The sequence below is a fragment of the Gossypium hirsutum genome, chromosome A10 (genome assembly GCF_007990345.1).
Source record: "Gossypium hirsutum isolate 1008001.06 chromosome A10, Gossypium_hirsutum_v2.1, whole genome shotgun sequence".
Classification (NCBI taxonomy): Eukaryota; Viridiplantae; Streptophyta; class Magnoliopsida; order Malvales; family Malvaceae; genus Gossypium; species Gossypium hirsutum.
This window is the reverse complement of record NC_053433.1, coordinates 4,918,049-4,989,469: the sequence shown is the minus strand read 5'-3', so window position 1 is coordinate 4,989,469 and position 71,421 is coordinate 4,918,049. Positions and strand designations below refer to the sequence as shown.

The 71,421-nt window shown below is 32.3% G+C and overlaps 7 protein-coding genes across 10 annotated transcripts; 3 read left to right on the top strand and 4 right to left on the bottom strand.

Moving 5' to 3' along the window:
* Positions 1-860: 860 nt before the first annotated feature.
* LOC107897473 (4-coumarate:CoA ligase 1) lies at positions 861-4,605 on the bottom strand. Its single transcript, XM_041079662.1, has 4 exons — positions 3,414-4,605; positions 1,658-1,856; positions 1,359-1,572; positions 861-1,274 (listed from the first exon to the last, which is right to left on the bottom strand). The coding sequence occupies exons 1-4, from the start codon at positions 4,410-4,412 to the stop codon at positions 1,055-1,057; spliced, it is 1,632 nt and encodes a 543-aa protein (XP_040935596.1). The 5' UTR covers positions 4,413-4,605; the 3' UTR covers positions 861-1,054.
* Positions 4,606-18,396: 13,791 nt separating this feature from the next.
* LOC107895742 (putative glucose-6-phosphate 1-epimerase) lies at positions 18,397-22,681 on the bottom strand. The gene is made up of 8 exons (XM_041079661.1): positions 22,459-22,681; positions 21,200-21,274; positions 20,601-20,657; positions 20,360-20,520; positions 20,067-20,207; positions 19,351-19,453; positions 19,154-19,253; positions 18,397-18,955 (listed from the first exon to the last, which is right to left on the bottom strand). The coding sequence occupies exons 1-8, from the start codon at positions 22,555-22,557 to the stop codon at positions 18,723-18,725; spliced, it is 969 nt and encodes a 322-aa protein (XP_040935595.1). The 5' UTR covers positions 22,558-22,681; the 3' UTR covers positions 18,397-18,722.
* Positions 22,682-29,952: 7,271 nt separating this feature from the next.
* On the bottom strand, positions 29,953-30,973 carry LOC107895743 (vegetative cell wall protein gp1-like). Its single transcript, XM_041079385.1, has 3 exons — positions 30,771-30,973; positions 30,578-30,687; positions 29,953-30,485 (listed from the first exon to the last, which is right to left on the bottom strand). Exons 1-3 carry the CDS (start codon positions 30,971-30,973, stop codon positions 29,953-29,955), a joined length of 846 nt encoding a protein of 281 aa, XP_040935319.1.
* A 776-nt stretch (positions 30,974-31,749) lies between these two features.
* Positions 31,750-44,032, bottom strand: LOC107915230 (STE20/SPS1-related proline-alanine-rich protein kinase). The gene is made up of 22 exons (XM_041079660.1): positions 43,550-44,032; positions 43,085-43,260; positions 42,536-42,790; positions 42,067-42,191; positions 41,770-41,814; positions 41,600-41,681; positions 41,453-41,521; positions 41,197-41,367; positions 41,030-41,095; positions 34,943-35,011; positions 34,735-34,854; positions 34,511-34,581; positions 34,104-34,334; positions 33,709-33,818; positions 33,474-33,565; positions 33,359-33,400; positions 32,896-33,018; positions 32,763-32,811; positions 32,613-32,674; positions 32,363-32,424; positions 32,210-32,261; positions 31,750-32,130 (listed from the first exon to the last, which is right to left on the bottom strand). Exons 2-22 carry the CDS (start codon positions 43,241-43,243, stop codon positions 32,125-32,127), a joined length of 2,061 nt encoding a protein of 686 aa, XP_040935594.1. The 5' UTR covers positions 43,244-43,260; positions 43,550-44,032; the 3' UTR covers positions 31,750-32,124.
* Positions 44,033-46,423: 2,391 nt separating this feature from the next.
* Positions 46,424-50,516, top strand: LOC107895745 (ubiquitin receptor RAD23b). 3 transcript variants are annotated; one of them, XM_041079657.1, is made up of 12 exons: positions 46,466-46,801; positions 46,936-47,097; positions 47,668-47,706; positions 47,802-47,890; positions 48,632-48,809; positions 48,894-49,028; positions 49,139-49,204; positions 49,295-49,342; positions 49,736-49,845; positions 49,924-50,002; positions 50,107-50,225; positions 50,453-50,516. In XM_041079657.1, the coding sequence occupies exons 1-11, from the start codon at positions 46,736-46,738 to the stop codon at positions 50,221-50,223; spliced, it is 1,089 nt and encodes a 362-aa protein (XP_040935591.1). In that variant the 5' UTR covers positions 46,466-46,735; the 3' UTR covers positions 50,224-50,225; positions 50,453-50,516. The 3 variants fall into 3 exon arrangements, with proteins under 3 accessions (XP_040935592.1, XP_040935593.1, XP_040935591.1); XM_041079658.1 differs by lacking the exon at positions 50,453-50,516 and having other exon boundaries at positions 46,424-46,801; positions 50,107-50,404; XM_041079659.1 differs by lacking the exon at positions 50,453-50,516 and having other exon boundaries at positions 46,465-46,801; positions 50,086-50,404.
* Positions 50,517-54,761: 4,245 nt separating this feature from the next.
* Positions 54,762-56,176, top strand: LOC121208585 (uncharacterized). Of its 2 annotated transcripts, none has more exons than XM_041079655.1 (2): positions 54,762-55,009; positions 55,783-56,176. In XM_041079655.1, exon 2 carries the CDS (start codon positions 55,822-55,824, stop codon positions 56,104-56,106), a length of 285 nt encoding a protein of 94 aa, XP_040935589.1. In that variant the 5' UTR covers positions 54,762-55,009; positions 55,783-55,821; the 3' UTR covers positions 56,107-56,176. The 2 variants fall into 2 exon arrangements, with proteins under 2 accessions (XP_040935589.1, XP_040935590.1); XM_041079656.1 differs by lacking the exon at positions 54,762-55,009 and adding an exon at positions 55,019-55,345.
* Positions 56,177-56,881: 705 nt separating this feature from the next.
* Positions 56,882-57,446, top strand: LOC107913817 (histone H4). The gene has a single exon (XM_016842464.2). The coding sequence runs from the start codon at positions 56,951-56,953 to the stop codon at positions 57,260-57,262; it is 312 nt and encodes a 103-aa protein (XP_016697953.1). The 5' UTR covers positions 56,882-56,950; the 3' UTR covers positions 57,263-57,446.
* The last annotated feature ends 13,975 nt before the right edge of the window (positions 57,447-71,421 follow it).

The window sequence follows — 71,421 nt, the reverse complement described above, 5'->3', positions numbered from 1 at the left end:
TGTAATATTGTAGTTCATATCTTTGAGCGATCACTTAAGAAGTATATTAAGAATTCTATCCCTCTAATTTGCAAAAGCTAACAAGTTAGTCTGTTTTGTTGATAAACACTTTTGATTTCTCAAAGTATTTACCGGAACGAACCCAGTAACTAATTCTCCTTCTCAAGGTATTTACTGGAGTAAACTTAGTAACTAATTTTTTGGAAGTTAGCCACGAGTTTTAAAGCTGTTCCATACCCAAGGCTATGATCGAACCTTTGACCACTGGTTAAGGTAAGAGAGACTATTACCATCTCACTTAACTTCCTTGGTTAGGCTGCAGTTTAATAGTAAGATTCAAAGTATAGTGACTAATTTTTTAGTTTTCTTAAAGCGAAGCGATGGAATACAAAATTAGACCTATAAATATAAGAACTGGATCTGGTACTTACAAAGGAAGAGCTTGCTCGATTTGCCAGCTTTTTCAGCACATGGAATTGAATGCTAATTGTCTATCCTCAAAACAAGCATGGCAACCAAACATGAGCAAGATAACTCAATGCTAGATTTCGGATTGAAAACTTCTCTTTTTTCTCCGATTGGGGGACCTCATGCCATAAACCACAGTAGATCGTGCTGTTTCTAAGGCATAGTTAATGCATCAGAATAAGCCTGTCTCTTACGTTTTAATATACGGTGCTAACCTCTGTCTCTATCTATCCTTTGATATGGCCTGTCGGAGAAAGCCACCAAACAACATAACGTGTAATTTGTAATTTGTAAATTATAGTCTTTGTGGTCTCAATTTTCAGTCAAAACTTACATTAATGGCTAAATTTTTCTGAAAATGAAAAGCAAAGGATATTAATCATTACATCCTCTTTCAGCAAATTGAATCTTTTCATCTCATAACTTTACAATCTTCCCAAACTCACTTTGTGTATATATATATATCCAGATTTTAAGGAGCATATATAAACAGTTCCTATTTTTAACCCATACACTCTTTGTATATTATTTCAAACAGTTTTTTCATGGAAAAGTTGGGGAAGATTTCAGAAAACAAATATAATAATCAATAGTTTCCAGTAGCCAGTTTAGCTCTCAATTCTTTTCTCAAGATCTTCCCTGATGGTGCCTTTGGAATGGTTTCAATGAAGAACACACGGCTTATTCTCTTATAGAACACCACCTGTTTCGAAATATATTGCTTGATTTCATCTTCATTGATCTGAGATTTATCTGATCTCACCACAAATGCAACAGGTACTTCCCCAGCTGCTTCATCCTTCATTCTGAAATCAAAGTAAGCTTTGATGTTAAAACAATTTTTTTTCCTGTTCATAGAGACATATACTTTCGTGGTTATTAAAACTTACGCGACGACAGCAGCATCGATGATTTCAGGGTGAGCAATGAGCATTGCTTCGAGCTCGGCAGGGGCAACTTGAAACCCTTTGTATTTTATCAATTCCTTCAATCGATCGACGATGAAGAGTTCATCATCGTCGTCAATGTAACCAATGTCTCCGGTATGTAACCAGCCATCTTTGTCAATGGTCCTAGCAGTGGCCTCAGGGTCATTAAGGTATCCTGGGGGGAAAAAACCAAACATTCAATTAATGCTGTTCATGTTTTATTCTCAATTTCAAAGAAACATGAGAAATTACAAATGTACCTTTCATGATCTGATCTCCTCGAATGCAAATCTCGCCGGCCTGGTTCCGCGGCAAGGACAAACCGGTTTCGGGGTCGACGATTTTCATCTCCGCGTTCCTTACAACAGTCCCACAAGTTCCGGATTTCATTTCAAAGGGTTCCTTGGCAAATCCCAAACACATTGCTAGAACTGGTCCAGCTTCTGTCATTCCATAACCCTATAAAAACAAAATAACAATTAATTTTAGAATGTGCTACATCATGTCGACCTTATCAAAGTTGGTGTAATTTCAAGGTTGTTGAAAAAAAATTCTCATTCCATTTCAATGTGGGCCTAAAAGAAGAAGCCTAAGGTATCAAAGCAAACGGCAATATCACATAGGAGGTTGGTCAGCCACCTCCACCAAAATTATAATGGAAAAAAAGGTAAAAGATTCGGGTTAATGGTCGTACCTATGGACATGAACCAAATATTATTTGATTAAAATGTGTTGGGAAAGAGGATTAGGTGAGTGATGATTGGGGCTATATCCACTATCATTTTTAGTGGAAGTACAACATCATAGCTTTGACCCCTGCAGTAATGAGCCTTACTACTAACTAGTAGAAGTCGTCTTCCAATTCTTTTACATATATATACATTAAGCGATAATTGCTACAAAGATTTCTAAATTATGACTTTCACTTTCCTAAATTTTAAATAATTTTAATTTTAATCCTGAAACATCGATGTTATGTTAATTAATTTTTCTGTTATTAAATATAATTTCATATTTAGTTATTTTATTCTCTTTATTTTTATTTAATCTCTAAATTTTAAATCATTTTAATTTTAATTTTGAAATATCGATGTTATGCTAATTAATTTTTTCTGTTACTAAATATATTTTCATATTTAGTTATTTTGTCCTCTTTCATTTTTATTTATTTATAATAACTAATTTTTCACTCACAAAATAGTACTATACACTAGATTATGACATGTACCCACTATGAGGATGAAGTTAATTATCTAATAAATTTATAGAAAGTGATAGTAAATTCTAAATATGCCTTTGATTGAGATGGTAAAATTGAAAGAATAGATTTTATGTCGTTTTTATTGAATCCTATAATATATATATATATCTTTTAAATTTTATATAAAAAGATAAAAATACTCTTAAAATAATATTTAACTACTTGTAAAAATAAGTAATTTTTAGTAAATTTATACTGAGTTAAAACTCAATTGAAAGTAATACTAATTCAATCTTTAAGTATAGAAATAGAGATATACATTTTCTTTAGTAGGAACACTATCTTATAGGCTTGTATCATGCACCGTATATTTAAAAAATACGATATAATATAAATATGAATGAGAGGTTGAAAAATCCTTTAATATTATTTCTATTTTGGTAGGTTGCCCCTGCAGTAAAATGTGTATTTAATTTGATTTCTAATCAAAATTTCCAATATCTTTTCAATAATAAAATCGACACCAACCGATTTGAATAATATATTCAATATATACATTATCAAATAGGGACACGCTATCTAAAATGAAATTAAATAAATATATTTTTTTAAAAAATTATAAGATATATCCAAAATGAAATTACTGATAATATATAAGGTTTTATGTTGTTAATGAAATAAATGATGACACATTAACCTATAATTCAAAATAAATTAAATTTAAAAAAATACTGCCCAAAAGATAAAATATTAGTTGGACCGACTATAACTAACACAAATAAATAAGACAAGTAAAAATATTAAAACGTCCATACCTGTCCAAATTTGGCACCAGGAAACTTGACTTTTACAGCATCCTCAAGCTCTTGACCCAACGGAGCGGCACCGGACTTCAACATCCTCACCGATGACAAATCGTAATTTTCAGTTTCCGATGACTTAGCGATGGCCAAAACTATCGGTGGCACAATCGGAGCAATGGTTACTTTGTATTTCTGTATTAGCTCCAACAGTAGGCCGATGTCGAACTTCTGCATGATCAAAATCGCAGCCCCAACACGTAGCCCACAGAGCATGATCGAGTTCAGGGCATAAATATGGAACATTGGCAAAGTACATAAGATCACATCTTCGCTATGGAAATACAAATTTGGGTTTTCTCCGTCAACCTGTTGCGCCACGCTCGTGACCAAACCTTTGTGCGTTAACATCACCCCTTTAGGGAGCCCCGTGGTTCCCGACGAGTAAGGAAGCGCTACGACGTCTTCGGGGACGATATCGACTTCAGGAAGATCGTTCTCGTCGGCTTGGGTTAACTCGGAGAAGTGTAAACAGCCCTCCGGGACTGAGTCAATGCATACGATCTTGACATCGTTGTCTTCTGCGAATTCCTTTACTTTGTCAACGTAGCTGGCTAGCGTGATGATAAGCCTAGCGTTCGAGGCTTTCGCCTGCTTCGATATCTCCGCCGGAGTGAAGAAAGGATTAGCCGCAGTCGCAATGGCGCCACGGAACGAAGCGCCAAGGAAAGAGAGGACGAACTCCGGAGTGTTGGGTAACAAAAGCATGATCACTTGGCGTTGTTGGATGCCGAGCTTGTTAAGCCCCGAAGCCACTCGGCGAGCAGTGAGTTCAACTTCTTCGTAAGTGTAGACTTTGCCCGAGGTTCCATTGATCAAACAGGGCTTGGAGGCAACGTTGGACAGATTCTGGAAACAATATGAATGTAAAGGAAGGTGCTTAGGGATATAGATATCGGGAAGCTTTGATCGGTAAGTGATTTCTTGTTGTTGCACTTCAGCTTGGGGTGCCATTTGGGAACTTGGTGGGGAGTTGAGCTACAAAGATAAATCTATATACTTAGAAAAAAAAATTAAGCTTTGTACGTTTATTGGAGCCTGAAAGGAAATGGCAGCTAATAATGATATTGATATAGTAATTAGATTAAAGTTGGTGGGGAGGTTGGTGAAAGGGTAGGATAGGAATTTCATTGGTTATTGGAGGGAAAGATTAGGAAAGAGGATGGGAATTCCATATTAAAACCTTAAAATAGTTCGTGGAATACTATTTTTGCTCAAATAACATTGGATTACTTTCGTATTGTAAAATAGATGAAGATATTAATGGTTATATGAAAATAAAAATAAAAACCCTTAAAATTATTTTTATCTATAAAGTCTTTTTAATAATAACAACTTTAATATTCGAATTCAATCTAATTCAGAAGCGAATTTGAAGAGCAATCCCAAAAATGAAAAGAAAATCAATTCAATCATTTCATAAATGGAGAAATTATAAATTAATGTATATTAAAATTACACTTTAACCCCAAAAATAAATAATTTGCAATTCAGCCCTCTTATAAATACACAAACTATAAATTAATATATAGTAAAACTGTATTTTAGTTCCTCAAAATAAAATATTCAATTCAGTCTCTTATAAATAAATAAATTACAAATTAATATATAGTAAAATTTTATTTTAAAACTCCCAAAAAAAATAAAATTTTATGTTTAATCTTTTCAAAAAATTATAAAACTATAATTAAATTCCGACCCTATTAAAAATTTTCTAAATTCACTCCAAATCCAAATTATTAGGAACTACTTATGCTTATTGATTCATAATGAGAGAAGGATAATTAATATAATTATAGTGTTTGAATTACATAAACAAATCAATAAGTTGTGTTGTATGACTCAAATATAACCAAATATGAGTATATTATGACTAAAATCTATGGACACTAAAAGAAGGGGCAAAGGTTTGGTGAGAGAGTGGGTTTTCGGTTGGATGGGGTCCATGTTTGGTTTAGAAAGATGGCAAGCTGACTCAAAAAGGATATGACCATTTTCATGACGGCTTTTTACCTACCACTTCCCGCAATACATTGGTCATTGTTGGACCATCCATTTCCACCTTCACCTAGCGCTATTTATCGATTGTCGTCAAGCAACTACCCCAAGCCCATTCCCATACAAGCCCACCTCTAATCTTTTACCATCACTCCAATTTAAAACCCAAATTTCGGTCTAATTCTAGTTTTAGTTCCTCTATAATGATATAATTTAGAATTTAATCCTTCTATTTTAGTTTCGCATGCTTTGATCTCGTTATTTTTATAATATCATTAGTAAGTCTAAGCTGATAACATCCTTAGTTGTTGGCATTAAAGTGAAGGCATTAGTTTTTTTTAAAAAAAAGTATTCAATTACATAATTAAAGTTATGTGAAAATTCAATCGATAATATATTTACATGTCAATTATGCCTAAATTGGTTAAAATAAAAAAATCAAAGTCATGGATTTAATCAATGGTAGCAGCTTATAGTGTTATAAAAGTAAGAAATGAAATTATGCTAAATCGAGATAGAAAGATTAAATCCTAATTGGGGTATACCGAATACAGTTAGATGATTGTATAGAGTTGTAATTTTGAAGTTGTTGAATTTAGATAATAAATTGAAACTCATAAAAAAATATCACAATTAATATTTCTAAAGTCAAACTTTTAAAATTTGACTTTCATTATTTTAAATATTTTAATTAATTGAATTTTATAAAATGTACATTTAGTATAATAACGTTGAATTCACATGTAAATCAAACGTGATTGCCAACTAACGAATACATATTTATTTTATTATTAAAAAAGTAGGATATAAATAAAATAATAGTATATGCCCAGGAAATAATTGAACTGAAAAATTCAAGTCAAGGAGAAAAGACAACAACTTAGAAACTACAATGAAGCATCACAGCAAGATAATGGCCTTCTCACCTCACTCTCTATTCTGTTGTTAGATTGGGATTGCATTTGCACCTATATGTTAAATTTATTATGTTTTTGTTATGGAGAGTGAAATTTTAGTTGAAATGAATAACAATTTGTGATCAATCTGAGGAGGATAGATTAAATTTAGTGTAAATCATCAGATAACAACTAACAAGAGATTGACGCATAAATATATCATACACTTCACAATCAGCGAATATGATTATAGATTTTTTGACAGAATTAAACAAGAGTAATCCTGTTAATTTGAAAATTTATAAGTATCTTTATAATTAGATTGTTAGAGGTGTATTACAAGAAAGCAGTGATGACTACTATAAATTTAATCATGGCAAATTGTAATTAGCTTCTTTATTTATAAAAAATATTTCTTAAATTTTTAAATTTTTAAATATTTTAATATTTTAAATTATTATTAACCAATTCATTAAAAAAATGAACTGAAAGTCAACCACTTAATCAAATTTTTGGACAAAAAAACCTAATAAAGAACCTATTCAAAATTTTTGGACAAAAAAAACCTAATAAAATACCTAATGAATTGTACTTCCAATCCAATTGTTACAACATTGATGTCACCCCATTTCGTTTCTATTCACTTTTTCAGTATCGCTTTTAATGTTGCCGTGTCAGAGGTGTTCGGACCCTAGCAAAAATTTAATCCTGTTTGATAGGTTTGGTTTTATCTGGCTTAAAAAAATAAACTTAAAATTTTATTTAAATTCAGTTGGAATGAAATATTAAAATTCGAACTCGATTCAGGTTGTTCATATTAAATTTTTTTATATAAAAAATAAAAATATAATACATCAAAAACACTACAAATATTAAAATAAATGTTCCAATAAATTGAAAATAAATTTAAAAAATTCATTATACTTAAATTACACTAAGATAGGTGCAACTTAACCAACAAATAACAATTTTAACAATAAAACAATTTATACAATATCTAAATAATAACAACAAAATAGTGGTAACATAATAGTGAAATGATAGCAAAACAATGAAAAATAGTAGATTTTTTTCTTTTTGCAAATTCAAGTTGAACCGAGCCCGAGCTAAAAATCTTACTCAAGGCGTGGCCCATTTTCATTTTTTTTTGGTAAAACCTATTTTTCAGACTCATTTTTACTCAAACCTTTCCACTTTTTAGACAGAGCCAAATGGCCTCACTCGTGGATAGGTGTAGCCTTATACCATCATTTTTTTCTTTATTCGATCCTGGCCCATGAACAATCTAACCTTGTATTACTATTTTTTTTCTTTTTAAAAAGTTTTGGGTACAATTATTTGTTAGGCCGAAGGCTCAAGACAAAAATGGGTCCTTAAGGCCCATAATGGTATAGGGATGCCACAACAAGACCAACGTATATGACAGGAGATGAAAATGGTTTTGAGTTTCATATGATGGTATAGGGATGTCACTGAAGATTGTTGGACTTACAAAAATGGGTCCTTAAGGCCCAGAATGGTACAGCGATGTCACTGAAGATTGGAGGACTTAGAAAAACTTGGAAACAAGCTAAGTTGTAAGGGTGTGATAAATGATGGTCCACTTTATATTGTTATACCAACAAGTATGACCAAGATTTTAATCTAATATTAAGATGGGTCATAATTCAAATAAAGCTCAAACTCATAGGAGTTCAAATACCATCATAATCATCTATTAATAAGGGAATAAGTCAGCTATCAAAACTTAGTTGCATTAATAAAAATGCTTTAAAAAAAATTGAAATTGCAAGGTATATAAACTAATCGCTAAATAGATTAGCATGTCAACATGACCAATGAAACAACTAATGAGTGACACCAAGACGACATATGAATAAATGATACCTCTTGCAAATTTAAGTATTGAAAATCATCTTAAAATACACGCTCCGACACATCTACCTTGACTTTCAAAAATTTAGAGCAATCAAGCCCAAGTCACTTTCCCCCAATAATATCATCAAGCCAAGTCACAACCAAAATAGGCATCTAACATATATGATCATGCTGAAGTTTGATTGATTAAAATCACCAAAGGATCTTGGCAGGTCTACATATAGGAGGAGATTATCGCTAAAAAATTAAGATAAAGACCACACTTGAAACAGAGCGATGGTGTGACTTTAAAAAGCTGAAGGTAGATAGCGAAAAAGACTGAAACAGAAAACATGCTTCCAAGATTTTTGCCTAAAGAGCAAAAAAACACTAAATACCTGTAACCACAACATCAAAATCTGGGCTGAACAACCCAACAACTGTACAACATCAACATGTTCCAAGTACATTATTTGGAAGCATTTGATGTTTATCTTATCAAATTTTGAACTAAAAAAATTGCTCTCTTCCAATTTTGTTTAGTGAGTTGGACATTCCAACATGATTCTATTGGTTGGGAATGCTTAAAGAAGAAAGTAAGAAGAGCACTAACATTGGTTCTTATTGCTCATCTTATCTAATAAGTTTTAAACCAAAAGTAAGAATTTTGATAATCTTTTTTGCATTTGATCTTATCTGATTTTATTCTAAAATTTTAGAGTTTAGAGTTTAAATTAAAGATTTTTAATTAAATTTTTAGACTAAAATAAGAATTGTTTTCCTTTGTATTTGATGGTATCTGTTTATATTCGATTTTTTTTTTTTAGATTTTGTCTTTTTATCTAAAAACAAGGATAAAGATTCAAAATAAACTTTGATTATTTAACATTTCACAAAAATAAAATCACTGATTAAGCAATTACAGCAAGGAACATGGCAAAGTTTCATGGTTGGCGTGATGTGGCGTTGGGCACGTGATACGTGGCCTTTGATTCCGTGATGTCTTAATTGCTCATGAGAATAAGCATATGCTTCGGCCTTTGCTTCTCACCACTCTTATTCCATTTTTATATAACCTTATCTTGAATTCCATTTTATTTAGAAATTTTATATTTAAAGCATAAAATATTTTCAACTCACTGGATTCGAACTATTGAATATTTTACATTATTTTAATTTTAACAACATTAAATAAAAACACATTATTATATCATATAGAAACACTAATAAAGTAAAATTTAAACCATACGTCATAGGTGCTAATGTGGTAACGACCTCCTTTGGAACTTTTTTGTTCACATAAAATTCAATGCGTGCTTTTATAAAGATCTTAAAGCATTAAGTACATGTATTATTACAAGGAACAAGCAAGTAGATTTGCTCAATGATAGATTTTCAATTTGTGGAAATAGAAGGCGATATACATTGACAGATTGGTGATTAGTAATATTAATTGGGACGTGAAATAATTTTGTGGGTTTTGAAAGAATCAAGTTCCAGCATGTCAAGAGGGGGGAATTGATCGTAGCTCACCTGCTCGCGAAGGAAGGATTTTGTCATAATTAAACGGGATGTTTGGTGGATTGAAGAAGCCCTGACAGTGATTTAGGAGATGGCGAAGGCAGAGCGGCAATACCTTCATCGTCTCAAATGAGTTTCAAGTTACTGGCGTTTCGAGAAGCTAGAAAGTCTTCTTTTTCTCTAGCAGAAGTTTGTTTTTCTCATACTTGAATATGGTCATTGTTTCCCCTTTGTGCTCTGAAGTTTCTTTACTGGCATGAAAATGTCCTTAAGATAAAGAAGAGGAAATAACCTGTTTTTTTTTTTTTTTTAGTTTTTGTTTTCTTTGGCTTCCCCATATGTTTCTTGGGACATGTTATAACTATTTCAATCTTCTTTCTTTCTTAATAAAGCTTGTCAGGTTGCATTAAAAATATCCAACCTTGAGCTAACAAATTTTTTAATTAGAGATCTTGTCTCACCTTAACACGAATTTTTTTATATATAAAATATTTTCATTAAATCGAAACTCGTTAGATTAAATTATTTTTATCATTCTAAATTTAATCATATTTCACTTTCTTTACCTTACACAAGCGTATCTCAAATTAATTTATTTTAATTTATATATATTAAGGATTATTATTTAATTTAATTTTAAATTATTTTATAATTGGGAGTAATGGAAAGGATAAGGGATGCTAGAAATTTAACCCTAACTTTTATGTAATACAATATAGGCATTTTGATTGTTGGCTATATGTCGGTTTAATCATAAAATAGATTTTTTTTTTCGAAGGAAAACCCAGACACATTTAATTTAAAGTTGAATAATTTATGTTGAAAGAATCGTTGTGCCACGACATGAGCCCACGACCTTTTCAGAATTATTACCTTTGCCTCTATTTTCCTCCATTTATTCATGTACCCTCAAACCAACTACACAGCAGTCTAATTTGACTAACATTTTTTATTTTTCAAACAGATACAGGTTTATTTTCAAAGACTTTTTCTGGGTGGTGGGTGTTTGCAATGTAACAGCCTTTTCTCAATAATGATTCTCCCACTTTAATCACATGTATAAAATTAGAGCTCGATTTTTTGAAGTACCATTGAAGAATTACGAGATTAAAATATGGTTGTGTTTAATTATTGTTTAACAAAAATAATATATTCTCCTAGATTTAGTAAATCCTCCAAATCATTGTTAACAAGATATGTTAAATGTCTTGAAGAACATTACGTCTAACTTTAATATCTATTTTTTTATTTTTCCTTTGACCCACGTCGTACCCTAAGTCCTTAACAATGATTATGTCTATCTTTTTTTTATATATAAAAAATAATTCATATATTCTACATCAATTATAGTGTATGTTGATTTATTTCGGGAATATTCGAAAATAATAAATTTCGGACATGTTGAACACATTTATTGTTTTTGGTTGTCTGTTAGACCTTACAGCTCCTTTCATGCAAATATGTGAGCTGGGATCACAAATTTTCTTTAACTCGTGCGAGCTGATGTTACGAGCTCCCTTGACTGTCATTTCGTTATATGCCTCGCATATACCCATTTGATAAGATCTTATCTAAATTTCAAATTAATGATAATTAGTGTATAATACATAAAAATGTGAATTGTATTACAATTACAGCAATTCCAAGATTGGAAATTTTCATTTTAGTTACACCCAATACACACTTGATTTATTGAAATGAACAAGTAATCGAATATTAAAACAACAACAAAGGATGATGGGTTACAAAGAAGAGCCAGCCTTCAACACTTTGAAAATGTTAGTAAAAGGTGACATTACCCCACCATTTATTTATATTTTCTTTTAATTTTTTTCCCTCCCTGGTAGTTGAAGTTCACGACACCAGCTAGAGAGCTTTTGGTTTTGGCTCACCGTCACATTTTTAGTCTACAATCTTCATTCTTTCCTTAAATATATTTTTTTAAAAAATAAGCTATTAAAATAGTCACTTTTATTTCTCTCATATTATATTTTAGTTATTTATATTTAAAATACTACGTTTTAGTCACCTACTTTAATATGTTGTAACATTTTAGTCATTGAACTATTTAACGGTATAACGGTAAGCTGACTTGGCATGCATTTAAAACAAAATTTTTAGGTAATAATTGTTCCTCATATTTTTTCATTTTGAGCAATTTATTTTTCCTTTTTTGTTCTTTTAACTTACTTCTCCCTCTATTTTCCTCTCTTTTCCATCTCTTATAATATAAAAGAAAAAATTTTAAATTGCTCAAAACAAAAAAAATATAGGGATCAATTGTATAATTTAACCTAAAATTTTCATTTGAAATGATAATTTAATATGCCACATTAGCTTACCGTTACACCGTTAACAACAATTAACGCTCAGTGACTAAAATGTTATAATAATACAATAAAGTAAGTGACTAAAACGTAACATTTTAGATATAAATAATTAAAATGTAACCATGAAAAAACAAAAGTTACTATTCTAAAAATTTACCCATAAAAAAACTAACACAAATACCGAAATAAATTGGTCAATTTTGTATTAATGAGGGCATTGTATTTCTACACAAACCTTGTTATTATGCAATTAAAGATCATTAATGCTTTTTATTTTTTTGTAGACCATTATTTTTTCAATATATTTTGGTATTGGAGTCAGCAATAAATTATGGAATTTATTTATTTATTTTGAAGAGTTGTTTATATATATATAATTAATATTTATTGTTATTTTTTAATAATATCAATTATAAGGTCTAAACTCATATTCTTTTTTTAAGAGTATAATATATTTTATCATTACACTTAACATTTATCGATTGAAAGGATCCTTTTAAAGTAGAGTTTTACTCATATGTTTTGAATTTAAATTTGTATCAATACCTATGTTTAATTAACATACCAAATGACATAAGTGAAATGGAAATATTCAGGGGAGAATCTAGGGAAAAGCGGGGGCTCTGCCCCCTAAAATGAAAATATTTTCATTTAAGTTCTTTAAATTTTTTAAAATTTAAAGTTAGTAAATATAAAATTGTACCTTAACTCCTCTTAAAAATAATAAAATTTTAGTTTAATCCTTCAAAAATTACATATTTACTATTGTAATAAAAGTAAAAATTTAATTTTGACCCTAATGAGTTAAAATTTTCAAATGTAGGACACTCGTTTATGATGTTATCTAATTTAGAGTCAAGATGTACCATTGATTTCATAAAAAAAAATAGAAAATAATATTTATAAATTATTTATGAAATGTGATTATTGACAAAAAAAATCGAATTTTAATTATTAAAATATATTAATAAATAGTCAATAAATTAAATCAACGTACCGTATATTTCTAAACCAGTAGTAGAGATGATTGGAATCGATATTCTAGTTTAGACATGCAAACATCAAGTATAAGGGAAATTATAAGCTTTAGGGTTACGTTCATTTAGTGTTGGAGGAAAGGGATAAGATTTAAAACAGCCAGAAGTGAGTCACTCATCAGCACCAGACCTACTAAATAATTGTGGGTAGAGACAAAGATTCTCATAATCTATTCTTCGAATGTAATTTGTAAGATTAATCTCTGATTAGACAATGTTGGATTGCAAATTAGAAATGCCTCTCTTGATTGTTTTTCACAAAAATTGAAAAGCTTTCACTATGGAAAATACTTTCCAACTAATTAAGAAAATAAAAATTTTATTTATTGACAAAAATTAAATTCTTATTTTTAATATTTTTATTTTTATTTCCATAATCGCAAATATTAAAACAAACATTTACATTAATTAACTTAAGGATGATTCAAACTTAATCATAAATGTTTTTTCTTTAGTTAAAAAAGGAAAAAACAAATTGTTAACACAAAGACTTTTTTTGGTAAAATTGAGGATGAGGACAATAATTATATGATCTAAAACCCTATTTTTTTTATAAATAATACGATTTAAATGACGGGGTTTGTTCCTCTAAAATGGAGAATTTTTTATTTTAGGCTCTTTAAAATTGATAAAATTTAAATTTGTAAAGATAAAATTACACTTTAGCTCTCTTAAAAATAATAAAAATTTAATTTAATCATTTAAAAATGATAAATATACGGCTATTAAAATGATAAAATTATATTTTTATTATCGTAAAAATTACAATTTAATTCTGACCCCACTAAAAAAAATTTCTAGTTTAGCCCCTGAAATGACTTTAATTAAAATATGTTTGAACTTATATCAAGATGAATTTAGATAAGACTCACACGTAATATGATTTAAACTAAAATAAATCTGAATTGAGAATCTATACATAAGTAAATTTACATAGAATAAGACGATTTCAAAAATAGTAAAATTACATAATTTTTTAAGTAAAAGTAAAATCACAAAATATTAAATCATGAAATAAAAATAATTCCAAAGAAATAAATAACGTAATGGCCATTAAGAAAGACTTTCCAGGAAAAGAAAAAAGAAAATAGTTTAGTGGTTGTATAAATTAGAAAAATGAAAGAAGCATAGTGCAAATGGACAAAAAACACAAAAGAATCCTAAGACAATACATGTCAAAATATGATTGGGCCAAAGTCATTATCAAAAATGAGCAAAGGCACGTTTGATGACCAATCTTTTTCATACCATATCCGTTGCCCTTATTAGCTACGTGGCCGAGGCCACTGCCGACACTAATTTTTGGTAGCCAATAGGTTAAAAAAGCAAATCTAAATTATATCATTTAATTTATCATCTACCAATTTAATTCAAACAGCTAAACCGCCCCCCGAGTTTATTTAAATCAATTTTATCTTTCAATTTAGTCCTTTCTATATATTACATTCAAACTTTAAAATTTACTACTTTTCTTTTATTCTAAATTATACCTTTATTTGCTTTTAAAAAAGTTTTTTCTTTTATAATTTAATAATAATGATTTTTTTGACAGTATATTTTTTTATTAATAAAGGGTTTTAAGATATTTTTAAATGAATTAATATTTATTATATTGATGATTTATTTTTTTATTATATCCTACATCATTTTCTCATCACTCAATCATATGGACTTTACTTCATACAATGCTCCAATAAATTTATTTTTATTTTTATTTTTGTATAATATTATTTGTAGTAATAATGTTGAATCTAAATTGTTTTAGTTAGATATATAACTTAAAAATTTATATTTGTAATTAATATATGCATGTTGTTTTATGATTTGAAAGGTCGTACGGCGAGAACTAAAAATTGGAAAGGAGGGCGAAATATGAAGCCGACATCCCATAGTAATAAAAATATAAGATAAGGGTGTAGTAAGTAAGAGATGGATATTGAAAGGAAAATAAATATGCCACATTATTCTTTATTTTTTATTAATTATTTAATGTTATTTTAGTATTTTTTATGTTATTGATATATTATTTTGATAATTTTTTTTATCTTAAACTCGAATCCTAAATCTTAAACTTTATATCCTGAAACTTTGGATATTAGATTCATGGATCTTAAACCTTAAATCATGAATTCTAAACTCTAAACTTTGAACATTAAACCATTAATCTTTAGGTAGGAGCAAAATTAGAGGGCTTGATAGGAGCCTAACCCCTAAAAATATAAAATTATAAAGATATAATTTATTAAAATAATAAAATTATATTTTTATTATCATAAATATTACCATTTAATTTTTGCTCCCTAAATTTGTTTTGATTTTGCCCCTGCCTTTGGGTTTAAGATTTGGATTTTAAATCTAAAATTTTAAAAGAATTATTAAAATGATGGATTAAATAATTAGGTGTTTGATACCATCCTTTCTCACCAAACATTTTGTAAAGTGTGAAAATACGTTGAAACCAAAACCAAAATCAAAATAATGTAGTTTTTGGTTTCTCTCTCTGTGATTCTTCATCAACTCTATATATAATAGTCACGTGTCGTTCTTCGCTTTGTAACAATGATGAAGTGACCTCTTCCTTGTATTTAAAACCCCTCACACTTTTCCTTCTTTTTCGTTCGTATGTAGTCTGTATTTATTGATTGGGGATTCATTCTCCTGTGATTTAACCCCCATACCTCTCTTCTTCTTCTTCCTTCTGGACCTTGGTAAAAGCTGTATATATAAAGCTTGTTCTTCTTGATAAAAGGTGGAGGTCTGGCAGGGTTCAAAACGATAGCGTTTAGAGTGCTGGGTGGAGGCGGAGGAGGAAGGAAGAGGAAGATCAAAATCAGCAAGAGAAAGATAAGAGTGAAAGAGAAATTCATGGATTTTTGGCATAAGATGATTTTCCCTGTTCGTAGATTTTGGTTTACTGTTTCTTCTCCTCTCAAAGCTCGCAAAAACGGTGCGTTTCATCCACCCCCTCTTCCCTTTTTCCACAAAATACGGCTTTTCCTTTTGGACCCCTTTTTTTTGGCATATTATACAAATTATTTATATGTATATGTTTATATAATGCATATTTACTCTTAATTCTTAAACCTATTTCAAATCCCTATGTATTTAGTTCATTAGGAAAGATATATTACATATGTGTCAAATCTTCTAAGAATCTATTGGGTCGGATATATACAGTATATATATATATACACCAAAAGCATGTTTTAAGATATTCATTGATGGGTGTCATCAATATGCTTAAAAATCCAAGCTGATAAAGTCCACTATGAAACCCATACTAACCAATGGCTTCATGTTCCATTTGCAATACAAAGGCATAGGATCAACTTCTTTTTTAGTGCAACTTTTTTTTTTTTGCCAAAGTTAGCAATGGCGTGAAAACAACTTACCTCACCCTTTTCTTTAGTGCTCAATTTTGGCCCAATCACTGCCAATACCACTCATCTAAACACCATCATAATTAATACTAAAACAATTAAAAAGAAGAAGAAAACCCATAGTTTTGTTTGGTTTTTACTGATATAAATGATGGTGATGGGATATGGCAGGTGCAGGGCTATTGAAACTACGTGATGATATACAAACATGTGGGTACCAAGATGTGCAGGTGATGTGGGAGATGCTGAGAAGATCCGAAACTGAGCATCATCATCATCATCATCCCAAGAGCAAGCAACGACCCTTTTGGCGAGTTTTTGTATGGTCTTCTTCTAACAACACTTCTTCATCCACATCCTTGTCGGCCGATCATGCTTGATTTTGTTGATAGCCATTTGGATTTGGGGTACTTGATGATGATATTATAGTATACTATATGTAATAAAATTTTGTTCCTACTGTCCCCTGCAATGGTTTTTACATAGGCATCGTTGTTTTAGAACCCCGATGGACGGCCTGCTGGCCGGTATGCGTTGCAGTGGCATGGTACATATAGGTGTTTTGCCAACCTTGTTCAAATGGAAATATTAAGTTGGTGTATCACTATTAAAAGGAAATGCTTTCGGATGAAGACATTTTGTATATATGTGATACTTTTATCAAATCCAAACCTTGTTGAACTCAATGGTGTGCTGAGCTTTAAGCTCAAAGTTTATTCAAATAATGGAAGTATTGTTTGAATCTTTTAGGCCCCATCTCTCTTTATCGAAAGAGCTTTGGTATTGTCCACCATTAAACTAAAATTCGGTATCCTAATTATTTGTCACAAAAATATAGACGCAAGTACGAATTGTCGAGTGGAGCGTTTGGTTTGGGTTGTGTTCGGATAAAAGATTTTTAATTTCGACTTGATTTAATTTAAATGAATTATAAAAATATAAAAATTAAAATGTAAAATATATTTTTATAAATATTAAAATAAAAATGATTTTTTATACTGTAATAATTAATATAATTATATTTATGTAAATCATCGAATGAATTTGATATCTTTATCATATTGTTCTAAAATTTAATTATTTACATAAACAGCTAAAAAAATTAAATTACTCTAAATTTGTCATGGACGGATTAAATATAAAATACAATGGTTGGATTGTTAAATTATTGATTATACAAAAAATTATGGAAGTGTATAAACCTACTTAAAATTTATATTAGTGTTTGTAAAATTTTTTTAATATTTTTTTAATATATAAATATTACAATAATTTATTGAGGTAAATCAAATTCAAAATTGTTTTTAAAATTAAATTATGACTTGATCTGATCTAGAAATAGACTCGATTATGAATATCCGTACTCTTTACGATGATGTATCTTATGGAATCTCATGAAGTATGCTTTTTCATCATTTACTGTACTTACCCCGTTCCTAAAGTTGTTAAATGTGGTGATCGGTTGGTTTAATCAGCCTAACTCACCGATTGAATGAAATTACTCTAATAACCGCATCATTATCCATTTACATCCCACAGTTCATAAACTCAAAACAACAAATAATTTTATTTACACAATTTTCAAAAACTCACTTTCCATGACCCTACTAAAGATGTTCCACTTACACCAGATCGAATGACCCATAGATACCATTACAAAAACACATCACCCCCCCCCCCCAAAAGAAAAAACAATTTTTGAAGCAATGAAATTCAAATCAGAATTCCCCACCCACATATGAATCTGCTTCATTTTTTATCAACGAAATTTGCATCTACATAGTACTAACTTGTTGTATATTAACATCAAGAAAAAAAAAAGGAATTTATTTTTTCAAATACACGGCTCACAAATATTATACATACAAACATACATCATCAGGGAAACAAAGCAAGGGTAACAGTTATTGCAAATAATCTCACGAATAGAAGCAAAGGATTTTATTACCAAACTGACACACTAATAAATCGCTTGGACAATTCTCAGAAAGTTAATAGTATAAGAAGAAATTGGAAGGATGCAAAAAAAATAAAAATGAAAGAATAAGAATGGAGAGGTAACCAATCAAAACACCCAAAGAAACAGATATGCAAAATTACCATACCCTTCATATCAAAACTTTAGGCACAGGGACAATTTGTAAATTAAATGCTTGGCTGGTGACTGGCACCAATTGTGGAGGCTGAATCGGCAGTGTTTTTGCGATTTGAACTGTACAAAGGATGTTGAAGTAAAAGCCAGTGTTTAACAACCAAAGGTTACCCTACGCAGGTCGAGTTGTCCACGAGGGTCGAGTTGTCCGCTGCAGTAACTTGATGGAACAATTGAGATCTCCTGTCTTCCTTTCCACTCTTCACCAGGTTTCAACGTGATTGGCTTCTCCACACAAGCAGCCTCTACGCAAAGCATATGTTTATACTCCTCATCACCGAAATCAGCCATTGCTTTCGCTTTCTTGTCCCAGGGATTCCACACGACTGAAATAAGGAATGAGGAACCAAGCTGTAATCGACAAATCTCACCAATAATTTACATGCTTATCCAATAAAGCATGGGTTGTAAAAGATGTTACGGTTCGTCGAGCTTAAAATGGAACTTTGACTGTCAACTAATTCATATCTCCTACCCATGGTGCTGTAAATTAGGATGGAAGCTTATAAAGACAATAAACTCACCAGCATCGGGAAGTCCATCCTTTCGCAACTCAAATGTTCGCTTCCTTTCGTGGTCCAGGATGGCAATTTTTGTTGGTGTACTAAGATATATCTTATCCACCTTTTCATCAACAAGAACGGTAAACATAAAAAAATGTATACAAATTAGAATTGAAAAGACAGAAAACATAAGCCTGCTTTAAAAATTTTAGACTAACTTCTGATTCAAATGTTATTGCATCCCCTTGTTCAGTGAACCGCTCTCTGTTCTGCAGGTTATCCAAATAATCCAGTGTCTCTAGTCCTTCTACTCGCACTTCACTGAATAAAAGTAAATACAAATTGAATCGTACAGAACAAAGAATAAGTCCAAGCAATATAGCATAAGAACAACACCTAGATACAGAACTTTTTCTTTACTCTTAAAATAATAACAAAAATAAGAACAGAGCTTTTACTTTCCATGTATGATATCAATGTGGTGAAACAAATAAAAATTGCTTCTAATCATAACTTAACTTTAATTCAAGATAAAATAATCATGTGTTGCAAGATGTTTACTTTATCTATGCAAAATAGCAAATTCACTTACCTGGCATGAAGAAGACAAGAAAGCAAGAATATATAAATCAATTGCGTTAAAAAACTACTTATGTTCAGTGACTTAGTACGACTTTGATCTCATATTTATACTCCTGCTTTTGACAGTCTAGTTCCCCCCCACGTAAGGAATAAGGGCCAAGGCTATAGGGCGATTTAATCAAATATTCACCATATCATACTGTTTCCACGGCTTAAGAAAACACTAGCATTGTTAACTGAAAAGGGGAAAAAATACTGCAACTGCTAAAATTAGAGTTGCATGAATCTGTGTTTAAATGCAGAGATTCTCATTACTAAAAACCACTAGATTGCTAGATAAATATATTTATACCTGATATCAGTGACGAAAAAATAGGTGTGATAGGCAAATGTAAATGTAAACGACTTTCCATCAGTGTTTGTATTTCGAATGCGGGAAGTCAGCATCAAATCACCTGCAGGTCCTAGAGCTACCCTTAACCGAAGCTCATACCTGCACACAATTGCACATCCCTTAGTCCACTTGATAGGACTTTAGTATCCATCTCACTTGCAGATGACAAAAACTGGAATAGAGGATATAAAATCAGGATGCCAATTCAGGGACTGTGTTAAATAAATCAAAATTCATATAGAGCAATGCACCTGTGAGACCAGATCTTCGCCTCTTCTTCAGAATGCCTAAGAATTAAGTCGATGAAAGCCCTGCTATTAGTATGTGATGAACATGGTGGGGGATCAGGATCAACACTCCAAAGTCGATTTCTTGCAAATCCATGTTGCTCAAGAGAGTCGAGATTTCCGAACTGCATGGCTAGAATGGTTAAATTTGAATCAAAGATATAAAAATTGCAAAAAGGAAAAGATATAGCCTTGGAGCACATACTTGAGGGAAACAGATTGGTATACCTCCACGAATAGGCTTAGGTGGCTGAAAAAGAGCCTGCAGAAAGAACACACGATTAATTGAAAAGCCAACCACAAATAGTTGGTAGATCCATTCAAATTGCAAGTTCTCTTCCTACATAAAAATCAATAGGCATCAATAATTTCAATTAGAAATTCTTTCGTTCTTTAAGAAAAATTAAAAACCTTGTCTATATTTAAAGGTAAGTGTACAAATGTGGCGGGCATTTTGACACTCCCCTCAAAGACCTCCTTCCCCCCCCCCCCAAAAATAAAAAAACAGCTTTTTGAACCCTAACCTCTTCACAACGTAGAATTAGGTTTTAATCAGACACTTGGAAAATACTATAAGTAGAAGTAATTAATCATCAAACTGCACCATCAATGGTAACTTTTAGTAGTATATATTTGCAACGCGGTAAATTTTATTTCATGAACCATTGCGTGCGCATTCTAAGACTATCACGAATGGTGAAGTTTAGAACTTTAGATAGTTAGTATCAGGAGAGGAGGTAACTGAAATTAATTTAAATTCTTAAGCTAAATGGTTTCTAACAAGAATAATTCTAAAACAGATACCTTACTACTAAGGAAGAGCAACTCCTCCCGACGTTCATTCTTCCAAGATGTGACTTGACCCCCATAGAGATACACCTGTTTAAGAAAAATAGAATCAATACAAGAAATCATAAAGTTTTTCAGGTTAAAAGGAAGGAAAAGAGTTAGGGGGGGGGGAAGCACTACGTAAGAGGCATCCATGACTTCCTAAGGTCAACACTAGTTCTAACAAAATTGTCCATATTCAAATAAAACAAATAATTTTAAGACTTAATGCTATCATTAGAAGGGGAAAAACTTGAAAGGCTTCATTATTTGCGGGATACTAATGTGGGTTTTATCTATACACAGGTGGTAGAGATCAAAATCTCCACACGCAGGTTTCATTGATCATGACGTGCTAATTTAACTACATAAGAGAACTTAATAATTTGGCGTTGACTTGATTATTTATGATCCAAGAGAAACATGTTTTAACTCACTTGAGGATGTTTGAAACTCCCTTTTCGGAGCATTAAAAAACAGTTTTACTAATATTGTCACTATGACTTTTTGATAAAAGAAATCGCACTTGCACAAGTGCATTCCAGCCAGTATACAGTAACAAGGAAGAACAAAGGAGTTCTAAAGCATCTTATACACATGGCAGAAACTCTTGCAACTTTAAAACATAAAAAAAAGTTTCAATTTGCCAAAGAACCGTATTAAGTTATTGTCCTGTAAACATTCTAGATTATCCTCGCAAGCAAATAGTTTCTCCCGATGGAAAGTTTTCATAAATTAAAACATGCACAAATAGTAAACCTGTGCTTAATACGGTTTCAAGAAGCATTCCTACTATTTCGTTCATTTGATTCATACGTTCTCGTTTTGGTTCGATGCAAAACACGATCAGCCTGTTTCCCACTATCTACAACAACAGAATGAATCATTCTTGATCTAAATTCAATGCACGAATTATATATATATAAGTTTTATCAAGCAAAACAATTACAAGATTAAACCATCAGAGTTTATTTCCATTGTACGGACAGCTAAGATAACCGCAGGATCCAAATCTATAAATAGAATAATTAACTAAACAAATCACGTAAATCTCTTCAAAAGAAAAGGTAATTCTGGCAATGCGGTTAACATTTCAACAAAGATTTGAAGATTCCGATCTCAAGTCACTAACGAACCGTTTCTTTCCAAAAAAAACATAGACAAGAATGATCGGGTAACAAAATGCAAAGGAATGAGCGTAGAAAATTAGAGAAAGAGATAAGGAAAGGGAAAACCTCAGCAGACCAACCGCGAATCTCCCTTAAGATGACCTTATCGAGACCATTGACGCCTTTAACATGCTCGACGTAAATATTCTCTGAAGCTGAAGCCATTTAGCGGTTCTTAAAATTTCTTTAGATTGATATCGTTCTTTTGAAGAAACAAAAAAGGAAGGGGAAAAGAGAGAGAAAGAGAGCGAGAAGTGGAGTTTTTTGGTGGATTTTCGGAGGCTCTACTAATTTAAGCAACATCAGATCATTAGGACAATTTTTTTATCTAATTAAAATTAAAATAGACACACACATATATATTTGATAAAACTTCAAATTTTTATGTCTGTAAAAAATATTATTATAATAACAATATTACTGTAAGAAGGTGACGCATATTTCATTTAAAGTAGAATAAAAATAAAATTACAAACGGACAGTGTTTAAAATTTGCATGAATAGTTAAAATATTTCGTTGAAAACAATAGTTATTATTATTATTTTAAATAATTTTAAAAAATTAATTAATTATAAAAATAATTTGAAAAAAAATTATATACGAAAATCACTTGTTTGTTTTAATTATTGTCAGTGCCGTCAGATATACCGATGGCATCAACCTACTTTTCCCTCGATCATGCTTTAATTATTACAAAAAAAAAACCTGGCACATTAGTGGCATTGGACTTAAGTGTAATTATATAAAGACCTGTGAAGCAATTATCCTTTTTAGATTGGCTGAATAAAGGTGCCGCGGCAAATTAAATACTTTTCAACTTTTGGTTTACTTACGTATTAGGTTTGTCCCATTTTTAGTTTGATTGAGAAGGATATATTTTTTGTTGTTCTTATAAATTTTAAGGGCTATTTAAATTTATTTTTAAAATAGGACAGATCTGGCACCCATTTCTTTAGCTAATTTAGAAAGGGTAATTGCTTCATCAAGTCCTTAAATGTTTTATATAATCATACTTCAATCTAATGTCCTCAATATATCAAGAGGCACCACTTTTTTTTATAATGATTAAAGCATGATTGAGGGAAAAGTAGGTTAATACCATTAGTGCGTCAAGCGGCACCAACGATAATTGTAATAAACAAGTCATTTTCGTAATTAATTAAGTTTTTAGATTATTTTTTAAAGAAAAGGCCATTATTATTATATTCATTAGAAAAATTTTAACTCCAATAAAATTCAAATATTATGGTATCTCATTGTCAAAAAATATAACTTTTAATTTTCACTATACTTTATAAAATATATAAATCAAGTAACATTAAAACTTTCCACCAATGTTTGTATAAAAATAACCTTTCCATTGATGTTTAAATAAAGGATATATTACATTACTAGTCTTCCAATTATGATTTTTTTCTTTTTTAACCATTCAACTATGAAAAATTATAAAATATCATTTAATTATTTAATTTTGTCTTTTTCGTCACCAACTAGTTGGTGTAAAAATGAAAATACCTAAAAATCTAAAATAATCGAGTGATAAAAAAGATAAAATTAAATAATTGAATAACCATTTTGCAACAAAAAGCCATAATTGGATAATTTCTAACCTAATTTACCCTTAAATAAATAAATAAAAATTATTGAAAAGGGCATCTATTAAACAGAATAGTTTATTTTATGATATAAAAGGATCAAATTTTCTAATCAAATTAATATCAATAAAATATGGGACTTATTTTAAATGACAGTTTATAACTTCTTCTCTTTTTTTAATTATAAAAGTTATTATAATCATATTTATTTATTTATTTATTAAATTAAATAAATATATTATTCACTTATTTTTTAAAATTGATTAAAAATTATTGAATGAGTTTAACTCAATTGGTGAGTATTATTATTAATGCAAAAAGATATGAATTTGAGTGCAATTCCTATTTTTGCATTCTGCATGCATGCAAAACATTTTTGAAGCTTATGTTTATTAAAAATCTCGCATCATTTGATTTGCTGTTGTGTAGGAACTTATTATTAATCTATCATATTATCAGTTATGATTTTTGTCATTGATGCTATTGGATACCTACAATCTTTGACTTTTCAAAGATGAATAGTGGCAGAAAGTTGGCACCGAAAGGCACCGAAAGTAGAAAGTAAGATTAGTTGGCATGGGATAATTGCAATTTTGGTCCCTAATTGTATAGGGACATTGCAAGTTGATCCTTAAACCTCAACTATAAATAGGCCTAACCATTTCTTACTTTCTTCATCCCACACTTGCCATTCTCTACTTAAGGCAATTGTTCTCTCTCCCTATTTGTAAACTTTCACTTGTATTTTTGGAGTGAAATATATTTGGTAGTGCCCGAGGACGTAGGCAAAATTTGCTGAACCTCGTTAAAATTCTAGTGTTCTTTATTTTTGTTCTGCATATTTTGCAAGTGTCATTGTAGTGATTTATTGTGCTATTAAATTACGATAGAGGGATATTCTGGCTAGGAAAGATCTGGTATGTAAGCGATCCTCGTGATCCACCTCTCTTTCCTGGGAATTGAACTTAGTGTGATTTTTCAGTACAATAATTTTACTCTTTCACACGCTTCCGCGCAACAATTGGTACCAGAGCCAGGTTCGTACTTGGGGAATACGACCGTTTACGGTACTATTCACGTATACGGTACTATTTACGTATACAATACTATTCACGTATACGGCACTATTCACGTATACGGTACTGTTCACGTATACAGTAGTTGGGATTGAGGAGAAAAATGGCAGCAGCATCGTCATCAGCAAGGACTACTGTGACAAATGCAAAATTTGAAGTAGAGAAATTTGACGGTACCAATAATTTTGGTATGTGGCAGTGTGAGATCCTGGATGTCTTATGTCAGCAAGAGCTGGATATAGCCCTTGAAGAAAAACCTGACAAGATGGATGACAATGAGTGGGCCAAGATCAATAGACAGGCGTGTGGTACAATCCGCCTATGTTTGGCCAAAGAGCAGAAGTACTCCGTCATGAGGGAGACATCAGCGAAGAAGCTGTGGGATACATTGGAAGAAAAGTTTCTAACGAAAAGTCTTGAAAATAGGCTTTATATGAAAAAGAAACTTTTTCGGTTCACGTATGCACCCGGTATGTCGATGAATGACCATGTGAACTCATTCAATAAAATTTTAGCAGACTTGCTAAATTTGGATGAGAAATTTGAATATGAAGACAAGGCATTATTGTTGTTGAATTCCCTTCCTGATGAATATGATCATCTTACCACCACATTGCTTCATGGGAAAGATTCAATCACATTTGATACAGTCTGTAGTGCGTTGTATAGATCTGAGACTCGAAAGAAAGATAAAAGAGATCACAGAGATACAACTGCAGAAGTCTTAACAGTAAGAGGTCGTTCACACAGCAGCAAACCTGGTAGAAGGGGTAAGTCCAAAGGGAGACCCGCCAAAGATGAATGTGCCTTTTGTCGTGAGAAAGGGCATTGGAAAAAGAATTGTCCTAAGTTACAAAAGGGCAAGTCTATTTCTAATGCATGTGTAGCGGAGCATGATGAGGAGTCAGACTTTAGCTTGGTTGGCATGGCAATGGCATGTCAAACGGATGAGTGGATATTGGATTCGTGATGTACTTACCATATGTGTCCTGATAAGGACTGGTTTTCTAGTCTTGAAGAACTAGAAGGTGGAGTTGTTTTTATGGGCAATGATAGTGCCTGTAAGACAATGGGTGTAGGTACAATCAAATTGAAGAACCATGACGGCTCAATCCAAGTTCTGACAGATGTTCGCTATGTACCCAGCTTGAAGAAAAATCTCATCTCATTAGGGGCCCTAGAATCTAAAGGGCTCACAATCACTTTGAGAGATGGATTACTAAAGGTAGTAGCTGGGGTATTGACGGTGATGAAAGGCACTAGAAGAAATAACTTGTACTATTTAAATGGAAGTACAGTTATTGGATCAACATCAACAGCTTCTGCGAAAGATGCAGATTCAGAGGCTACCAGGTTATGGCATAGGCGATTGGGACATGCTGGTGAAAAAGCTTTGCAGACTTTGGCGAAGCAAGGCTTGTTGAAAGGTGCAAATTCTTGCAAATTGGAATTCTGTGAACATTGTGTTCTGGGCAAGCAGACGAGGGTAAAATTTGGTTCAGCAATTCACAATACGAAAGGAATTCTGGACTATGTTCACAGTGATGTGTGGGGACCTACCAAAGTGGCTTCTTTGGGAGGTATGCACTATTTTGTCACTTTTCTTGATGATTATTCAAGAAAAGTATGGGTGTATCTAATGAAAAGAAAAAATGAAGTTTTGGATACATTTCTGAAGTGGAAGAAGATGGTGGAGACTCAGACAGGTCGAAAGGTCAAACGACTTCGATCAGATAATGGTACTGAGTACAAAAATGATCCGTTTCTACAAGTATGTCAAGATGAGGGCATTGTGCGACACTTCACTGTTTGAGATACACCACAGCAGAATGGGGTGGCAGAACGCATGAATCGGACTATACTGGAGAAAGTTCGATGTATGTTGTCCAATGCTGGATTGGGCAAGGAATTTTGGGCTGAGGCAGTTACATATGCGTGCCATCTAATTAACTGATTGCCATCAGCTGCAATAAATGGAAAAACTCCTATGGAGATGTGGACTGGTAAACCTGCTACTGATTATGATTCTTTACATGTTTTTGGTTCCACTGCATATTATCATGTAAAAGAATCTAAGTTAGACCCAAGAGCAAAGAAAGCATTATTCATGGGTATAACTGGTGGTGTAAAAGGATACCGTCTCTGGTGTCCTGATACAAGGAAGATTGTTTTCAGTAGAGATGTAACTTTTGATGAATCAACCATGATGAAGAACGAGGATTCACAAAAGGATGACAAAACCAGTAGTACTTTGCAGCAGGTGGAGTTTGAAAAGGTTAATGATGATCCAGCTAATATTGAAAGAACAAATGATGAAGAAGTTTCGACCCAAGAACTTCTACAGCAACAAGATTCAATTGCATATAGGAGGCCAAGAAGAGAGATTCGTAAGCCTGCTCACTTTGACGATATGGTGGCCTATGCACTTCTAATTGCAGATGATGATGTTCCTTCCACTTACACAGAAGCAATAAGTAACTCTGATGGTGTAAAGTGGAAGCAAGCTATGAATGAAGAAATGCAGTCTCTTCATAAAAATAGGACTTGGGAGTTGGTGAGACTGCCCAAGGGAAAGAAGGCAATTGGATGCAAATGAGTATATGCAAAGAAGGAAGGATTTCCTGGTAAAAATAAAATTCGATACAAGGCTAGATTGGTAGCAAAGGGTTACGCTCAGAAAGAAGGAATAGACTACAATGAAGTGTTTTCTCCAGTTGTGAAGCATTCGTCTATTCGGATTTTGCTAGCCTTGGTTGCGCAATATGATCTTGAACTAGTTCAGCTTGATGTGAAGACCGCGTTTTTACACGGTGATTTGGAAGAAGAAATCTATATGACTCAGCCAGATGGATTCAAGGTTGCTGGAAAAGAAAATTGGGTTTGCAAACTGACAAAGTCGCTTTATGGATTGAAGCAATCTCCGAGGCAGTGGTACAAGCGATTTGATCAGTTCATGAAAGGGCAAAGGTACACAAGAAGTAAATTTGATCATTGCGTGTATTTTCAGAAGCTACAAGAAGGAACTTTCATATACTTGCTCTTATATGTTGATGATATGCTAATAGCATCTAAGAGCAAAGTTGAGATTGAAAGATTGAAGACTCAACTCAATCTCGAGTTTGAGATGAAAGATCTAGGAGAAGCTAAAAAGATTCTCGGCATGGAAATATGTAGAGATAGAGCTCATGGCAGAGTTAGCTTGTCTCAGAAGCAGTATTTGAAGAAAGTACTACAGCAGTTTGGCATGAACGAGCAGACCAAACCTGTAAGTACCCCGTTGGCTTCTCATTTCAAGCTTTCTGCACAACTATCTCCTTCGACGAATACGGAACGAGAATACATGTTGCAAGTTCCGTATTCTAATGCAGTGGGTAGCTTGATGTATGCAATGGTGTGTACAAGACCCGACATTTCACAGGCAGTTAGTATAGTGAGCAGGTATATGCATAATCCTGGAAAAGGACATTGGCAAGCTGTGAAATGGATTCTACGGTATATTCAGAAGACCGTGGATGTTGGATTACTGTTCAAGCAGGATAATACACTTGGTAAAGGTGTTATTGGGTACGTTGATTCTGACTATGCTGGTGATTTGGACAAGCGAAGATCAACCACCGGTTATGTGTTTACACTTGCTGGAGGACCAATAAGTTGGAAGTCTACACTACAGTCTACAGTTGCATTGTCAACCATAGAAGCCGAATACATGGCTGTAACAGAGGCTGTAAAGGAGGCTATTTGGTTACAAGGTATGGCTAAAACCTTGGGGTTGGTTCAGGAGCATATTAACGTGTATTGTGATAGTCAAAGTGCTATTCATTTAGCAAAGAATCAAGTCTATCATGCACGTACAAAACATATCGACGTACGATTCCATTTTGTGCAGGAAATTATTGAAGAGGGGAAAATTTGTCTTCAGAAGATCAAGACTGCATATAATCCCGCAGATATGATGACCAAGGTGGTAACAACAACCAAGTTCGAACATTGTTTGAACTTGATCAATATCCTGCAAGTTTAACAGTTGAAGAAGGCACTATCAAGTATTGTTGTCAAAGGTAGAAAGAATTGTGTGAAGATAAGATTATCCTAATCAAATCTTCAAGGTGGAGATTATTGGATACCTACAATCTTTGACTTTTCAAAGATGAATAGTGGCAGAAAGTTGGCACCGAAAGCACCGAAAGTAGAAAGTAAGATTAGTTGGCATGAGATAATTGCAATTTTGGTCCCTAATTGTATAGGGACATTGCAAGTTGATCCTTAAACCTCAACTATAAATAGGCCTAACCATTTCTTACTTTCTTCATCCCACACTTGCCATTCTCTACTTAAGGCAATTGTTCTCTCTCCCTATTTGTAAACTTTCACTTGTATTTTTGGAGTGAAATATATTTGGTAGTGCCCGAGGACGTAGGCAAAATTTGCTGAACCTCGTTAAAATTCTAGTGTTCTTTATTTTTGTTCTGCATATTTTGCAAGTGTCATTGTAGTGATTTATTGTGCTATTAAATTACGATAGAGGGATATTCTGGCTAGGAAAGATCTGGTATGTAAGCGATCCTCGTGATCCACCTCTCTTTCCTGGGAATTGAACTTAGTGTGATTTTTCAGTACAATAATTTTACTCTTTCACACGCTTCCGCGCAACAGATGCTGATAGCTCTTTTTCTCTGACCTGAATTGAGATTTTTTTCTATGAACCGAAGAAAATTAAATTGAGATATGTGGAGTGGAATAATGATGGTTACCCGGCATTATTTTTCTTCAGTTGGGACTCAAAGAAATAGGAACAAAAAAGATGGGTCTCAGATCATAAATCTGAAAGCTTGGAACATTGGATCATGGTATATGAGTCACAATACCAAAAAACAAGCCAAAATATCCATCAAATCATGGGAAAAAATAACCAAGCCGCAGTCGAAATCATAAGGATGGAGGCAAGATAATTCCCGGAAGCCATAGGTGTAGCAGAACTCTTCTGATCAGGAGCTGGAGCAGGAACATCAGCAGCTGGTGATGGTGATGGTGTACTACTGCTTGGTTTAGGCGGGGATGCAACCGGAGACTCGTCTTCGTCACTAGGAGCCGGTGCGAGGGCCTTCCTTGGTGAAAAAGCCTTTGGTGGTGGTGTAGTTGGGTTCTCTTGCGGCGGGGGTCCTGATGATACGGAGTTGGGTTTAGTCTTTGATGCAGCTGGTGCAGTGTTATTGCTTTCTTTAGTGGGGGGTGAAGTTGTTGCATTGCCTGATTTATTGGGGGATGAAGTTGGGGGGGTTGGAGATTTCTTCTCTTGACTGGTCGGAGGTGGTGCTAAGGCTTTCCTCGGAGGGGAAGCAGTGGTGGGAAGCGACGTTGGTGATTGTTGTTGTGGTGGTGGTGGTGGTGATGGTGGTGATGGTGGAGTGGAAGGTAGGTCACCTGATGTTTTATATAAGGGGAGACTTGCAATACTGCAATGCTACGGGGTTGAAGTTCAACGGTGTGAATAAATGTGGCATCCAATTTAGAACTTGAAGTAGTCGATCTAAACGTGACTTCACCATTGCTCTCGCGGTTCGCGGTCAAGGTAGCCCCTGAGTAAAGTGTGGTGAGGGTTATTCTGGATCGCAAGCTTTTGAGCCTGGTTGGATCATAGTAACCAAAATCACATGGAACCCCAAGATTCTCCTAACATCATCGCCCGGCAAGTGTCTAAATGCGAACAAATCATAATCGGCAACAACAAGGACGGTCACGACTTGTAGGTTGTTGATTTCACTTGCCAATCCTGTTGAACTCAATTGGTAATTGTACAAATTGAAGTCCTTGTAAGGTTTGAGGATTTCTGTGATGTTAAAAGCATATGTTGGTGATAGTAATACAAAGAAAAGGGAGAACAATAAAGTAATTACTGGTGAAGTCGACATTATTGTTTTTTTCTTTTTTTATAATGATATGATGAACTGTTTGTCGTTGGATAACAAGGGCTAAGACGATGGGTTTTTATACTAAAAACGTGTGGATTAAAATTCAATGTCTATTTTTGTAAGGTTGAGTCTAATTCGGCCAAACAAGCGCAGATAGTGGAGGTTTATTTTCAATTCTAAATCTAGCACCTTATGACAAGACTATGAGATGATTCAATATCGTGACTCAAGCCCTTGAACTTTGGCTCTTTGTTCTACATCATATATATACAATACACACGCATGCTCATGGCTTGCTTCAACTTTTCATTTTTAAGTATAGAGACTCTGAAATCTATATAAAATATATTAATATTTAATAATTTTTATTTAATTAATAATTGGAATTTCTAGTATCGCTTGATCATTTTCCACTTGATCTAAACTCAAAGTCCGAACAGGGACGAACCATTCCCAGTTGAAGATATTGTTAACAATAAACAAATGGGTATGGCATCGTGAGTGTATATTTTTGTGTTATGATGGAATTGTTGCAAGGAACTTTAACTCTGTTTATAGGCAAAGTTTTACTTTGATAACCTTTACAAAGTGACTGGTTTACCACTATAAGATGAAATTATGAATTTACTAAAAAGTGATATCCACTTGTTAGATGTAATGATAAGATACAAACTTTAGAGACAACATTGTAAGGGGAAGACTCAAATTCGAACTTTGAAGACAACATTGTTAAAAGGGACAGTCACGAACCCCAAACATGAACAGTAAAAAAGATATGAAATTATAAAATTTTTTCATTATTCCAAGTTGATCCATGAAACTTCAATCATGATTATTTCAAGCTTAATTTTTTTATCAACATTTGGAAATTTTACCAAATGGGGAGTACATAAATATCACTAGACTTAAAGATTAAAAGTATGTTTAGTATTTACAACTTATATGCTGATCTAGAGAAGAAAATATAATAGAGTAGTTTACAACAATTTAAGGGCGCATGACACAAACAATAACATCCAGCTCCATATAATTACATCATTTATCTCTCTTGCTCATATTTGTTTCTAAATCTTTCTCCTTTTAGCTTTCTTTAGAATCATATGGTTGGAGAAAAGGTTCTACTTGCATCGCAGCTCCAATTCGAGATAAAATTACACCTGCAATTCCATGGTTGGAATCGGCAGCTATGGTTTAAGAAAATTGAGAACAAATGAGCTAACTGTTTCAGAAACTAACCTGGGCATTCTCTGTTTTGTATTTTTGCAATTCTTCTTGAGCACAGATGAGCCTGCATATATAGCAAAAACAAGGTTTAGAGACCTTCTTTTGGTATTTGGATGGTAAAGTAACTGATGGAAAAAGAAATCACACTTCACGACATTGAAATACCTCCACTGTAACTCGGTTATCTCATGAAGTAACTCCTTTTCCCTATCATGAGCTAGTTCCAGCTGCAATTCAAGAAAACTGTTTAATCAATAACATCCTTTGGTGTAAGATTGAAGTCATGTAGTTTCATAGGTGGCTTAAAAATGGTGTAGGATAAAGTTGAATGTATTCTAGCACAATAATGACGGCAGGCAGCCAACCCATCAACCATGATCGAACGGAAAATGTGAATTAAAGAGAAAAAAATTACCAAAGATTTCTCTGTGACTGCCCCATTAGCCGGTGTACATACTCCCTCTAGTGCACGACTAGCTAAGCAATGGAGATAAAATAAATTTAAGATAATATAATTTGAATTTATAAAAAAGAGGAATAGAAGGACTATTTTAAGTAGTTGCACCTATAGGTTCACTGGCACAAACGTGCTTCATTAAATTGAGAATATACTCCTGTTGACAAAAACACGCCAAGTAGAACAATATCAGCCAATAGATAAAGTAGAAATGTCAAAAAAACATTTGGCTAACATATACCCTTTGAAGAATGTTTGTCTGCAAAACAGACTGCAACAGTGGAAAAAGATGATTGGCAGCAGGGATTGATAATGAAGAGTCAGATTTTGCTGCTAGTGAAACCATAGGATTTGTATTTAACACCTGCATAACCCATAATTTTGACAATATAAAAATTATAAGCTACAAAATAAGAGTATAGATATGTTCTTGTTTCCAGACAATATGCTTGAATAAGGCACAACAACATATACATCGATTCGATATGGGCCGTAAGCTTTTCTGCTTGTAACTATATATCTTCTTTTACGAATACTTGTTAGAACTAACTATTGTGCTACAAAAGCTTTGCAAGGATTGCTAGTTAATTATAAATCAAATCAAAAACCTAATTGCGCATTTACCAGAGAACTATAAAATGGGATTCTAGAATTGGTTCTAATAGGCAATTTGGCACACATGTGCTGACCTCCGAAGTACCAACCTGCATGCTGCGACTCTTTGGCAGTATAGTAGATGGGGCAACCTGAAAAGAGAAGGTTAATTCATCTCCTATATGACAGTAGAAGCTACAGTCGAGCCACAAAGATATAGATCACCTTTTCCAAATCAACGTTCTCGGATGTAACTTTAAAACGTCCCTTTTGCTGAACGACAGGTGGCTTTGCTTTCTCATCATCACTGTTCACTCCTGCAATGACACTTTATTTATTGGGGGAAGTAAATCAACTTGAAATGGCAAGAGAGAAAATTAACCAATCATCAACCAAATCATAAGACCTGGAGACTGAAAAGTTAGAGAATGAAGTTAGAGAATGAAAAGTTAACACTTGCCTTGTGATTTAGATGTCTTAGAAGGAAGTTCAGAAATAGTATCTTCTCCTCCTACAGAAACTGCTGCTCCATTGCCACCAGAAATGTTGTGCTGCTGGTTTTGCTTATCACTGAAACCTTGATAAAATGAGTGCTAGAGAAATATAACATGATAAACTCTATACATGGATGAAGATGAAAATATTTAAAAATATTATGATAATTAATGTGTATAAATATGGTAGGTGATGATAGTTTAATACCAGTTTAGATATATGAATGGAGCTTGTAAAACAAATCCTTGGTAGAGGAAACTTACAAAATGGCAGAAGCAAATTAAATTGACCTACTAGCGGTGTAACATAGGATTAAGTATTATAACCAAGAAAAAGAATTATGTAAGCAAAGTATCACACCTTTCTCCTTTAATTGGGAGAACACTGGTTTCTGGTATACTGGTGCTCCCTGAAAATGGTGTTGTCCTTTGATGAGAAGGTTTGATCATGTTATCAGAAGATTTTCCATTGGTCTCCAGGACAGGCTTCTCAGCCAGATTACTTTCAACATGATCATTATCAGAAAGTGAAGTCACATTCAGTTCATAAGAGGCACTAGCACTGCTTGAGTCATCATCAGATCTTTCAAATCTAATGTTGGATAAAAAAAGAAAGAATGTAATTGGCGTTACTTCCACGAAAATAAGCATGACTACTGACTACTGCTATGTTCTCAATGAACTAGACTTAAACAAAAGTGATTAAAAATGACATAGAGGTAAAAATGAAATATAGCAAGACTGTCAAATACTGTCTCAATAACATACTTGGCAATACTTCTTGTTGGATCAACTGCTAGAGAAGGAGCTGGTTGATTGTGGAACAGATCATTATCTTCCTGTGAAAGCTAGACCATCAAGAACCACCCAAAAGAAATCTAGGAAAAATAAGAAGAAAAGACGAACTACGACGTAAAATGATAAAACTAATAAAGCCTATATTCCTACAATAAACCTGCCAAAAATAAAAGACACAGTATATCTTGAAATACCTTGCCTGTAGCTTGAGAAGAGGTCTGACATTCAGATAGCTTATCTCGTCCATCATATGAAGGCAAATAATTTGAGCACCCTCCTTGGTTGGTATAATATATAAGGTCCTCATCTTGGATCTGACAAGCATTTACAAATTCTAAAAAGCTTTAAAAACGCCTAAAAAGTTATTCACCAAAAGAAACAGGAAAGTAACCATTACTATACCAGGGAAGCTTGAGCTTTCACATCTTCAAGATTGAAATCCCATCCGCTTATCCCACGTTTATATTCATTCTGCTCATGATTACAAAAGCACCAAAAAGTCATGAACTCGGATCTTTCAAATCCCAGCCAACAGGATATTACACTGATGAGCAAAAAATTTGAACACGCCTCAATCTAGTAAAATAAATATAGGCAAAATAATAATTCACAGATTAACTATAAACCTTCTCATTGCCAACCACATATGACTAGTACAATATTTTGGTTTAAATGCAACACCCTAGTTTGACTTCATGTATTATGAATCTAACCAAAATTTTGAATTCTAGAATCATGACTTGATGATAGTGATATAGATGTTTTCATTGGAAAACAATATCAACGGAGGAATAGGAATTAGAATTCTACATTTATTTAATTTCTTTAGTAGTTTTAGTTTTACTAGGTTTTTTATTTCCTTATAAATTTTAAATTAGGAATTCTATTAGGACTTTAAATTAGGAATTAGATTAGGATTTTCCTTTGTAATTAACAGCCTATAAAAAGGCTGCCAATATGAAATTAAAGGGGAGTTTATTTTTTATCACAAACGTTAGTTTGGGAAAGGGGTTCAGTCAAAGACGAATCTGCCTTTAAGTAACCATAGGTCGAAGCAAGGATACTTTCTCGTCTAGACCTGTGACTAGATCTTACGCCAAGGCGCATAACAACTTGGTATCAGAGCCAGCTGTCATGGGTGACGAAAAAACTTTGACAGCCAAGCTGGAGGCATTTATGGAACAAATGGCTACAAGGCAACAAGCAGTAGAGGAGCAGATGGCGATTTTATCTCTTTCGGTCCAAAAGACAATGAAAGAGAATTTAGAAAAAAATAATAAAGAACAAGGCAGCAGTGGAGGCAAGAAAAGAAATTCAGATTCACAACACGGTGGGGGCATGGTGCCAAGATACTCCAAGATGGAATTTCCCACTTATGATGGTGTTGGTGATCCTTTAGGATGGTTAAAAAGATGCGAAAATTTTTTTGGCAATCAGCGGACCAACGAAGAAGACAAAGTCGGCTTAGCTTCATTTCATATCTTAGGAGAAGCACAATTGTGGTTTGATCAAATCGAGGAAGAGGAGGCAAATCTGGATTGGGAGCGCTTTAGAGAGTGTTGTCATGTCAGGTTTGAGCCACCTATGAGTAATAACCCCTTGGGGGAACTTGCAAACTTGAGACAAACTGGGACGGTAGAAGAATATCAACGTCAATTTCAATCACTACTGGCTAGGACTATTGATCTTAAACCTCGACAACAAGTAAACCTTTTTACTATCGGATTAGTAGAGGAACTTAGAATTGATATCGAGATGCAACAACCGAGAAACCTTGGAGTTGCAATGAATATGGCTCGAGCTTTGGAACGGAAACAAAAAGTCCCTTCCAAGATGTTATCTCAAACCAATCTAAACTGGCCAGCTTCCCAAAACACTGGCAGCAATTCCATTATTCCAACAACTAAGAGCTTTGCAAAGGGAGGAGGACAAACAACGAAACCAATGGGGAATAACAGCAAAATAGGTTCTTCCGCACCATTTATCAAAAGATTGACACGAGCAGAGATAGCGGAGAGAAGGGCTAAGGGATTGTGTTATAATTGTGACGAGTCTTACTCCATGGAGCACAAATGTAAAAGGCTATTTTGGATAGAAGTACCAGATATTGAAGATGAGCAAGATGATGAGGTAGATGATCTTGAAATTTCCTTACATGCCATTAGAGGAACTTGCAATTCATCTACTATGCAACTACCAGCAAAGGTGTCAGGAAAAATAGTGTTAGTTCTCGTTGATTCAGGCAGTACACATAACTTTCTACGCGAAGGTCTAGTGCCAAGATTGGGACTAAAAATACAAAAGAAAGGGGGGTTGCAAGTATGTGTGGCAAACGGAGAACGGGTTCCTAGCATTGGCATCTGTAAATCAGTACTGTTCGTTGTGGCCAATGACAACTTTCAAGCTGATTTTTATACAATACCATTAGAAGGGTTTGATATGATTTTGGGGGTTAAATGGTTGTGTACCCTTGGTCTAATTTTATGGGATTTCAACTCCTTAATTATGCAATTTGCAGTAAACAAGAAGAAGATACTCTGGCAAGGGCAGCACCTAGGGGTGTTCATTCGGTTAACCGACCGGTTAACCGACCCGAAATTACTATAACCGAATTAACCAACCTTCCAAAAATTTTAACCGTTAACCGAACCGATTTTTTTTAAAAAAATTTAACCGAACCGAAATTTTTTCGGTTAATAAGGTAGGTTAACCGAATTAACCGAAAATTATATATTTTTTATTTTTGGTTAAAAATTACCCGAATTACCCGAATTACCCGAATTAACCGAATTAACCGAATTAACCGAATTACCGAAAAATACCCGAATTTTTTTTATTTTTTATTTTTAAAATTTAAAAAATTTATAAATTATTAAAGTAAATTGGGTTGTCTTTTAGTTTTAGTTTTATTGGATTGGGTAATTGGGTAAACTTTAGTTTTAGTTTTATTGGGTTGGGTAATTGAGTTTGGGTTGGGTTGGATAATTTTATTTATTAATTTTTTCGGTTAACCGACCGGTTTCGAACCGAATTAACCGTTAACCGAAAAATCATAAAAAAATTAACCGACCCCCGACCGAAAAAATTCGGTTAACCGACCGATTAACCGAATTCGATCGGTTAACCGAATTTTTTCGGTTTTACCCGAATTATGCACACCCCTAGCAGCACCCAGAGGAAGTTCCACAACTCAGCTTGATACAGGGACAGAATTTAACTAATATAGTATTCGATAAGCTACTGGTAGAATTTGCGCATTTATTCCAAGAATCGTCCGGGTTACCTCCTAATCGCAAATGTAACCATCGTATAACTCTCAAAATAGGAACGAGACCAATTGTAGTTAGGCCTTATCGATATCCACATTTTCAAAAGGATGAGATTGAGAAGCAGTGTGACCAAATGTTACAACAAGGAATCATTCGACCCAGTAGATCACCATTCTCTTCTCCAGTACTATTAGTAAAGAAGCATGATGGGTCATGGCGTTTTTACATCGATTATCGAGAGCTTAATGCTTGCACTGTTAAAGACAAATATCCGATTCCTATCGTGGATGAATTGTTGGACGAACTTCATGGGGCAAAATATTTTACAAAATTGGATTTACGATCGGGATATTTTCAAATTAAAATGGCAACTACTGATGTGGAAAAGACAGCCTTCCGAACCCACCATGGACACTTTAAGTTTCTTGTCATGCCATTCGGGCTTACCAATGCCCTTCCACATTTCAGAGTTTGATGAATGACATTTTTCGCCCTTACTTGCGTAAGTTTGTTTTAGTCTTCTTTGATGACATATTAATTTATAGCAAAACATGGACTGAAAATATGCATCATGTAAGATTAGTTTTTAAACTCTTGCGGGATAATATGTTGTTCTTAAAGAAATCCAAGTGTTTCTTTGGAGAGTCTCAGGTAACCTACCTCGGTCATGTTATCCATGGTGAAGAGGTCGAGGTTGATCACACTAAAATTAAAGATGTCACCGATTGGCCAACTCCTAAAACTACCAAGGCTCTACGAGGCTTTCTTGGGTTGGCAGGATATTACAAAAAATTCATCAAGAATTATGGACAAGTGGCTGCACCCTTAACATCTCTTCTAAAGAAAAATGCCTTCAACTGGACTAAGGAAGCTGATGTTGCTTTCACCCAATTAAAAACTTCTCTTTCAGCAGCCTCAGTTTTGCAATTACCCAACTTTGCGGAGGAATTTGTGGTTGAATGTGATGCTTCGAACAGCGGGTTTGGAGCTGTAATACAGCAAAAGGGACACCCCATTGCCTTTTTCAATTGCAAGATTGCAGATCGACACCTTAAGTTGGCTGCCTACGAACGTGAATTAATTGGTTTGGCAAAGGCAGTGACTCATTGGCAACCCTATCTTTGGGGAAGGCATTTCCTCATCCGTACTGATCACTTCAGTCTTAAGTATTTGTTAGACCAACGACTTATGACATCCCCACAAAACATTGGATCAGCAAGCTAATGGGGTTTGATTTCCGAGTGGAATATAAAGCAGGGAAGTTGAACAGGGCTACAGATGCTTTATCTAGAAAAGACGAAGACTTACCACACCTCATGACTGTTTCATTCCCTCAAGTTGAAATTCTTAAAGCCATCAGACGAGAAATAGAAGCTTCCCCAGAATTATCACAACTCCAATAGAGAATTCTACAATGAGAGTTGGGGCCCGATTGGGTTGCATAAGATGGGTTGATTTTCTTCAAAGGGAGGTTGTACCTTTTACCTACCTCACCAATTATTCCCACTCTTATCTCCTATATACATGCTATGGCACATGAAGGGGAATTGAAAATATTGCATCGTCTTCGCCAAGATTTTTTTTGAAAGGAATGAAGCTTGTAACCTTAGAATTTGTGCAACATTGTTTAGTATGCCAACGCCACAAATGGAAAAATTTACAGCCCGCAGGTTTACTTCAACCTCTTCCAATACCACAACATGTTTGGGCTGATATTTCTATGGATTTCGTGGAGGGTCTACCCAAAGTAAAAGGGAAATCGGTACTTATGGTGGTTGTGGACAGACTGTCGAAGTACGCTCATTTTTTACCTTTGTCCCATCCATTTACTGCTATACCTGTTGCTACCGTCTTCTTTGCAGAGGTATTCCGACTTCATGGCTTGCCGGAATCCATAGTTTTAGACCGTGATAAAGTTTTCCTCAGCCTGTTTTGGAAGGAATTATTTCGTCAAAGTGGTTCTAAACTCACTTTTTCCTCAGTATACCATCCCCAATCTGATGGTCAGACAGAGGTAGTTAACCGAACAATAGAAATGTACCTACGATGCCTCTCTAGTGATCGTCCATGACAGTGGGTCGATTGGGTTCCATGGGCTGAGTATTGCTACAACACCTCATATCATACTGCCCTAAAGGCCATTCCCTTCCAATTAGTATACGGTAGGGATCCACCTCGACTTCTCTCCTATTCAACTGGTTCTACAAGGATTGAAGCTGTGGATAAGGCTCTACAAGATAGGGATGCACTTTTACACAATGCTCGGGATAGACTCTTGCAAGCTCAGCAACGAATGAAAGCCACTTATAATTTAGGGCACAGAGAGTTGAATTTTAAAGTCGGGGATTGGGTTTGGTTACGGCTTCAACAGTATCGACAATTGACGATAACTAAACAGAAGCATCACAAGTTATTGTCAAAATATTTTGGTCCTTTTAAAGTCTTGAACAAAATAGGATCAGTGGCCTATCAGCTTGAATTACCTACAGGCAGCAACATACATGATGTATTTCATGTTTCTTTCTTCAAAGAATACAAGGGACCTCAACCAGATGCGGTAGGAGACTTGCCCTTAGTATATGATGGCAAGGTATTGCCTACTCCACAAGCTATTATTAATACCAGGCTTAATCGGGGTCGGCGGGAACTATTAGTGCAATGGGCAGGATGTATTTAAAAATATGCCACTTGGGAACCAATTGATAATTTTCGAGCAGCTTATCTTGAATTTGAGCTTGAGGACAAGCTCAACTCCGAGAGGGGGAGTAATGATATAGATGTTTTCATTGGAAAACAATATCAACGGAGGAATAGGAATTAGAATTTTACATTTATTTAATTTCTTTAGGAGTTTTAGTTTTACTAGGTTTTTTATTTCCTTATAAAATTTAAATTAGGAATTCTATTAGGACTTTAAATTAGGAATTAGATTAGGATTTTCCTTTGTAATTAACAACCTATAAAAAGGCTGCCAATATGAAATAAAAGGGGAGTTTATTTTTTATCACAAACGTTAGTTTGGGAAGGGGGGTTCAGTCAAAGACGAATCTGCCTTTAAGTAACCATAGGTCAAAGCAAAGATACTTTCTCGTCTAGACCTGTGACTAGATCTTACGCCAAGGCGCATAACAGATAGCCACAATAAAAACAAAGATGTCTGCGACTGCACAAGAGAATTGAAACATCCACCTGTTTCAATTAAAATTTTGAAAGTTCTAACCTGTGATAGCTCTTCTTTTTCACCATCTGGCATTTTCTTTTGTGCGAGCATATCTTCTTCCTTTTTCTGTTTTTAAAAACGATAAAGTTGTAAGTATAAGATAGTAACAGAAACATAATGTAAGGCTATACAAATAAGAGCCATATGATTAAAAATAGCATGCTAACCTTCAATGCCTTGATACGATCACCAAGAACAGGCAATCCATCTAGAAGTGTCCTTGCTATATAATCATTTGACCTCGCTTGCTTAAAAAATGAATGTTTTAATAATTTCATGGCTGAAGGTCTCTTTGAAGGATCTTTCACCAAGCAACTAGCAATCATTTGCTTGAAAGACTGAAAAGAGAAGAGAAACACAAGATGAACGCATAACATTATGTAATTTAATCCAACTATTAAAAATGTTGGATTGGTAACCTACCTTAGAAAACTTCTTATCTCTTTCATAATCCAGGCCTGGGGGTGCATTTTGCAAGGTCATAAGTAACACCTAAGAACAACAGATATGCTTTAAATAAACATAAATTTGGTTTTAATTGTGCTAAGGGGGGTCACAGAATCTATCTACCTTCATTGGGGGATATTTTGAGAATGGAGCGTGGCCATGAGCAAGCTCTAGTGCAGTTATACCAAACGACCAGATATCTGCCCTGCAGGGATTTTACCAAATAAACCATCAACATAATGTCACTTAAGGAGCATGAACGAGACACTTTTCTGAGAAAACAATAGACTGACTTGAAATCATAACCATGCAATTGCTCCATAACCTCGGGTGCCATCCTACAAACAACGAAGAGGAAATTAGATTACGGATGATAAGAAGCACTGAACCTTTGACACTTTTACTCGATGAAAAAGTCCAGTAGGACATTAGTTCAAAATTAAGATGCTATCTGAATAGGATTTGGTTGATTATTCTATGATCTATATTTCTATGGATTAATAAAGATATAGTTAGCCTGAGTTAACCACAAAAGTATTTGGCACTCAGGATTCTTATCTAAGGATATAAATGTGGAAGTGTAAGCATACCAGCATGGTGTCCCCACAAATGTATTCCTCATGCGTTGCCTATCACCCGAATCAAAAATGCAAGTCGAAACACCAAAGTCTCCTAGCTTGATTGCACCTCGTGAATCAATGAGAATATTCCCAGCCTATTGGAAAAGACCATTGAAGAGCTAAGAACCAAAGTGTTTCATTCACACATGAGAAACAACTACTTTAGATATTATGAAATTAATGGAGTTCACAATCTGCTAATCATGATAATCAAATGGTTCCCATTGCAATACTAAATAACCGACTCAAATAAATACTGTAGAAATAAGAATTGCCTTTTTCTGAGCAAAAATAATATATTCACTTACTGAGTTTTAGAATGTATGTAACTCTTAACTTGTAAGCTAAAACTGTAACCCAAACATTAAGAGCTTGGTTTTAAAAACCAAGGATTAAGTGTATTGAACTCAAATTATGCGAACGAAGACCAAGTACTTACTTTAACATCCCGATGTATGTGCCCGTGATGGTGAAGATACTCTAAACCTTTCAACACTTCACGAAGTATTGTGGCTATAACTACCTCCTCAAAACCATCAGGATATGCAGCCTTCAGTATATGAAGACAAGATCCCCCAGACATGTATGGCATGACAACCCATAGGTTATGATCATTGACAAAGGAGCAGTGTGATTTAAGAACATTTGGATGATCAACTAAGACCATTGTTTGCGCCTCACGACAAATGTTATTCTGAGAAAGTGGATTAGAGAAAAATGTCAAAGCAACAAGTTTTGATAGATATCCAATAGAATATATGCAGCATCTACAGAAATCTAGTATCATTCTTCAATAATCACAAAAAAGCAAGGCAAAGGCGTACTTTCTAAGTACTTCAAAGTAGTTCATCCTAGTGTAGCTAAAGAGATAATGTTTCATCCAATTTGACGTAACATATAACCCCAACCAGATAACTAAACGACAACTTTAAACACACACACATCCACAAAAAAAAAAACAACTGCAGAATTGGAAAGAAGGGATTACCAGATCACAATTTTCACGTTCAAAATCAAGAATTTTGATTGCAACAACTTCATTAATGTGTATACAGACAGCACGGTACACGGAAGCACTAACACCTTGCCCCACCTCCTCGTACAATGTATAATGATCCGGCCCAATTGGATATTTCTTCTTCTCCATTATAGTTTACACCTTTCCTAACAATGTCACAAAACCACACATTGAAAAAGGTTTTCAATCTCCTCAAAAGAGCATAAAATCCAATGCAAATCCATAGAAATGATGAAGTATTTGCATTGCAGCAGGTTACAAGCTAGCATTAATAATGAAAAACCAATCAATGGAATTACATACAAGTTAACCTCATTTCTCTTAAATACTAAGCAAAAGCGCTCAATTATGAAGGAATTAGTCCCAAAAAGAGAGCAATTTCAATAAAAAAATATCATAATAGAGACAAAAAAAATTCAACATCAATAAACCAACCCGAAGTGAAGTCTATTAAAACCCTCAAATATGTAGCAGCTGATTTAGAATCCACATCCCATGATTAAAAATAAAATTCCTCTGCATGCAATGAGCAAACAAAGTGGTCACCATGATATGTAAACATAGAAAAGAAAACCTAAAGCAAAAAAAAAAAAAAAGGTTTTAAAAAGACAATTACAGGAAGAAATATTTGATATTCATGAAACCAAAAGGTTTGAAAGGTATATAATTGACAAATGTGAAAGGTAATTGGCATTCATTGATAGGTGAGAGATATTCATGAAACCAAAAGGTTTGAAAGGTATATAATTGACTAATGTGAAAGGTAATTGGCATTCATTGATAGGTGAGAGAAGTGAACAAGAAAATAATGGTGGAAAAGAGAAAGAGACATTGTGGACAGAGGGGTTATTGTCGTCTTCGCCATGTCGTGAGAGAGAGAGAGCGAGGGTATCGGGTCGCCGCTCAACTTGAGAAATAAATAACATTTGCATGCAAGAATCCCGCCATTTGTGTTTGGTTCCTCCGTTTCCTTCCCTTTTTTTTCCCTATCTGTCCATTTAAACCTATGTTATTCGACATCACTACTCATTTTCTCCCAAATAAATTGTATTTACCTGAAATATAACAAATAGATTTATAAAAATAGATTTTATTATAAAGTTATTTTTATTTTTATATTAAAAAATAAAAATAGAATTTATTTTATAAAATAGTGATATTTTAGTTCTTTATCTAACTAAATTAATATGTATGATTCTAGATATCTATATTTATAAATTAATTATGTATGGAAACACTGTGTTGTATAATCAGGCCCGATCCGATCTTGGAAGTTATTTGAAAGTGTAGTTGTCTAAGGCCTAAAATTGGAAAGGGTTCAAACAAAATATTTTTTCAACTTATAATGTTAGGAAAAAAATTCCAAACTATAATTAATTAATTAAATTCCCATGACTTTCAATTTTTCATCACAAATGTTTCATTTCTTAAGCTGTGGTGAAGTGAAAGGGGGCTGGCAAGGGCATCGACCCCCTAAAATAGAAAATTTCTCATTTAAGCTATTTATAATTAATAAAATTTTAAATTAGTAATAATAAAATTATACTTTGGTACTCAAAATAATAAAAAATTTAATTTAATCTTTTAAAAATTATAAAAATATAGACTATTAAGATAGTGAAATTGTATTTTTACAATCATAAAAATATGTAATTTAATTCCGGCCCCCTAAAAAAAATTTCTACCTCCACTGCTATTATTAAGGCCTCAAATTTTTTCAACTTTTATTATATTACATTATACATATATTTATTTTTTAAAAAAAGGGGTCTAATTTATTGTTTCACCAGTCCCAAAGATGTCAAACACAAAACCTATGTATAATTGCAACAATGATATATAATCAAATAATTATACAATTAAATTTACTTAAAATTACTTCCAATGATAATGCATTAAATAATTTAACACACTCTATATGACAAAATTTTTCTACGGGTTTTTATTATATAGTGAAAACTGAATTTTATTCCTTTACACTTTCAAATTAACTAGTTTTTAATATTACATACAGCTAAATTTACGTGTTTAAATTAGTCGCTTTTTATCTATATTATTATAGAAATAAAAATTTATATTATAAAAACAAGTAAAATAATTATTTTTTATTAAATGGGTTGAATTAATTTTTAAGATGTTGGTTTAAAATATAATTTAGCATATTAATTCGACTCATTATAATTTAAATTCATAGAGTTATATTTAACTTAATTTAATTTCATATACTGTTTATAAGTTAAACAATGGATTTTAAAAAGGAAATTCATATCCGTTTTACCGTATATATTTAATACCTTGTGATTATCCTTATTAATAATGTTGTCTTTAAAATTTGAATTTGTGTGATATCACTAACTTAAATTTTTTTTATAAAATTAACATATTTTTTAGTGCTAAAAAGTTGTGCTAATAAAAACTTGTTTCTTTTTTTTTTTTCAAGCCATTTACTTGTCTTTTGTTTTTTTCTTCTCCTCATTTACTCCACATGTCTTCTCTCTTTTCAATTTGTAGATTTATTTCATGAATATTTTTGTTGTATTCACAAGTTGTGATGGACAAATGATAGTCTCTGTTATTCACTAAAACTCCATTAGCTACTAGTAGTTTTTTCTTGGAAAGTGGGTGGCTCTTCGTCAGCTATTTAATCTGTTTCTATTTCGAGAGTATTTCAAAATAATAAATAATTTTATGAGTCAAATTAGACTGGTGTTATTTTAAGTTTTATATTTTTTTCATTGTTTAATAAGTTTTCAGTTTTAAAAATTTTTTCTGTTATTGTAGCACGTTTTTTATTGTTGTTTATGCATGTAACCTTAGTTTTACAAGTGGTTTTAAAGATAGTTTTATTGTCGTCCTCTCTAGTTTGGTGAATGCTCGACTCTTTTGTCCATTTTTTCTCGCCGCTTTGAACCGTCCGAGGTTAATTTTTTATCGTATAAAGTGCTTGCAATCACTTAATGTATGTCGTACTTGAGTTATGACAAAGTCAATTGTCAACGTGTCATGATATTCTATTGATTCTAACATTTGTTGTGATAATAAAATTAATTTTTCACCATTTACAACAAATATTTATTATTTTTTTCCTAAATTATATAGTTCCTTTCGTTAAATGAATTAATGTAATTACTTAAAAAAAATCATTTTGCTGGATTTCTAACAAAGAAAAATCTTTGTGCTCATATCAAAAATAGAATAATTAAAATATACTTTCAATTACATGTGTAGTACTTCTACCTCTTTGATTTATGGAATATATATTTATCACAAATAAAAGCAAGATTTTAGTCACGTGCAAAGCACGAGGTAGGGGATTCTCAAAACAGCGAAGGCAAATTCTAGGAGCTACCCCCCTCACTCATTCATTCTCTGCAACAAAAAAAGCTCCCTCATTTTCCTTGGATAATTTAAGTAAATTATAATTTCAGAAAAAGAAATAAGTAAAATTAATCTATTAAAAAAAATTAGGCAAGTATTTTAGAAAAAGGCAGCCTACAACCCTTTATTCTGATTATTTTAGGATCACTATAAAAACCCCGTTCTAGGGCTCCGTCTCTTCCTTTCTGTGATTCAAATCCCCAATTTGAAGCCACCTGCCTGCCCCTTTCTCAATTCGCCGGAATGAAGCTCATCATCAAAACCCTAAAAGGCAGTCACTTTGAAATTAGGGTTCAGCCCAATGATACCGTAATCCCCCCATCTCTCTACTTCTCACTACATCCTCCCACTTTTGTGTCGCTGTTTAATTATGGTACTATTAGGGTTTAAAATTTTGGCTGAAAGGTTCATTTCTTGTTTATTTGCTATTTTTATTAAACCAGGTTATGGCTGTGAAGAAAAACATAGAGGATATACAAGGGAAAGACAATTATCCATGTGGGCAACAGCTGTTGATTCATAATGGGAAGGTTTTGAAAGATGAAACTACTTTAGCTGAAAATAAAGTATCTGAGGATGGTTTTCTGGTTGTCATGCTTAGCAAGGTATATATTAAAAAAAAAAACCTTTTTATTAGTGTATATATATATTTACTTTTATTCTCTTTTTCCTAGTGTGTTTTTTTTTCCTTTACTTTGATAGCTACTTGCATATGTGATATGATCTCCATGATGGGAATTTGATGAAAAGGTGTTTTAAGTAATATAATTTCTGGGTAGCTTAATGAATTCATTATCCTTATGGAGGGTTAATTTTGGCAATTGAATTGATTTTAGCAAGGAATTTACCTAAAGGAAGACTCAGATTGGATCCTGAGGATACTTGTTAGTTATTTGCTTGCAATTCCTGTTAACAAGCTGCCCTGGTTGTTTGAAAGTGATGTTTATGGTATACTAGAGAGCTTTCATTGGAAGTTTTAGGCTTTATTCTGCAAAAAACAGTGTGACATATTTCATGATTGCATTTTATTATCTTCTTCTATAGAGTGAAGTAGTTTAATATCTCTGAATAATTTTTTTTTTTAAATTATTCTGGTTTACCCGGACCTCTTTGTATGCACTTGAAGTTTCTATTATTTACTTATATATTTCCAATTCATTGGTGTTTTTTGGCAGAGCAAGTCTTTGGGTTCAACTGGAGCCTCTTCTGCTCAGGTTTCCGCATTCGTGTTAATCATTCTTATTATTAGGTTGAGCATTATGTTCCAGTTTATGTATATAACCAACCTTTTGATTGTCTTCCCCAACAGCCTGCTTCATCAACTCCATCTACCACTGTTCCTGCTTCTGCGCCTTCTTCAAATTCTACACCTGCCACAGGAGCTCCTGCACAAGCATCGTAAGTTCATTCAGATATTTTTGTTCCTAGGTAGTTCCTTGATTTCCATTTGGTTGGTATTTTCAACTTTTCAAGAACTTCATTATGGTCTCATTTAGGGGGCCAAATAAAAGACTCACATTGCTGGCAATGCAGCTAAGACAGCACTTATTACTTACATTCTCATCCTTTTTGTTTGTTGTATACCTAACAATTATATGAAGAATCAGTTATTTCATTACTTCTCGATTAGATTAGGAATATTTTTCCCGGAAAGTTGACATATTATTTCTTCCATGTCTCAGTACTGAAGTTGACAATTGCTATTCCCCTTATTGAAACCCGAAAAAATAAAAGATGTGGTGGTCATATTTTTTTCCTCCTAGGTTGGCTTCGTAAGAGCACCTTTGAACTTGCATAATTCTGACCTGTTAACTTTTTTTCCTGAACTCAGCAGTACAACTGTTAATTGAAAAATAATGCACTGATTTTTAGTTTGCTTGGTACTTTTATTATGAGCTTTGTTATTGTAATAGGTATATAGTTGTCTGTTTTATTTTGATTGTCTATTGACCAACAATACTAGAAGTATTCTCCATTCTAGAAGTTGTAAGAAACTGCCAGGCGTTATCTGATTGTTTGTCCTTCTTTCTTCCTTTAAAGAATGTATATCGAAGTTCCCTCTACCTCTCTACCACATCTCCTTTCTGGTATTTTCTGAAGATTTTTTTAATTGGAAAATATTTTCTTAACTTGTTGCAGTCAACAAACCGATACCTATAGTCAAGCTGCTTCGAATTTAGTTGCTGGTAATAATCTTGAGCAGACTATCCAACAATTGATGGATATGGGTGGAGGCAATTGGGACAAAGAAACTGTAACTCGTGCACTTCGGGCTGCTTATAACAACCCAGAGCGAGCAGTGGATTATCTATATTCTGTATGTCTAAAAACTTTATGAATGCATCTAAGGCTATTTTCTAACATTAATTTTTATGTGATTATGGTACTGTTTTATCTTCAGGGGATTCCTGAATCAGCAGAAGTGGCAGTGCCAGTGGCTCATTTTTCTATAAGTCAGACTACTGAAACTGGTGCTGCCCCTGCTGCTCCTGTTTCAGGGGCTCCTAATTCTTCACCTTTGAATATGTTTCCTCAGGTAAAACGTTATATTGTTGATGTCCTTCAATTACACAGTAAATTTTATTGGTTCTTGGGTGATTTTTGTTGGTTATTATTTTTATTCCTAACTTGCTGAGATAATACTAGGAAACACTTTCTGGGGCTGCTGCTGGTGGAGATGGATCCCTGGATTTCCTCCGGAACAACCAACAGGTTTCATTTTTTTTTTTTTTTGCTTTCTCCTCTACTGTGAAGACTTTAACTTATTTTACAAATACTAACTGCATCTTTGCTTGCATTTAGTTCCAAGCGTTGCGATCAATGGTGCAATCGAACCCACAAATTCTGCAGGTTCGTATCTCTATGTTTTAACTAGTATTAAGCATTGAACCTAGAACCTATTTGCAATAAGTGGAGGATCTCAAATTGAATATAAGATCACAGGAAACCAAGTTTAATAGATCTGAGATAATATCATTTAACGCCCACCTTTAGCTCAATAAAGGCATATACATGGACAACTGTATGTGGATTAGTCAAGTACGCAGGAAGAGCAAAACGCAACTGGGCTATATGATACAAGCATCTACCCTAAAACAAATTGATGAAATATAGAAGGTTCAACATGATTGTAGAACCATATGGAAGTTTTATTCAGTAGATGCATGATAACACCACTTAATAACAGGCAAAACATCAGTAGAAGTTTTATTCAGTAGATGCATGATCTGCTTCTATTTGCAGCCTATGCTACAAGAGCTTGGAAAGCAAAACCCCCAGCTTTTAAGACTAATTCAAGAGCATCATGCAGAATTTCTTCAGCTAATAAATGAGCCTCTTGAAGGTTCTGAAGGGTGAGTACTTACTAGATATCGTCATGCCATCTATGCATCAACTTAGCATTGTTAAAAACTTAAAACTGGTGCTTTCAGGGATATATTTGATCAGGCTGAACAAGAAATGCCTCATGCTGTCAATGTTACCCCGGCAGAACAGGAGGCCATTGAACGAGTACGCTAACCAGTTGCTATTCCTTTTTCTTTTTTTTTTTGTAATCTATTTTATTTGGATCAACTTGAACGTTTAATGATTAGTATTTCGTTTTTTGTTTGTAGCTTGAAGCAATGGGATTTGATAGAGCCCTTGTGATTGAAGCCTTTTTGGCTTGTGATCGGAACGAGGAATTGGCAGCAAACTATTTGTTGGAAAATGGTGGAGATTTTGAGGACTGAAGGTGGAATCTTTAACTTGGTTTGATTCATAGTTTTGATCGAAGTAGATGGATATGAGTTAATATAATTTGGCATGTTTGAATGGGCACTATCAGGGATTAAGCATTGATAAACTAATGTGTTTGATCAAAATTGTTTCTAATATATAGGCTTATCAAAAATTCATTTTATTTCGTCAAAACATGTTCTGTAGAGTAACCTATTGTTGTTTCTGATGTTGATCATACAGGGTTCTTGGAGGGATCAACATAATTATATGAATGAATTTCAGGGGGCAAAATTTAAATTTCTAATTTTTTTATTGTGAGATTTTATTTAATTATGGATTAAAAAGAAATCCACTTAAAGGTAACTTGGGATTGAGTTAAATTTTTGGATTTGGATTTGGTAAATCCAACAGTAAGAACTTGAAATTCCATTTGAAATCAAGATTTTACAAATTAAAGAGTCAAATTTTAACTTAGTTGGATAAATATCAGATTGTCAATGTAGTTTTCCTTAACAAAATATGACAAAGTGTCGGATATATTTGAATATGTCTTATTTGGTTGATTTTGTTAGAAGGTATAATTTTGTAATTTGGTAAATTTATTTAAAAATATATTTTATTATATTGATTTTAATAATATACAAACTGTTAAATTTTTCAATTGATAAATAGTTAATATTAGCTAAACATGATTAATTGAAAATCACATACTATAATTGGAAAAATAAACAAAGCAAGTGCATGGGCCGGGCTGGGCCCATAAAAAATTTGGACCGTTTTCAAGGCCTGGGCCTGGCCCGAGAAAAAAATAGTAGGCCCGAGCTTGGCCCGGCCTGGCCCGGTTATATTAATTTTTTTTGTTTTTTTATTAAATAAAAAATTTTAAAATATAATAAATCAAATACATTTAAAACATAAAAACAAATATTAAAACAAAAAATAAATAAATAATGGGACTAAAATAATTATTAAAATAATACATAAATTAAATATATAATAAAAAGTAATTATATTAAAATTGAAACAAATTTAAACTAAATTAAGAATTAAATTATATTAATAACAAAAGTTTTACAATATCAAAATAACATCAAAACAACAAAAAAAGTAAAGTAGAAGTACTAAAGTTATTTAAAATTAAAAATAAAAAAATTTTAAAATAATTTAATATTAAAATCGGGCAGGGCCGGGCTTGGGCCAAAAAATCTTACCCAAGGCCCGGCCCATTTTCTAAACGGGCCTCGTTTTTTGTCCAAGCCCGTTTTTCGGGCCTATATTTTTACCCAAACCCTCCCATTTTTCGGGCGGGCCTTCGGGGCGAGCCGAGCCGCCCGGCCCATGCACACCTCTAGTGTTATCCACTAGTCCAGTCTCAATTCAGGGATTATAAAAAAAATTTATTTTATTTACAAAGTATTTTATATGATTATGATGAAGTTTGTATCTTTTCATACTTTTATAAATTAATAAAAATTTGTTCATAATTTTGAACCAAATATGACATCATCATGTGTATATTTTTTTTTATTTTTCTTTTTGGTGTAAAAATTTCATGATTAAATATTTCTAAAAGTAGACTATTGCTAGCTGGAAAAATTGATACTTCTTTTAAGGTTCCTATCGAATCTAAATTACATTCTCTAAATGGGTCTCACGTTTAAGTGTCAATATATTGCTTTGCACAATTAACCAATATCTTAATGGTTTCCATACAACTCTATAGAATTTCTTGGGAAACAAATAAATACCTATACCTGTTTTTCCACAAGTGCCATGCTATCAAACCAAAGAGATTAGCCCAAGGGACCTTAACTCTTGGCACCCATTCCCGATTTCCTAAATTTTACTCAACCCACTTCAAGAGACTACCTGAGAAAAAGTCTGATTGACGATCTTTGAGCACTATGCTCAGCTAAATTTCTTTAGTAACCTAACAGTCTCTGAGGACATGCAAGATATCTTTTATTATGGTGGCACACTAGATAAGAAACATTCTAGACTATTTCCCATTACAAGTGCTCAAGGTTAGTAAATAAGTAAATAACCGTTGCGTATAAACATATTTATTGTATAATTTTCATTCACTTGTGCCATAAATTTGGTAGTAGTTAAGGTTGTTATTATATGAAAATTGGTTATAAAAAATTATTTATATATTAAATATAGTTAAATTCTAATTAAATTTATCTCTATTATATAATTTATATCGATAAAGAGATGTCAACCAAATTTGTATCTTATGATTAAAGCAAAATATTTAATAAAAAAACTTAAATAGATGAGATAAAAACTTAGCTTAGTAATACACAAAACTTCTTTTTATCATTAACCTAATTCTGTTAATTCATAAAATTTAGTACCTCTAACTTTTTTTAAATCAAAACTTGATCTTTGTAACTGCACTAGAATCTAATTTAGTTATAGACTGTGACTTTTTTTTTAAAATATTCTTTAAGTTTTTAGTTTTTCTAGTTTCAGTTTACTCTCTCTTATTTAAAAATTATGATACTTGTTGCCCGCCATGCTTTAGTAAAAATAATTAAAAGGGTATTCGTAAAATTAGACTTCAAAATACTAACGACGATAGGTCATTTAATATTCAGCTTTTTATGTATCTGATGTAGCAAGTTTTTGAGGCTTTTGACAATAGTTTATTAATTAATCTATGTTTATCGTCAAATTAATTTGATCCATGTTTTTAAATTTTTTAATGTTATTATTACTCTATTTGTTTTTTACTATTTGGATATTTTTGACAAACAATGATATTTGTGCATCTAGTGATATTATTTTATGTGTATTCATTGTTTAGGGTTATTTAACTTAAGAAAAAAAAACAAAAATCATAAAAACGAGATGAAAACGCCAAATGGTGGAGAAATGTGGACCGCACTATCCATGTTCCCACACTCCTCGGGTTTTTGTTTGTTATGATTAAACCACCTTTGGACTTTTCCAAAATGTTCAAAACCGTCCTCCGAATTTTGGCCCAATTAAAACCCTTTTCACTTTTTTTTGGCCTTTTGAAAAAAAATATAATTTAAATTTAAATTTTTTATTTTTAGTCCTTTCACATTAAATCGGATTATGTATATTTTTTAAATAAAAAATTATTTGTCTAATCAATTAATATTGAACACTTTTATTTCTTTCTCTGAATTTCCAATTTTTTTATTTAAAAAAAGGCATAATAATTTTTTTATCCTCAAACTATATAAAAAAAGGTCATTTTAATCCTTTTCTTTTTCCGCTTCATTTAGTCTTTTTACTTTTGGTTTTTGTCAAATTGCCCAAAATTGATGCTGAGATGGCATCTAATATTGCAATATTGCAATCCACATGTAAATTTCAAATTAAAAAAAGATTAACATTTCAAAAAATAATAAAAATTATAATTTAAAAAATAATAGGTAAAAATTTCAAATTAGAAAAAAATATAAAAAGTATAACAATTTAAAAAAAACTCAAAAATTATATATAATAATTTGTAAAATTCAGAAGAAAAAAAATCAAAAGAAGAAAAAATTCAAAAAACATATTCGCTCCTACTTCTTTATCATCACCATCTTCTCCTACCAAGTAAAAGACTTCAAGCCACGCCCCACAAACCCCTTTTCCCCCTCAATTGCAACTTTTTATTCTAAAAGAAAAATAAAATTTGTTCATTGAATCATCAATCAGGTTTTGTTTCCCATTGTTTTCACCATCGTTGCCAACAACACAACACCCCATTGTCAAACCTCCATACCAGAACTGTAGAACATAAGTCCCACAGTCAGTAAAACCTCCATTTTTTCTTTCCATCTCTCCTCCCTCATTGATCGCCTAAACCCATCCCTTTAACTAAAGCCTAAATCAGCAAAAAACATGGTTTAAGACAAGAAGCAAAACTTTTCAGTAATCTTTTTGAGCAATCAATAATTTTCGCCCAAATCCAATTTATACGCTTCGAGTATTTTTTTTTAATGATCTGAGAGGTCAAAGGAAAGTCTTGGTGGAGAGAAGGCTATGTCTAGAATCAAAAGATAATCCGAAGGTGGGTTCAAGAGATCGAACTTCCATTTTTCGAGGCTAGAGAGGAGATGTGGTAAGGTTTCAAGAAAGATTTCAGAAAACCAAAATGAAGAAGCAAAAGAAAAGAGACGAGATTTAGTTTGTTGCTAACATTGGATTGAATGGAGGACAATGAGAGATGGTGTTGACTATTTGAGCAGCAGCGGCAATCTTAAGCAAGTTTCAGCAATGGTGCTAAAACGATAAAACGTTTAGAGTTTTTTTTTTTTTTAGTATTTTTATTTTTAAATATAATTAATTAATGATGTGGCTGGTTGCCACATGGATGCCACATCAGCATCAATCATCTATTTTATCAAAGTTAATTGACTGTTAATTTTTCCATCCAATTCTGGATATTTTGACAAAATAAAAAATTAAAAAGACTAGATGAAGCGAAAAAAGAAGAAGAAAGAACTAAAATGATATTAAATCAAAGGAGTAGAAGGAGTAAATTATTAGAATAAAAAGTTATGGATTAAATTTTAAATATGAGAAGAATACAGGGACTGAGAGCATAATTAGACAAAGAAAAAAACTTTAATTCATTTCGTATTTGGTGGAGGCATTTGCCCATAAAGTACCAGTTTTGTTGTTTTGTTCTCGTTTCTATGGTAACGTCCCCCTTCCACTGAGAAATAAAGGAGAAGACAAATGGAGAAGAGGGTTTAAAAAGATCGATTAAATATAAATACTCATTGTTTGCTTCTTCCCTTTGATCTTCCTGCCTTGATTTTCTCATCTGTAAGTGTTATCTATTCTTTTCTTTTTACTGTTTTACAGATCTGGGATTTGTTTATTTTGTTGATGGTAGAGATGAGTTTTTGAATTTGACCTTCGTTTGACAGAAATATCCATTGATCATCAAGGTTATTTTTGGTTAATTGTTTGTGGTGGGATTTGTTTTTTTTCCCTTTTTCGGCTTTTAAGGATCTGAGTTTTAACAAGATGATTGATTTCACTATTGGGAATTTGAGATCAAGAAATAGAAAGGATCTGTTACGATCTGTCACAATTAGGGGCGGTTTAGGGTTCTACGTCCATCTTTTAGAAACAATTGAAGCATACAAGGGTTTTCAGGTGATATCACAATTCAACATTGTCAAACCTAAATTCTTTACATTTATGCATACATAAGTATATATACACACACATACATGTATATATTTGTTTGACAGTTGTGGTTTCCTGGCTTTTTGACACATTTGAAGGTTTTATCAGGCTTCAAGCTCGGATTCGAGTTAGACTGGTCTAAATATGTTTCGTAATCTGTTAAGAGACTGTTAATCTTTTATATATTCTGATGTATGCCTCAGTAGATATGATAGTGTCAAAGAGTGAAAATTGTTTGTATATATATATATTTATATATATACATAAACACTTGGTTGATGTAAGTTCTTTATAATTGCATCTCTTCTTTACATTGTTTTGTTAGTAGGTTCATGCTTGATCATGAGGATCTTGTGGTCTTTCGAGCCTTTTGTCTTTTTAACTCTGGTGTTGCATGATTGCAGATCACATTGGTTGAGGACTTTTAATCGTCTCTCTAAGAAATGGTTCTGGACGGAATTGTATCATCTCCCCTTCGAAGGTCAGCATCAACGAGGAGGCAATCCTCGAGAGATGAATTCGGTAGCTGGTCGACACTTGTTGAGAGGCATAGGTTCCTCTTAACAGCATTGGGACTGTTAGCATTCCTCTGTACTATCTACCTTTATTTTGCCGTTACTTTAGGGGCCACGGATACATGTTCTGGGTTGAAAGGAACAGAGAAAGCAACATGTAATCTGCAGCATGTAAGCTCCACTGTCTCCCATGGGAAACTCAAATTCCTGTGACATTCTTCATGCTATGTATTTTACAAGTTGCTTTTATTAATTAAACTTATAATCTGAGCATCTTAATATATATACTTAAAGCATCGTAAATTGCAGCAGAAAAATCGACCTTTCTTTTTCGATATTATTATACACAAACAAGTAAAACCCTAAGCCAAGGAACTAGTGAAAATTGACTTCTCAACTCTTAAATTAAAATTGATTAGTGCATTCTATCATCTAAGAAAATCAAGGCTCAATTCACTAGGAACAAAAAGTTCTCAAATTTAATATACCAACAAAGTACACCTTAACAAGCTGAAACAACTAGAAGCAAAATTCAGTGAGCATATATTCAATTTGACCTAATAATTAATTATTTAAGGCCGAAAGAGATAGAGAAGATACCATGGCTGAAAATTGATGGCAAAGAAATCGAAGCTCTGCACTGATCTGTTGCAGGAAAGAAATTAAGAAACCCTTTCGGAGAAGTTGTGGTTTAGGGGTTTTAATTTTCATAAGTAGAAGTCGGTGTAAGGGTCCGACTCTATCTACATGGGTCAAGAGGACCGGGCTTTTGCACTTGCAGTTCAAACAACGCTTATGCTTATCTCACGTGTTTGGCGCGCGGTTTTTGGAAAATTTTCCAAATCCATAATCACAAACCTTCTACTTCCGGCTTATCCCGCGCCAATAGGCGCCAGATCGCACGGATCAATGCTCTAAGCCGTCCGATTAAAATAACCATCCAACGGTTATAAACCAATGAATCTTGCTATATAAATAAGCCTGAGTTCCTTTGTTAAAATTCAAATCAAAGTCAAAATTTCGCTTTGGGAGAGAGAAGAAAAAGGAGGGAACGAAAATGTCAGGTCGTGGGAAGGGAGGCAAAGGATTGGGAAAGGGAGGTGCGAAGAGACACAGGAAAGTACTAAGAGACAATATTCAAGGGATCACGAAGCCGGCCATTCGGAGGTTGGCTAGAAGAGGTGGAGTGAAGAGGATTAGCGGTCTCATTTACGAGGAAACGCGTGGCGTTCTCAAGATTTTCCTTGAAAATGTGATCCGTGATGCGGTCACTTACACTGAGCACGCTAGGAGGAAGACGGTTACTGCAATGGATGTAGTTTATGCTCTGAAAAGACAGGGCCGAACTCTTTACGGCTTTGGAGGCTAACTTTTCTTTTACAAAAGCAGCTGGATTTAGATCTCGTTGTTCCTTTTTTTTGGGGGGGGGTCAAGTAGCATAAGTTGATTTTTGATTCAAATCATTGGCGTTTGTATTGTCGGTTTCCTTGTTTGGCTTCTAAGAAAATATAGTAAGAAAGTAAATTTGAAAATGGAACTCTTTCTTGCATTAATCGGTCTTTGTTTTCTTATTTCCAAGATTATTTTTAACGCAATGACATACTAAGGAATCTCGATTGACAAAGAGGAAATGTATGGTTGATTTGTGAATTATTATTTCGCCTGTATGTCTTTGGTTTTTCCTAATTAGTGCGGTTAGCAAGCATTGTAAGAGTGTATAATATACATATAAATCTGAGGTAAGTGGGAGATTACTGAACTTTGAACATATGATAGCTCAGACTACTCTGGTATTAGAAATGGTTACTTCCATCTTCACCTCGCTGAAATCATTATACTTGAAAAAATAGAAGAGAATTTGTTCATCAAACTGGTTAAAGATGGGCTGAAATGATTACAGGCTACCTGATTTAGGCCTTGTAAGAAACAGACACCAATGGGCTTCTCAATGTAAATTTTGGGTTGAGGTTGAAGTCCATACCACAAAGAAATTATTGGCTTTCGATCATATTCATTGTATTGGCCGAGTTTGTAAATTTCCTATTCATTTTACAAACTCAGCTAATAATTTAATTCGAAATAAGATGATTTAATTGCTTTTAGCTTTTAACTTTTACGTTTGGAAACGATAATTATCAAAATACTTTTATTTATATTAATTATTTAAAAATATATAGAAATTAAATTAAATTATATTTTATGTATTATTATATTAAATTATTTAAATATAATGTATTATTATATTCAAGATTTTAAAATATTTTATGTACCATTAATTTTATATTTAAAAAGTATTTAAAATTTATGCTTCATGTATCGTTATATTAAATTATTTAAATATCATATAATTTTATTAGTTTTTAACTTTCTACTATCATGTCTAAAAAAAATATTTTAACCTTTAATTATAATTTTTGACAATAATAACGAATACTAAATATTAATAAATCACACTTTTTCACGATATTTTTCTACTACATTTTTCAGAAATATATTTTTTTAAAAAGCACATTTTATTGGGACAGCAATGAAAATTAGCCCTTAATTTAATATATTAGGGTTTGATGCTACCTGTAAAATGGCTAATAATAATGAAAGAAATATTCTGAATTTCAGCTAACCATTTAATACCTAAAAGCACGCGTACATGTAGCTTCCGTAAGAAGAATTCGCATATTTCCTCCTTTGACCCGTGATTTAGCAGCTACTGAAGAACCTAATTCATCTCTTATTGCGGCACCAAATCCTATCTTCCTGCCTTATCTACCCCAAACAGTTTTCATATTCAATTTCATAAAACCAGCCCATTGAACCAGAATAATGCTGTATGTTCAAAAAATACAATGATTTTTAAATCATTAATCTATTGATTATGTGCTTGTTGTGACTTGACTTAATCCATATATTGTTGCGGGTAAAAGCATTATGAATGTCTATGTACTAAAAGTCAGATTATATTTTGTTCCATTTACTCAACAAATGGGTAAATTAATCCGTATGCTTTAAATCAAAAAGTAAATTTGTCTCTTTTGTTAAAAAATTCATATATTTGTACTATTAAAAATTAATGTGGATAACGAAATAACAAGACAGTGACACATGGCGTGCCACGTATACAGCATACTAATATACAAAGACTAGTTTTTAACAGTAGAAATGTATGAAATTTTTAACAAAATAATCATTTTGCCCTTAAATCTAATGTATAATGACTCATTTTTTTTCATTTTCTGAGTAAAGAAAGCAAAATGCAATCTAGCTCTTGATATAGGATCCTACATAATACTTTTACTAGTGTTTCATGAAAACTCTAAATATTTAAACTTACATCCTCAAATACAAAAAAAGTGTATTATATTTATATTTGCAGCTTAGATGCCACTTGATGTAAAAGAAAACAGTTATCGATTATATATTTAGGGAGCAATTCGCAATTTCATTTATTACCTTAGGAATATGTTATATGACCCAATGTCCAATATTCGCTAAAAATTCTTCTAATGAGGCTAGAGTTTGAAACTATAAAGGAGGAATTTTGAATAGTTTTGACCACCTCTAAGCTATCAGCTTGAATCATCAAATTAAGGATCCGCCCATCAAGAAATCCCGCAATTCAAAACATTTACCTAAAAATTTCTCATATCTCATGATCCAATTTCCATTTTCATACCTTAAGACCCCCCCCCCCCAACCGCATCTAGACCAGACACGGCTTGTACCGCACCATCAATATATAATTTAATCAAACTCCAGTATCAATATGAAATTTCAACTTTAAACTTTTAATAAAAGGTTTGGATAATGAGCAGTCAATGCATGCATTAATTAAGTGATAGTCAATAATAATACCATAAACAATCATATTAAAAGCAAACATTTGGACCCTCAAAAAAACAAGAAGAAGAAGAAAAGAGCTAACATCTGGTACGAAAATGAGAAGGGTTAAATAATTGAGGACATGAAAGATGATTGATAGAATAGGGCCACAAATTCACGTAACCCTAAACGTACGTTACAAAAAATAAAAATAAAAATCAACAAAGGCCAATCAACTCCACACCTCTCTGATTAGAAAATGAGAAACAAAGAGCATAATTAAACTAGTAGGACCAAATTATAAGGAATTGAAATGTGACGATTCAAGCACGCGCTTTCATTCTAGATGAATCCAATTGCAGAAAAGGATGGGGGTAGAAAGTGGGACAACATTAACAAATAACCTTTTTTTGAAAACCATTTTACAGTGAAAAACGATTTTCATAAATGGCTGCACTGTGTGCACCTACATCCGAAAACGACTGCAGTGGAATGCAATCTCTTATGACTTTTCTATCCAATATTTTAAACATATATAAAAAGTCTCTCGGGTAGGCCACCTATTCTTTCTACATTACCAGTGGAGGTGGATCGCATCAAATCAGATCAGATGAATGTTGTTAAATTTATTATCGTTTCACCATTAATATATTTGTTTCATATTTATGATAAATGTTATACTAAAAGTCATTATTCCCTTTATAAAAGTGAAGGAAAAAAATTTAATTGTTGAAATTAAGTTTTATATTTAATATAATTTTATTATTTTTAATGATTTATATTTTTATAATTTTTTTAAAAAAATTAAATCTTTTTTTTATCATTTAAGAAGGCAAATTACAAATTTACCATATACAAACTTAAACTTTTATAAATTTACTTTTTTAGGGAGCCCCTGTCAACCTCCCCTTCAAGCCAGCATGTATTTTTGCCTCGCCCCATTCCTCTTTAATTTAATTTTTATTAGTTATTTACAATATTTTTAATTGTTCTAAAGATAAGTAAATATTTACACATAATTATTAAAAACATATATTTAAACTGAAAATATGTAAGTTTTTTTAACACAGTTATCACTATAATAGTTATATATAAAAAGGAAAAATAGTAAATTTATATAGTGGATTGAGGTAGGAGGTAAGAGGAGGTGGGTACTATTTAAAAAAATCCCACCTTACCCAACATTTTATCCACTTTTCATTTAAAATGAATCGATTCAAAATGCATTAGAAAATTTGTATTTTGTCATTTTTAACTTTTTCTTTTTTTATCCCATTAATATTTGGGAAACTATTTAAAGTTTAAACTTCATAAGCAATATTATTTAGTGGGTGAGAGTGACATACTCTTTTTGGGAATTTTTTTAAATGATATAGTAAAAATATATTTAAAAAGTTTTTGATATTTTTATTTCATCAGTTTAAAGGAATCGTACAATTCAGAGAGAAAAAAATTAGCAAACACTCATTGTAGATGGTGAAGGACAAGCTCTATCAACACAACAAAGGTTTTAGCCTCAGCATTAAGAGAGCATTAATGACACGTTGGTATTTGGCTTTGTCACAACTTAAGCACTTAATTCGATAATGAAATTAGCCCTGAATGGTCCAAAGTAGCGAGCAAAATTGATAAAAGAATCACGCATTCATTAAACTAGAGAAGACAACAACAAAGTCATCCCTAAAATCACTTGTAAAACTAAAATTACATGCATAAATATGGCTAAAAAAACGTGCTATAAGAATAGACAAAAACTTTTAAAACTGAAGACTTATTAAATAATTAAAAAATAAATATAAAAACATATAAAATTTAAGATAACACGAGCCCAAATCGACAAGTGAAATAATTTATTATTTTGAAATTCTCTCAAATCAGAAACAAATTAAAAAGTTGACGAAAACCCACCCACTTTCCAAGAAAAAACTATTAGTAGTCAATGGAGTTTTAGCAAACAACAAACACTATCACATGTCCATCACAAGTTGTGAAGATACTCATAAAATTAATTAGTAAACTGAAAAGAGAGAAGGCGTGTGTAGTGAATGAGAAGAAGAAAGAAAGAAAGAGTTGATGGAAAAAGAAAAAGACGGACGATAGCTAAGCTAAAGACTGACATCGTCGTTAAACAAAACAAAAGATAAGAAACAAACGACTTGGAGAAAAAAAAAAAGAAGTTTTTAAAGTTTTTTTTTGGTATAATAATTGTTGTGATGACTAAAATATTGTAGTTTGGTAGGGTGAAAGTGCAGCAGCAGGGTTTGCATTTGAAGGGAGAGAGGGGTTAAATATTATATTTGGAAAGAAAAAATAATATACAATCATCATCTAATGTAGAAATTAATTTAATTCTACTGAAGGTTGATTTGATTTGTGAAAACAATTATCATTATCTTTAACTTCTAAACTACCACCACTCTGTCCTCCTATCAACTTCAACATAATCCTTGCCCAGATTTTAAAAAATATAATTAAGACCATCATTGATGAATGAAGAGTGCATTTATTTTTCGAAAAATATTTTTAATTTTTAGTTTTTGTGTTCGTGAAAAATAATTTTATCAATGAAAAATAATTTGCAAGCAATAAAAAATAAATTTAATTTTTGATAAATCACTTACTTATTAAAATTTTTTTATATCATTTACTAATTTTTTTTTGTTTATGAGTAATTTTATTTTAATAAAAAATATTAACTTAAATCGAGCTTAATGTTACTATAATAATTATTTTATTTTAAAAAAATATTTTAGATATTAAAAATATTAGTATCTAATATTATTAAACTTATAAATTTAATCATTTATGTTTAATAATATAATAATTTATAGGTTAGTATTTGGTACTTATACTTTTTTATTATTATTCTATAAGCAATATTAAAAAATTATCATGTGATAATTTTTTTAAAAAAATATTTATTTTTTAATATTTTACTATACCCCTATATGACACATGTCAATTCTCTGACTCTACTTGTAGAATCTAAAAACTCCACATTTACTGTGTAACAAATATTCTCCCTTTTAACTTTACAATTTTATTTTAATAGTACATTTTAACAGTAATATTTTTAAATTTTATATAATACTATTAATATATTATTGAAAAATATTTATATTAATATAATAATAAATATATTTTAATATTTATAAATATCTAATAGTAAATTTTTTATAGTATAAATTATGAATATTTTAATTATATAACTGAGTTAGTTTTTAATACATTAGTAGTATTTTTTTTATTCCACAAGTAATCTTAAAAATCAAGTGTCCTATTTTAAAATATTTTACTATATTTCTATAGTACATTTGTCAGCCCCTTAACCCTACTTGTGCAATTTAAAAACTCCTTGTGTACAAAATATTTTCCATATATAAATTTGAGCATTTGTGTCATATATGTAAATAAATTAAGTTTTAATTAAAACCCTATGTGATGGCCTGATGGTCAAGGGTGTTCATCGTCCCAAATGTGGTCTGGGCTCGAGTTGTGCCAGTCATGTTTGTTGTTCGGGCTTTGCTTTAGACAATAGCTAAAACTACCCCTAGCCCCTCCTCAACCCATAAGTAAGAGTATAACGTGCTTTAGCTCACTCTAACCCACATCCTCCTGTATTAGTAACAATACCCATATCAATTGAGTTAAGACTCAGTCGATAATTTATATACGATATTAATTGTTATACAAAATTATCTTATTATAAAATAAATTTTGACTGTTAAGAGAAATGCTATTATAAATTGTGTAATATATATTTATTTTGTGTTTGTTTCACTAAAACAACTTTTAGAAAATTATTTCAGGAAAATTTTCCCAAGCGATGAAAAATATTTTACATAAAATCATCTAAATATCAGAAAATATCATCTTTTTTAGAAAGTCAATCCATTTTATAAAAAATATTTTACAAAAAATATTTCCAGTGAAACAAATGTAGCGTAAATTATTTAATATGTAACCACTTGTTTTATGCAAATATATTAAATAAACATAATATTATTCAAGTTCTTGAAATGGTTATTTTAAGTATTTATTAAAGTAAATATATTAATTGTTTTGATAATTGAAATACAACAACAATAAAATTGTAAATATATTAACTATTTTGATTATAAAAATATTATAAAAATAAAAAATTTCAAGCCTTAATAATAGTGTAAAAGAAAATAATAATATTCAAACTTTTCTTCTAAATTTTTACCTACTAAATTGAATGCAAATAATATTGGATGTATATTACCTTATGTCTTGAGTTGTTAACTAAAAATAATTTGTCATTCAGAATTTAATAAAAGTTAAATTCATCGGGTTAATTCATAAATATAAAAATTAAGTATTTTTAGTTTTTAGTAAATAAATAATAAAAATTAATTTTATCCTATTCACCAATTTTAAGTTTTTTTTATTGTACATTTATCTTTGGGACCAAGTATCGAGTTTGATGAACCCTTCAGAAGGAGTCCTAGTATAGACCCTTCAAGCACAACCCTTCGAAAGCGGTCATCAACTTAATACCTGTAAGGGCCCCACTTATAAATTACCACTTCTAGCCTCAATTACCATGTCCCATATAAAATAATTGAAAGCATGTTCAATCATCCCTTTACCTAAGCCTTTAGTGGCGGATCACTTGGCCACTTGCCTTTGATGCACTAATAGAGACTTGACACATGGCACCTTCGGACCACAACTAAGGTTATAAAATCTCATAGCTCCAGCAGGAAATACAGGACTCATTTCCTCTCTCTCTTCTTAAGAAACAATTCTCCCCCTAGTTTCTTTCTCAATCCTAAACTAATCACTTTTAAGCACCGTCTTCGGTTACTCTCTGCCTTACTCTAAGCGAGGTGAACCACCTATCCTCATCTCATTCTCTTGCTGATCAGATCCAACATCAATAATTGGAGCAATGAGCATAGTCTCATTCCTACTATGATATCTTTTCGATGGCAAACCTCAAAACAAATATACCCACTAATCAAAATCAAAATGTCAATCAAGCCTAGACAAACCAAAATATCAAAACCTATTATTATGACCCTTACAATTATTATACCCCACCATACTCGTAATAATAGAGGTAGTATCAAACATATCCCAATTACCAAAACCAAACTTACACTGTAACAGCCTAATTTTCAGTGGTGTCGGAACAGTGATTCGAGATCACTAAATCCGACAAATGAGTAGGAAATATTATTAATTTAGTGAGTATAAGTTAAATGTGAAGTTAGGAAAAATTTTGAAATAGTGAAATGTACAAAAATATATATATTAAAATAATTAGAATTGAAAACAAGGTATCGAGACCTCAGGAATTTTAAATCGAGCCATAAATATTTTTATAAATATTTATGGAGTGTTAATAAGTTAGTATTAAAGTTTCGTCAAGAAATTTTAAAGTACTGATAGCTAATTGAACAGAAAGGACTAAATTGTATCAAATGCAAAATTGAGGGAAATGATTAAATAGCTTAAATGATAAAAGAAAGAGGGTTTAAAAGGAAAATATACCCAAGGTCTATTTGGGCTGGACGGCAAGAGCATGAAATCACCAAGAAAATAAGGGCAAAATTGGAAAATTGCAAAATTTACTTAATAAAGCTAGGACTAAAGTGGAATTATCGAGATTTCTCTTTATTTTTCTGCATTCTCATCAGAAAAAACACCATGGAGAGTTCCCTTAAGCTGGTTTTTCATATTTTACCGCAAGTAAGTTCAATTATTTATTATTTCTTGAAATTTTTGTGTTTTTGTGACTTTTACAACTAGGTCCATTTGTTGAATTCATTAGTTCTTGATTCTATGAAAGAAATTGAAAGTTTCTATGAATATGTGCTGGAAGTATATGATAATTTGATATAGAATTAGAGCTTTAAATTGTTTATATGCTGATTTTATTGAAAGAATTGAATAGAAAGTGAATGTTTGGGACCTAAATTATAAAAGAGTTTGAAGTTAGAGTTTTATGTGGAAATTCTGAATTTCAATAGTTATGAAATAACTTATAATGTCTAGGAAAAGTATTAATTGAGAAAATTAGTTTAATTTAGGGGTTAATTAAGTAAGGACTGAATTGTATGAACTGTGAAATTTGGGGCAAAATGAAAATCAACATTTTGCACTAAAACAGTTTTGGACAGCAGCAATAGTCTAACTTTGAAAAATCTCAAAAAAATTTAGAAATCTAATTAGAGGATGAATAAAATATGAAATTAAAGCTTATTGAGTCTAGTTTCTTATAGAAGAAACGGTGTAAGCAATCGAATTGTAAATCATGAGATATAATAAGTTTTGTGAGACAATGTCAGAATGATTTCTGGTTCCTCTGTTCTGACTTTGGAAAATCATCAAAAATTGGAGAAAAATAATTAAGGGATTAAATTTATATGTTTAAAATCCTTAAAGAGTCTATTTTCAATATAAATAAGCGGGAACATCATCCGAATCTCGTACAATGAGATAATTAATTCTTAGTGAAGAAGGGTCGGAACTGTTAGACAGCAGAACAGGGGCAAATTTTAAGAATTAACTGTACTTATTGGATAAACCAAAAATTTTGAAAATTTTATGGTAATAAGATAAGTAAGTGTAGTTTCAGGGAAAATTATCGGATCTTAATTTAGAGTTCTTTATCTTAAGATATAAATAATTTAGTGACTTTGACGCAAATGGACAGTTTTGAATCTACATAAGTAAATAGTGAAATTATTGATAATGTTACTTGTTGCATGTTATATAAATTAAGGATGTGGAATGGACAAGAGGAGGAGGAAAAATATATATGAATATTCATCTAGCATGGCTAATTTGCATGTTTTAGGCTTAGGGACTAAATTGAATAAAAGTAAAACTTTATGGGTAATTTTGTGAAAATGTCAGAAATGACCAAATTGCATGAAATGGATTATTTTATTATTTAAATTACAAAATTGAATGAAATTATTAATTTAGCTCAAGATCAGGGAAAAACATGTTTTAAGGATTAAATTGAAAAGTGTTGAAATTATGGAAAATTCTGACATTTTATAGAATTCATAGGTTGTTATCAATTTGTGTGAGAATAACGGCTGGAAAGAAGGATTAAATTGCAATAATTTTATTTTATTTTAACCTAATGATGAAATCGTCATTAATTAAAAGTTTAGGGGCAAAATGATGATTTTGTTTAGAGCATTAGTTGAATGTATTATAACATGAAATAAATGAAAACGACGATCAAATTTCTTTATAAAGATCCGGATGACTTGAATACGAGACTTGAACGTGGTAAAGAAAAGATATCGGATTAATGAAATATCTGATAAATGAATCGGTAACTCCGGTAATGCTCTGTAACTCTATTCCGGTGACGGATTCGGGTTAGGGGCGTTACATACACACCCTAAAACCAAAATGCCAACTCTCAATAGTTGTTGCATTTCGTTATGCTCAATGGCACATTTAACTAGGACATCAATATAGACAATCCTCTACGGCCTCTTTACCATTAACTTTCTTTGACCCTTATCACCCATATTGCTACATGCCCCTCTATCCTGTTTACCTTCCACCATTTTTCTCTAATAGTGTATAAATAAAACCCTAAAAAGCTACAACAAATAATCAAACTTACCAAGAGAAAAACCTAGCAAGTCACCCTGAACTGTGCCAAAAAAACAAAATCTTAAGTTGAAGACTAAAGAATAGATATGAAAACTTAGAATTTTTTTAAAAAAAAAACCTCTAGTAAGCATGATAAAGTACAACGTTTGAGCACTTTTTACACCACCTAAGTTGTAAGACTCTTCTAAAACACAGTAAGAGTGGTATCCCAAATGCTAGTTGTTGAAACCATTTTTTTAGGTTTAAAAACGGTGATCAACTTTTGTGAAAACAAAACGCGGAGTCGCCACCAATCTTTTGTTTAGGCGTGATTGGCTCACCTGATAAAACATTTTATTCCATTTAAATCAATTTTGGCCTACATAAATTTGAGAAAACGGGTTCGAGAGCCGGTTACGTATGAGGAAGGATTAGCACCCTCATTACGCCCAAAATTGGTACCAAATTGATTAAGTACTGTCCTTATGTCTGAGATTTGAAACTATTTTGAAATATAGTTTCTTCGAAAATATTTGAATAGCTCAAGTTGATCGTCAAAATTCTGTTGTTTCAAAGGAATGCAGCATCATATCCAACACGATAGGACACAATCCTTTATTCCCTTGAGAACACGATAAATTTTGATTTCAAAAAAAAATTCATATATTGAAAATTACAACAGGATGCCCAATTATTTAGTCCAACGAAAAATCGAAACCCATCACGGTAGGGCATGATTCCTCGAACTTCCAAACATTAAACATTGCCTTGTTTTAGAATTTAAAGAATACGAATGAAATTCTAAAGGAATATTTGATTATTTTGAACAGACAAGAGATCGAAACCCAGCACGATAGGGCATGGTTCCCCGAATTTCCAAGCGTCAAACATTGCCTTATTTTAGAATTTAGGAAAAAAACACGAATGAAATTCTAAAGGAAGGTTCGATTATTTTGAACAAACGGGAAATTGAAACCCAGCACGGTAGGGTACGATTTCCTGAATTTCCAAACATCAAACATTGCCTTCGTTTTAAGGAATTTTTAAACGAGTAATTTATAAAACTAGCTTGAAATTCATCAATTTGACTTGAAATAAAATGGAATAATTAGTTTTAAAGAGTTGGAAAGTATGAAGTGATATTTCTAAACCAAAAAGGAAACATAAAACATGGGATAATATGCATGTATGAAATACTATGATGAATGAATGAAGATAATATAGTTCATTTAATCAACTAACAAGATAAACGATTAAATTCAATCAATCTAAAAAAACATTATCAATTTCCTAAGCATGAATGAAGAATAATCAATATAATAGTAATACGAGACGAAAATAATATACAACAATAATATACGCAACCTAAGACAACACAATCAAATGCAAAATATGCAAAACAAAATGAAAGTTAAGAAATATGTATAAGACAAATTTAAAAGGATGAACACATGATATATTATAAATGAATTATTGAATTTGAAACTATTTGTAAAAACAAACTAAAGATATCTATGTATTCATTAAAATATGCGTTAGAGTATGAAAACTTTTAAGTCAAATAATATATGCATGTAAAAATATTTATTAAAATACACTCAATAAAGAAAAATTTGATAATATGTAGAATGTGAAAGTATAGCAAGGATACATAATAAGATATAATTTTAAGAAATATACATAATAGGTTCACAAAAACATAATAACGTATATAAGACTAAATTAGTTTTTCCATAAGTCATATATGTGACAGATTTAAAAAAACATAATTATGTATATAATAAAACTATATGTATAAACACACGAATTTAGTGATATATAGATCAAATATAAATACCAATTTATATACGTATAATAATAATGTAAAAAAAAACATAAGACATGTGAGATTTTTCTTTAAATAACATCAATACATACTATGTAAATAAATTTAAAAGAAATTACGTATGCAAAATAAAATGAGATTAATAATATACATAGAATATAAAAGGAGAGTAAAAATATATAATGAAATATGAGATTAGGAAACACTTATACATATAATAGATTTAAAAGCATATATATACATAAATGAATTTAAAAAATATATATATATGCGAGAATAACATGGGATTAAATATGTATATAGGATTAAACTAGTTTTACTATAAATCATACATGTACAGACATAAAAACGTTTGAATGAAATATTACATAAAATATTAATATAATATAAAAAGGAACTTAAAAATGACGATTTTATAAAAACAAAATAGAGTTATCAAAATAGGTCAACATATGTATGAAAATATTAAGAACTTTAAAATAATAAGTATTCTAAATGGAAAGTTCAATTAAAATAGCATACATGTACAAATATATATATACAAAAATATTTAAATGGAATATTACACAAAATGTTAGGACAATATAACATGGAATTTTTAAAGCAATGATATTTTTTACAAAATAAAATAATCTTGATACATAAAAGATTTAAGCGAATTCCTTAAAAAAAATAAACATTGTATAGATAACAGACTTAATTAAAATAAATTTAAAATAAAAGGGATGATCTGTAAATAAAATAAATTATTGGGAAGACAAGAGGGACTAACGTGCGACGCGTGCGAATTAACAGGGATCAAATCTGGAAATTTTCCATGTCCCAAAACGCTACGCTAAGGCATGGACCCATTTGCAAACATGCGTGAACTACAGAACCAAATTAAAAAACGACACAAAATAAATGAAGCGCGATTGAATGCTCATGCAAAAGGGGGAGGAGCCATCATGTAATTATCCCCTCACCGCTAAAACATGCGGATCCCAGGGGCAATCGGGTCGGGTCGCACGGTTAAAGCCTATACAGCATCTTTTTGGAGCCACTGGAACAGGCATCAAACGGTGCCGTTTTATGCCCTCCACAAAACAAAATTAAAAGGAAAAAGAAACCCTAGACTAAACACTCAGCCACCAAAAGAAAAACAAAAACCCTGAGCCTCATTCCCCTTTCAATCGGCTGAACATCAAAGCTCCACACTCAATCGCCCCGTTCGCCTCCCTACACGACGGACGGTGACATGCGATGGCCCGTTCTGACCTCGTTCGACCACAAACCCAAGAATTTTGCTAGCTTAAACCTCATAAGCCTCATCTAAGCTTCGATTTCTACCAAGCAAATGACGATTCGAAGCCCTCTTAAAACAGATAAGTGTTTACCCTTTTTATTCATTTTATTTTGCATGCAATAACAAATATCAACGAAATAGGAGCAAAATCAAAAGGAAAATGAGATTCAAAATCACCTTTTGATTTTTTTTACTGCTTTTTTATTTCAATCTCCGTGTAAAAAAAGGTTACATCTTTTGCTCTTAGCTATATAGCTGAATACCTATTGTTCCAATTTCTGTTCCTCTTTTTTGTCTGCCTTTGCGTGTTGCCTTATGCTGTGTTCTTGCTAGTTTCTAGATTGTTTTGCAGGGCTAAGGAAGGTCAACAGGCAAAAGCTTCCATTTTGGTGCAAGGCGACAGTCCTTGGGTGGTGGGTACGCTGACAGAGGCACATGAGGTGTGGCGCTCGAGAGAGAGCTGGTTTGGCCGGATTCAGTTTAAGCTTGGGCCTATCGGGCCATCCGGGTTTGGGCTTAGTTGGGTTTAGGTTGGGTAATTTAGGTCTGCTAATTGTTTGTAATTTGGACATTGAATTTTGGGTTTTATTATCATTATTAGGTTTTTTAAAGGGCCGGGCAAATTTGGGCCCGTACACTAGTAAAAATTGAAAAATTGAAAATACCAAACATTTAAAACAAAAGTAATAATTACTATGATTTCTCGAAGATGCACTTTAATGCACCATCATTAAAACTTGGGTAAACACGCATCTTTTGTAATGATGTGGACCAAACGTGCAGCCAACCAACAACAGTCCAACAATTCAAACTTTGGACATTTGTTATTATTCACAAAAACTTATCCTTTGTTAGCACTAAATCAGTAGCGTCTTGAGGAAGGCCAAAGTAAAACTCCCTCTTGATTGGGGGCAATTATTTACCCTTATCCTTGGGATCGAGCAGTGAACTCGATTAACCCCTTAGATATACCCCTTAGATGGGCGCCACAGGCACACCCTCTAAGAAGCAT

Bases quoted from the DNA above. Each gene is read 5' to 3' on its own strand.
- LOC107897473 (XM_041079662.1), bottom strand. From the start codon at position 4,412: ATGGCACCCCAAGCTGAAGTGCAACAACAAGAAATCACTTACCGATCA. The intron at 1,573-1,657 runs GTACATTTGTAA...TTTTCCCCCCAG, and splicing joins AGGAGATCAGATCATGAAAG to GATACCTTAATGACCCTGAG. The intron at 1,275-1,358 runs GTAAGTTTTAAT...CTTTGATTTCAG, and splicing joins ATCGATGCTGCTGTCGTCGC to AATGAAGGATGAAGCAGCTG.
- LOC107895742 (XM_041079661.1), bottom strand. From the start codon at position 22,557: ATGGCTTCAGCTTCAGAGAATATTTACGTCGAGCATGTTAAAGGCGTC. The intron at 19,454-20,066 runs GTATAAATATAT...ACTTTTATTCAG, and splicing joins TTTTTCGTCACTGATATCAG to TGAAGTGCGAGTAGAAGGAC. The intron at 18,956-19,153 runs GTGAGTTTATTG...TCCTTATTTCAG, and splicing joins GGATGGACTTCCCGATGCTG to TCGTGTGGAATCCCTGGGAC.
- LOC107895743 (XM_041079385.1), bottom strand. From the start codon at position 30,973: ATGTCGACTTCACCAGTAATTACTTTATTGTTCTCCCTTTTCTTTGTA. The intron at 30,688-30,770 runs GTTCGCATTTAG...TGATCCAACCAG, and splicing joins GTTGTTGCCGATTATGATTT to GCTCAAAAGCTTGCGATCCA. The intron at 30,486-30,577 runs GTTCTAAATTGG...ATAAAACATCAG, and splicing joins GTTTAGATCGACTACTTCAA to GTGACCTACCTTCCACTCCA.
- LOC107915230 (XM_041079660.1), bottom strand. From the start codon at position 43,243: ATGGAGAAGAAGAAATATCCAATTGGGCCGGATCATTATACATTGTAC. The intron at 42,192-42,535 runs GTAAGTACTTGG...CTTTTCCAATAG, and splicing joins ACATACATCGGGATGTTAAA to GCTGGGAATATTCTCATTGA. The intron at 32,262-32,362 runs GTATTTCAATGT...CTATATATGCAG, and splicing joins ATAACCGAGTTACAGTGGAG to GCTCATCTGTGCTCAAGAAG.
- LOC107895745 (XM_041079657.1), top strand. From the start codon at position 46,736: ATGAAGCTCATCATCAAAACCCTAAAAGGCAGTCACTTTGAAATTAGG. The intron at 48,810-48,893 runs GTATGTCTAAAA...TTTTATCTTCAG, and splicing joins CAGTGGATTATCTATATTCT to GGGATTCCTGAATCAGCAGA. The intron at 49,343-49,735 runs GTTCGTATCTCT...TTCTATTTGCAG, and splicing joins CGAACCCACAAATTCTGCAG to CCTATGCTACAAGAGCTTGG.
- LOC121208585 (XM_041079655.1), top strand. From the start codon at position 55,822: ATGGTTCTGGACGGAATTGTATCATCTCCCCTTCGAAGGTCAGCATCA.
- LOC107913817 (XM_016842464.2), top strand. From the start codon at position 56,951: ATGTCAGGTCGTGGGAAGGGAGGCAAAGGATTGGGAAAGGGAGGTGCG.